Source organism: Nansenia antarctica (assembly GCF_963989245.1).
Source record: "Nansenia antarctica genome assembly, chromosome: 10".
NCBI lineage: Eukaryota > Metazoa > Chordata > Actinopteri > Argentiniformes > Microstomatidae > Nansenia > Nansenia antarctica.
The window spans coordinates 33,563,242-33,635,330 of record NC_137680.1 but is presented as its reverse complement, the minus strand read 5'-3'; the positions used below and the strand labels follow the sequence as shown (position 1 = coordinate 33,635,330).

At 44.1% G+C, this 72,089-nt stretch overlaps 3 protein-coding genes across 6 annotated transcripts in view; 2 read left to right on the top strand and 1 right to left on the bottom strand.

Moving 5' to 3' along the window:
- Positions 1-34,323: 34,323 nt before the first annotated feature.
- Positions 34,324-34,939, top strand: LOC308166898 (peptide YY-like; the record flags this gene model as incomplete). The annotated part of the gene is made up of 2 exons (XM_080541223.1): positions 34,324-34,484; positions 34,819-34,939. The coding sequence occupies 2 exons, from the start codon at positions 34,324-34,326 to the stop codon at positions 34,937-34,939; spliced, it is 282 nt and encodes a 93-aa protein (XP_080397349.1).
- Positions 34,940-42,980: 8,041 nt separating this feature from the next.
- Positions 42,981-64,801, top strand: pals2a (protein associated with LIN7 2, MAGUK p55 family member a). Of its 2 annotated transcripts, XM_080540760.1 has the most exons (14): positions 42,981-43,044; positions 45,061-45,152; positions 47,082-47,201; positions 48,789-48,907; positions 53,963-54,118; positions 55,387-55,533; positions 58,071-58,304; positions 59,833-59,964; positions 60,089-60,185; positions 60,419-60,490; positions 61,439-61,600; positions 61,783-61,985; positions 62,803-62,931; positions 63,471-64,801. In XM_080540760.1, the coding sequence occupies exons 3-14, from the start codon at positions 47,171-47,173 to the stop codon at positions 63,645-63,647; spliced, it is 1,659 nt and encodes a 552-aa protein (XP_080396886.1). In that variant the 5' UTR covers positions 42,981-43,044; positions 45,061-45,152; positions 47,082-47,170; the 3' UTR covers positions 63,648-64,801. The 2 variants fall into 2 exon arrangements, with proteins under 2 accessions (XP_080396886.1, XP_080396887.1); XM_080540761.1 differs by lacking the exons at positions 42,981-43,044; positions 45,061-45,152; positions 47,082-47,201 and adding an exon at positions 47,542-47,624.
- A 5,565-nt stretch (positions 64,802-70,366) lies between these two features.
- Positions 70,367-72,089, bottom strand: part of LOC308165882 (gasdermin-E-like) — a 10,109-nt gene continuing 8,386 nt past the window's right edge. For 2 of the 3 annotated variants that reach the window (XM_080540060.1, XM_080540059.1), the window contains exon 10: positions 70,367-72,089. This exon is cut by the window's right edge and continues 140 nt beyond it. In XM_080540060.1, coding sequence (XP_080396186.1) covers positions 71,999-72,089 — 91 coding nt within the window. In that variant the 3' untranslated portion in view covers positions 70,367-71,998. The other variant, XM_080540061.1, reaches the window with a different exon arrangement.

Here is a 72,089-nt window from a genome sequence, read left to right as displayed (position 1 = left end):
TTAGTACGGAAACATTAGGTAAAATTGTGTCACAGCTTAAACCGTCTACGTGTCCTCTTGACCCTATTCCTACCACCTTTTTTAAGGACATTTTTGAATCCGTGTCTGATGACATACTAGGCATTGTAAATCACTCCCTACTTAAAGGGATATTTCCAGCGGCGCTTAAAACTGCCCTGGTTAGACCCACCCTGAAGAAAAGTAACCTAGATCCTTCTGATCCAAAAAACTGTAGACCAATATCCAATCTCACTTTTCTAAGCAAAATTTTAGAAAAGGCAGCGTATAGACAGCTTCATGAATTCTTAGTCCTAAATAATAGGTATGACCCACTTCAGTCAGGTTTCCGATCATACCACAGCACAGAAACCGCTTTGCTTAAGGTAACTAATGACCTTAGGATAAATGCAGACTCGAAAAAACTCTCGATTCTTGTACTCTTAGACTTAAGTGCAGCCTTTGATACGGTAGACCACTCCATACTTATTGAGAGACTTGAAAACTGGGTTGGCCTCTCAGGTCCGGTCTTAAACTGGTTCAGGACTTACCTGGCTGACCGAGACTACTTTGTAGCCCTTGGTGACCATAAGTCAAAAAATTATAGCACAACCTGTGGAGTTCCCCAGGGGTCCATTTTAGGACCGTTGCTTTTTAGCCTATACATGCTACCCCTCAGTTCTGTTATCAAGAAGCATAGCGTTAACTACCACAGCTATGCTGACGACACTCAGCTTTATATCTCAGTAACTCCCAACGACTACAAGATGATCGACCACCTGATAGACTGTATTGCCGATATTAATATTTGGATGACACAAAACTTTCTCCAACTCAATCAAGAAAAAACAGAGGTATTGATCATTGGCGAGAAAACTGGGAGAGAGAAATTATCTGCACACTTGAAAACACTAGCTCTTAACACTAAGTGTCAGGCCAGGAATCTTGGTGTCATAATTGACCCAGATCTAAATTTTGAAACTCATATTAATAACACTATTAAAACATCCTTCTACCATCTAAGAAACATCACTAAGGTACAATCATTTCTCTCCCAGGCAGACACTGAAAAATTAATGCATGCGTTTGTTACTAGTAGGCTAGATTACTGTAATGCTCTCCTGACAGGTCTCCCCAAAAAAATGATAAATAGACTACAAATGGTTCAAAATGCTGCTGCTCGTGTCCTTACTAGGACCAAACGGAGAGCGCACATCACACCTGTCTTGAGATCACTACACTGGCTCCCTGTCAGTCATAGAATAGACTTTAAGATCCTTTTATTAGTTTATAAATCACTTCACTGTGATGCACCCAATTACATGGTGGACATGCTCATAAGATACACACCAGCTAGACCCCTACGGTCTAGTGGCACGGAACTTTTAACAGTGCCAGAGGCTAGGACAAAGAGATTTGGAGGATCAGCTTTTAGCATATATGCTCCTAGATTGTGGAACACCCTACCTGAGGGCCTGAGGTTGTCTAAAACTCAGGACATTTTTAAGCGTGACCTCAAAACCTACTTATTCAATGTCGCCTTTTGATACTAAGGGAGACATTGGACATTATACAACTAGGATCACTAGGCCATTACACCATACTCATGTTTTGAGATTTGTGCTGACAGGAAAATGGACCCGGGTGCTGATGAGGCACTGTCAGCTCCAAATAGCATCTAGAGTAGTACTGGAACCGGTACAAGGGTGTACCAGGACCACCATCAGGTTGTATTGCTGTCATCTTTATTGTCTCTATTGTGTTGTTGCATCATAACTGTGCTTAAGTTTCTCTTTTGGCAGGACCTGTGACCATACTGGATGCAGAACGATGCAAATACAACACAAAATTTATGGACAGTGTGTACGCCGATAATATGCAAGGAATTTTTCCTGGATACATGGTGTACAGGTTTTTGCCCTTGCTTGCTTGCTTTGTGCCGGTGGTCCTGGCCTCCCCTGGGGGACCGCTGGGTACTGGTAAGCAAACTGGCTAGTAGTCGCTCTATTGGTAGAGGGCTGCAAGGGAATTTTTCCTGGCTACATAGTATACAGGTTTTTTACTTTTGCCTGCTCGCGGCTCTGTCAGTATTGATTGATTGATTGACTGATTGACTGAACATTTTCATTGTGTGAAGCGCATTGAGTTGCATCTTGTAAGAAATGCGCTATACAAATAAAATTTGATTTGATTTGATTTGATATCTTGTGTAGTGTGCTGTTGAGTCTAGTGTGCCCTATCCTAAGCTGTTGAGTCTAGTGTGGCCTATCCTAAGCTGTTGAGTCTAGTGTGGCCTATCCTAAGCTGTTGAGTCTAGTGTACCCTATCCTAAGCTGTTCAGTCTAGTGTGCCCTATCCTAAGCTGTTGAGTCTAGTGTGGCCTATCCTAAGCTGTTGAGTCTAGTGTGGCCTATCCTAAGCTGTTGAGTCTAGTGTGGCCTATCCTAAGCTGTTGAGTCTAGTGTGGCCTATCCTAAGCTGTTGAGTCTAGTGTGCCCTATCCTAAACTGTTCAGGCTAGTGTGGCCTATCCTAAGCTGTTCAGGCTAGTGTGACCTATCCTGAGACAGGAAATGACTGTTTTTCCTTCTGGTTCCTGCCCATCCTACTTCCTATTCCAACTTTCTTCTGAATGCTATACAAATGTCTCTAAACGTTTCTAAAGTTGTTATGATCGACCTGCTCAACTTCCTCACGACCAGGAAGAACTGTTACTACAACAACTTCCGCTTTGGAGGAAACATCACAATAAAAGCTCAAATGTTTATTGAAACGTTGATATAACATTTGATTAGGAACAGTATAGTAATACTATAGTATAGTATTATCATATAATATATATTATTATATATACACTACCGTTCAAAAGTTTGGGGTCACTTAGAAATGTCCTTATTTTTTAAAGAAAAGCACAGTTTTTTTCAATGAAGATAACATTAAATTAATCATAAATACACTCTATACATTGTTAATGTGGAAAATGAAATTGTCTGGGTGACCCAAAACTTTTGAACGGTAGTGTATATATATATATAATATAGTAATATTAGGAACAGTTTAGTAATACTGGGCCTCCCTTTGTAAATGACCCATTTAAAGACAACGTGTCTAAGTTATATTGTAGTTTAGTTTATTTCGTTTATTTGTAAAGGGACAATGCATATTATGTAAATACGCCAGATTTAGCCAGAAGGCTAATTTTCATCCGTAGTCCCTTGCAGTGTATATAGCCTATATATACAGTATATACAGTATATATATATATATATATATATATATATATATATATATCAGGCACGTGCCGTGAGCTTTTAGATTGGGTAAGCACAAGATATAGAAATACACATAATTACACATACACGCTATCAGGCAGTGGCGGCTGGCCAATAGAGGGCGCTAGGGCGCCGCCGCCACCTTCCAACGCAGCCCCACTTCTTGTAAAAGATTTTTACAAATAAACAATGTTTATTCATAAAATGCGGCTGATATTCTGTCGGCGCCTATCAGCATTCATTAAAAATCCTCCAATACAATAAACATTTTATCTGTGTGTGTGTAAAATTCACTGTGAAAATACACTGTGAGGAGTCGGGGCGCCGGCCGAATGGCAGTCTATCCAAGTCCAAATACTTTTGGCTTACACGTGAGCTGTAGCAGCGCTCCAATTGGCTGTCTCCTATTTCCCGGCCGGGACGCAGAAAAGTGCCCCCCGAGCATGCGCAGATTATAGGCTTACCTAGGCTGCAGCCTAGGGCCACTACCACTAGGTGTAGTAAAAATTAAAAAATGTGTGAGACTTGAGAGCCCTGAATATCCGGTTGTTAAGTCTGACGTCAAACGTGACGTTTTGCAATTTCCGGCTCCAAACCAGAAATTCTCCGCACCAGAATACCAGTGTACTACAGCGGTAGAATGACAGTTTAATCGTTTTTTAGACTCGGATCTATTCATACAACAAGGGACACAGCACTTTCCCGTTTTCCCCATATTGTCAGGGTATTTGAGCCTCGGAAAAGCGCTATATAAATATAATTAATTATTATTATTATTGCAGCACAAGCACCTCAGCCAACTTTGGACCCGGAAACACGTCGCGACTTAACAACCGATATTCGGACAGACAACAGGACAGCAACAGAGAGACAGACAACAAGGAGAGGAGAGCAAGAGAGACAGAACTGAGGTGAGGTGAGCAACAGAGAGACAGACAACAAGGAGAGGAGAGCAATAGAGACAGAACTGAGGTGAGGTGAGCAACAGAGAGACAGACAACAGGAGAGGAGAGCAACAGAGAGACAGACAACAGGAGAGGAGAGCAATATAGACAGAACTGAGGTGAGGTGAGCAACAGAGATAGTTCAGGATGATAACAAACAGTTCAGTATGACAGAGACAACTAATAGAAAGACAACTGTATGATTATAGAGTTTACATGTTCAAGGAAATATTGTATGATAATAGAAAGGTACACTTTCATTTAATTAAAGAAGTAACAAAGAACACATTTATTATCACAATTGCATTGTGTTCCATGTGTTTCTCCATTGAATAAATAATGCCTAGTTGAATGGCTAAACAAGACAACTGTCTGGACAGTACTGCTAGAATTATACACCTTACCGCTGCAAAGATAGACAAAGGGTATAAGTCCATTCTGTTAACATTGGGTCTACTCTGCTAACAAAGACTATTCCAGTTGATTTGTCATATTTTTGTTGTGTTTGCAGTTTTCCCTTTAATAAGTTATATCTAAAAATAATTAACTTGTACTGTATATATATTCTCGTGCTAAAATCGACTGTAAATCCAGATTTTAAAGTTGATATTCTTCCCCATGGAGCATGCCCCCATAACCTGTGCCCCACCCAAAATTGTTATCACCAGCCGCCACTGCCTAGAACCCGCTAATAAACTGTAGGGTCACTTTGTGATCAGATTACCAAAAACAAAAAAAACAGTTGCCAGTTTCGACTATATCAGGGGTGCTCATTGTTCAATCTTTTTTGAACCAAGATCTTTTCAAGTAGCCAGCCTGCTGAAATCTACAAGTCCAGTTTCAACATCGCAAACGCACACACGCACAACACAGACACACACCGTTTCCATTCTCCATAGTAAACTCACAACACACTTTCTTTTCACACTTTGTCACACAGGCACTTGACATCACATCACAAACCCTCCCTCTCAAAGTACTCAAACCATATAAACAAGCACAGATCGCCACCAGCCTCGTGAATCATATAAATCATACAAACCGCTCATACCAGGCTTGCTGCAGCCCCTAGCGACTCTCCCTTTCTGGGTGTGAAGATCGGTGAGCGGTGGCTTCTGGCGGCATTTAGCCAGTAGTTCTGTTTTTCCAGTCCAGTCCAGTCTACGAAATCCCTTTAGGTCGCTGACAGTAATGTCCATATTCACAAAATCAAGCAAGTTATCCTTATTGATTATTATTATTTAGATCGTTTGAGCTAGCTAGCATAAGCTATTCTGCCGGGCGAGAGGTGAAATGTTAAGTGAACTTGAAAGTGAGCCAATCAGTAGCTCTTATCGGAATGAAAGACCTACTGATTGGCTGTAAGCATGCTTACCCTGGCCACATTAAACAGCGGGCTGAGGCATCGGAAAAAAATAAAAAAGACATTTTCACGCATTCGAATGTACGCGAGGGAAAGCAGAGAGAGAAGTGCTTATAATGTAACGCAATGCAGGCAGAGTAGGAAGTGCTAACTCCTGCAGGTGGCGCTAAAAATGCAACGTCAAAATGAATGACTCCTGCTGCCCTGGGACCTAAAATACGACTCTTTTAATGAAAACAAACAAACGGTTACATGCATTTTTATTTTAATATTTTCACAGTCCTTTTTTATTTTTTCGTTGGGTAAGCAAGCACTGCTTACTCTGCTTATATGGACGGCACGTCCTTGATATATATATATATATATATATATATATATATATATATATATATATTTGGGGGTCTTTGCATTTAATTCGAAATTGTACATTTAGATTTTCAATATGGAGTTTATAAGGTGACTTTTATTTTGACAAGCCGTCTATGTTTTGCGCGGGGCATGTAGACATAGAACATACAGAGATAGTCATAGATTCATAATTGCAACACATAGGCTAGCCAGATAGATATACATTTTAAAAAACGTTGCCTGTTCATGTACACAAGCAATAAATATTTGATTGTTCACATAAGCACAAGTCTGTCCAGTTCCCACAGTATAGCCTTGTTTTGCACTCTTTCCCTGTTCCACGAGCACGTCCCAACACTGTTGGCCCTGTTATGACATGTTGACCATTTATATCTGCTCCAATTACATGTCAAGGGGATAGTGGAGTGAATAGTGAATTGGACTGGTGATCAGAAGGTTGTGAGTTCAAATCCTGCCTGAAACAACACCACTAGTGTGCCCTTGAGTACTACAATTACTCCAGGGGAAATTCTATTCTATTCATATCAGAAATTGACACAACAGTTGCATTTATTTATTTATTCATATGTATTTATTATAGTCTACTAGACACACCAACATTTAAGACCACATATATGGCCACATATACATCGACACAGTTTGTCACAGCACCTTTATTGAACAAGACATCGCAGATGACGGTGGGCTTATTGTATTTTGCCTCAAATTCCTGACTTGTGAATCAGTCGATACAGCCGCCATACCAGACCTGACCAGCAGATGTCACTATGGAGCTGCTGTACCATGACCTGACCAGCAGATGTCATTGTGGAGCTGCTGTATCGACTGCATCGGTAGATCGACACTTTTTCCGACACAATTGTGTCGAACTGTCAATTGCGTCGAAAGCTTCGTTTCCCCCATCACTAATTTGAAGTAATTAATATAATCCATGTAAACAAACCTGCTAGTGAGTTACTCTTCCGCCGTCTGTTTCTCATTCAAAACAAAAGTTCCTTCACTTTGATTGATTGATTGAAAACTTTATTAGAAGATTTGCAGAAGTAGGTACATGAAAGTACATATTACATACAAGGTCAACTAACAGGATAAAAACCCAAGAAAGCCACTGGCTTATTTCAATTGGGGTCCTTGATTCTCAATTCATCGTTACATGTAAGACAGACAAAAAAAACTAGTACTATCTACAAGATAATACAGACAAATAACTATTACTATCTACAAGATAAACATACATCCATCATGGGAAGAACAATACAACAAAACATAAGGTATGTACAGCGGGTAGGACAGGTGGGGACATACATCACAGGTGGGGGCGGGGGACAAAACACAAAGTATGTACAGTGGGTAGTTCGGGTCTTTTAATCTGATTTTTGATTTAGAGGGTCCAGTTACGGATTGCAGCCTCCTGTAAATGTTTTTTGAGAGTGGTTTTGAAGGTGGGCAGTGTTTTGCACTTTTTGGAAGTATGTTGACAGGTACTTGGGTGTCTTTGTGGTGTAGCGTATCTTGAAGACCAGGCCCAGTGCAAGCTGCTGCACTCTGTCAACTACTCGTAGCCAATCAAGGCTCAAAAAATGAGCAGCGGTTAGATGTGTCCTAGGGTTGAGGCCTAGCAGAAGCCTAACCAGTTTATTTTGGGCTGTCTGGAGTCTTGTTTTATGGGCCTTTGTGGTTCTATAGTACCATGATGTTACGGCATAGTCGAAGTGACATTGAATGAGAGCTCCTGATAGGGTCCTCAGTGTGTTTTTACTGACAAGTGAGGATATCCTGTACAAGAATCTAGTTCTATGGTTCACTTTTTTGATTACTTTTGCTGCCATTTTATCTCCGGAAAGATTTGCCTCTAAGATGGAGCCCAGGTATGTAATATCCTCTTTTCTTGTGATATTAATGTTACCCACTTTTATTTTAAAATGTTCAGCCTTTCTGAGTTTAGATGGGGATCCGTATAGGATGGTTTCAGTTTTACCTAGGTGTATTGATAGTTTATTGTCAGCTAGCCAGATGCAGATTCTACTCAGTTCAGTGCTTAGCGCTTTTTCCACCTGCAATATGTCCCTGTCAGAGACCAGCAGAGCCGAGTCATCCGCGAACAGGAACAAATTGCAATCACATGCTGATGACATGTCATTCACATATATTAGGAACAGTAAAGGTCCCAATATGCTTCCTTGTGGAACGCCGCAGGTCACTGGGAGGGGGGGGACAGTGTTCCGTTCACACTAACCACCTGTTCCCTCCCCTCTAAGTAGGATTGCATCCAGCTCACCGATGTTCTATCGAACCCAATTGCTTTCAGTTTATCTAACAATATGTGGTGATCTACTGTGTCGAAGGCCTTCTGGAGGTCCAGCATGACCATGCCGCAGTACTTGCCCGAGTCCACCTCATGGTTGATGTGGTCGTTCAAATAGAGAAGGCATGTGTCAGTGGAATGGGATGTTCTGAATCCTGATTGAAATTCATACATCAGATTTTTTTCGGTAAGGTACCTATCAACCTGTTCATAAACTATTTTTTCCATAAGTTTCGAGATGGAATTAAGAATAGAAACAGGTCGGTAGTTGCCTGGGTCTAATTTGCTTCCTTTTTTATACAGTGGGGTTACCCTTGCTATTTTAAAGTCAAGGGGGACGTGTCCCTGTTTGATGGAGAGGTTTATTATGTGGGTGATGATTGGGGTAATGGAGGCAGCTGAGTCTTTTAGAAATCTGGCTGGAATATTGTCATGGCCCGTGGCCTTTTCTGAGTGTAGAGCGCCCAGTTTTTTAAACACCTCATCGTTTGACACCATGGAGAGTTTAAAATCATCTTTGCGTACACCCAGTTTATTGTAGAACGCACGGATGTGCTCTACACCATAACGCCCTGAGTGGGGTGGTAGATTGTTAACTAATTTAGTGGCTATGGTTGTAAAGAAAGTGTTTAAGCACTTAGCCACATCCAGCTTGTCTGTAAAGAGAGAATCTCCAGATTTTATGCTGATGTTTGTAGACCTGGTTTTGAGTTTTTGACTGCAACCTAGTTGGCTATTAAGTAGCTTCCAAAGGTCACGTGGTTTGTTTAAGTTTTCTTCGATTTTGTTATCGAGGTATTCTTTCTTAGCAGATTTGGTCATGGTAATTACCTGATTGCATAGTTTGTTGCATTGTTTTTTAATTTTCTCAAAGTGGGTTTTGTGATCTTCGTTTAAGTGTTTCACTAATTTTGATTTGCATTTTTGAACTTCAGAGCATTTTAGGTCTCTGACTTTCATAGCATTTAGAATGTCCGAATTCATCCATGGTTCCGATCGGGCTTTAACCCTGGTGGTTCTCATGGGGGCTATACTGTCAATAATATTTAGGAATTTGGTTTTGAAACCTAGCCATGCCTCCTCAACCTGTGTGCTTTTTAGTTCATCTAACCAGTCTTGATTCTCCAGTTTATGGTTTAAGGCCTCACTAGAATAGGATTTAAGGGATCTAGTGGTTACAGTTTTATGACCGCCAGCCTTGGGTTTATGCTTTTTACGAGTGCAAAAGATCATGTAATGATCACTTAGCCCACATACAATAACCCCACTCTTGGAGATTTTGGACTCATCCGATGTTAGAATGAGATCTATGGCACAGACACAGACACAGACACAGACACAGACACAGACACAGACACACACACACACACACACACACACACACACGTGAAGTGTGCATAATCAATTAAGCAATATCACACGAGAGGGAGTGCTGTTATACTGAATATCAGCACGGCTGTGATTCGGTCGTAGGTACGAGGCCGAATCACAACAGTCAAATGGACTGTTGCCTAGTAACCTGACACAAACATGTAGTCTAATTAACGGTCATTTAGTAGAACATCTAGGACTTCTGCTGGAAACTGAAAACACGACTGTATGCAATGAGTGCAGTTACTTTTGATCACACTGAGCTGTCAATTTTACTAAAAACGTAATTGTAATAAAACCAGGCAACATATGGTAACAACAATGTAACTTCATTTGTAGGTCAAGCTGTACTCGAAACAGCGCTGCTCAAAGGGAGTAACGTTAGGGGAGATCCTTCCAGCCACTACTGGTAACGAACATTAGCTGGCACTAGTCATGAAACTTCTGTCACTATTTCACAAAATGTAAACTTCACTGACTGCGTTTACATGCACACCAATATGCTCAATATTACGATTGGGCAAGAGTCATCTAAACACCTTATTCGGAATATTACAATCCTAATATTGACCGTAATCGGAATATGGTGTGCACTGTGCATGTAAACGCAGTCACTGTCCTCTTGCCGCAAATTAGGTAGACTAACGCTAATGTAGCTGCGCATCACTCAGACTGGTGTGAATCGGTGGGATAACTGATTAAGACATTAGCCTACTGATAGTAATTTTAGCTAACAGCAATATAACATATGACGCAGGGCTCTCAAGTCTCACGCACGCATTTCAACCCGTTCACACTCTCACACGCCACACCTTCTCACGCAGAGAAATAACCAGGGGCGCCCACCAAGTTGCGCCGCTATTTAAAAAAATAGAACAGGTAGAGAATCAAGTGAGTTCCCTCTGGTTCCCCTAGAGTTCAGAAGGCCACGCACCAGCTAATCAAATAAAAATATATAGCTACCGAACAGCCAATCAGAAAATAATAGCATTGCTGTATCCGGGTAACATTTTGATATTCCCGCTACAACAAACAACGTTCTGATTCCAACGGCACGGGCTGACTGGAGCTATTGATTCAGATGCTCGCTACACAGAAGACGACAGATTATTTGAATTGATCATCACATCTCAAAGTGGCTACAGACTGGTCGACGTGGGAGAAGACCATATCCTATGAGTACAGTAAGTAATCTCATCATTGATTTCCGTTGCTGGGGAATATATGTGTCCAGGCAGCTGGTATGTTAACTAACAGTTTGACCAGAGTATGTGAACTAGCCTAGCTAACCGGTTGAATCCCTGCCAGTGTTGGGCAATAACGAGTTACTAGCAAAAGCACAGCCAATGTTTCCCATTAATTATCTAGACTGTGGCGGCCTGCCAGTCTAATTGGTCCCGCCACAGTTTCATAATGAAGCGAAAATACTTTTACACATCTCATAATTTCCGCGCGAGTTTCTCGTTACCACAATAACGCGCGCTGAGAGAGAGCCTGACTGAGGTAACTGACTCACTCACGATACTGTGAGCTTTGAGATGCAGTAGCGGAGTAGTAGCCTATACTGTGGAACCAGAGGCAGGCAAACCTCTTCTTCCGCAGGAAACACTGCATAATACTTTTATAACAATACCCATAATAATTTGGAATATTTTTTGTTTTTCCTCGCCCACCCCTGGCACCACCTCTCCATTGTGAAAACCTTTGGCCTACTAGGCTATTTCCTTATATTTTATCCAGAAAACAATGCATAGTATTAATTATTGCATTTGTCTATTTCAAAGATGTCAGGGAAGAGGCAAATGAGCATTCTGTGCTTCACTCGGAAAGATCAGCTCCCTAAAAAGGTGGCCAGGTCAGAGGAGGAGACTGTGGAGGCAGTAGATGAGTCAGAGGAGGAGACTGTGGAGGCAGTAGATGAGTCAGAGGAGGAGACTGTGGAGGCAGTAGATGAGTCAGAGGAGGAGGAGACTGTGGAGGCAGTAGATGAGTCAGAGGAGGAGGAGACTGTGGAGACAGTAGATGAGTCAGAGGAGGAGACTGTGGAGGCAGTAGATGAGTCAGAGGAGGAGACTGTGGAGGCAGTAGATGAGTCAGAGGAGGAGGAGACTGTGGAGGCAGTAGATGAGTCAGAGGAGGAGGAGACTGTGGAGGCAGTAGATGAGTCAGAGGAGGAGGAGACTGTGGAGACAGTAGATGAGTCAGAGGAGGAGACTGTGGAGACAGTAGATGAGTCAGAGGAGGAGACTGTGGAGACAGTAGATGAGTCAGAGGAGGAGGAGACTGTGGAGGCAGTAGATGAGTCAGAGGAGGAGGAGACTGTGGAGGCAGTAGATGAGGCAGAGGAGGAGACTGTGGAGGCAGTAGATGAGTCAGAGGAGGAGACTGTGGAGGCAGTAGATGAGTCAGAGGAGGAGGAGACTGTGGAGACAGTAGATGAGTCAGAGGAGGAGGAGACTGTGGAGGCAGTAGATGAGTCAGAGGAGGAGACTGTGGAGGCAGTAGATGAGTCAGAGGAGGAGGAGACTGTGGAGGCAGTAGATGAGTCAGAGGAGGAGGAGACTGTGGAGGCAATAGATGAGGCAGAGGAGGAGACTGTGGAGGCAGTAGATGAGTCAGAGGAGGAGACTGTGGAGGCAGTAGATGAGTCAGAGGAGGAGACTGTGGAGACAGTAGATGAGTCAGGGGAGGAGACTGTGGAGGCAGTAGATGAGTCAGAGGAGGAGGAGACTGTGGAGGCAGTAGATGAGTCAGAGGAGGAGACTGTGGAGGCAGTAGATGAGTCAGAGGAGGAGACTGTGGAGGCAGTAGATGAGGCAGAGGAGGAGGAGACTGTGGAGACAGTAGATGAGTCAGAGGAGGAGACTGTGGAGACAGTAGATGAGGCAGAGGAGGAGGAGACTGTGGAGACAGTAGATGAGTCAGAGGAGGAGACTGTGGAGGCAGTAGATGAGTCAGGGGAGGAGACTGTGGAGGCAGTAGATGAGTCAGGGGAGGAGGAGACTGTGGAGGCAGTAGATGAGTCAGAGGAGGAGGAGACTGTGGAGGCAGTAGATGAGTCAGAGGAGGAGGAGACTGTGGAGGCAGTAGATGAGTCAGAGGAGGAGGAGACTGTGGAGGCAGTAGATGAGTCAGAGGAGGAGGAGACTGTGGAGGCAGTAGATGAGTCAGAGGAGGAGGAGACTGTGGAGGACACCATAGAGGAGACAGTGGAGAAAAAGAGAGGATTAAGTGGAGCAGCCACCTATAGGTGTTCCTTTAAGAAGGAGTGGTCAACTCGATGGCCATTCATCACCATGGGAACCACCAGCTCCTTCTACTGGTGCTCAGTCTGCAGACAAGAAAGCTCCTGTGCCCATCAAGGTGTGAGGGACATAAGCAGGCATGTGGAAGGCAAGGGACATCAAGCCAAAGAACAGGCTTTAAAGTCAGCCAGCAGTATTGCACAGTTCTACACGCCAGCAACTTCTGTTGGAGGCATGAGTGTACAAGAGGCCAAGGTACATAGCACAGGAAAACTAAAAGGCTGGTGGCAATGTTTGATGAATTGCATTTTCCTTCAAATTGTTGATTATATTACCATGAAAACTTGTTTAATGTTTATGAGTTATTTAATCAATTGTTTCTGTTGCAGACCAGGAGGGCTGAGGTGAAGGTTGCTGTTGCAATGGTGCAGCACAATATTCCCTTTGCCGTTGCTGACCATTTCAGCCCCTTGTACAAATAATGTTTTAGAGACTCCCCCACGGCTCAGAGCTTTAAGAGCACAAGCACAAAAACAACGTGCATCATAAATGAAGCAGCGGCACCTCGTTTCAAGAAGGAACTGGTGATGAAGATGAGAGAGAATCCCTTCACACTTGTCACAGATGGCTCAAATGATACTGGTGTGAGCTTAACAACTACCAGTAATCTGTATTTTTTTAATCCATTTCTACATGCACACTTATACAGTTTGAACATGTAGGTTTAGTTATGCTCCTTATTGTTACAGGTCTAGAGAAGATGAATCCCCTCACAGTAAGAATATTTGACATCAACAGAGTTGTGCACAGGTTCCTTGATATGTGCACCACCAGTGGGCGGAGCTGTGGCACTGCTGAAGTGATTTATACAAAAATCCATGACACCTTGCAGGAAAGTAACATCCCTTGGAGAAATTGTGTAGGTCTCTCTATTGACAATGCTCCAGTAAATACCTGTGCCAAAAACTCAATTGCAGCCAGAATGCTGAGGGGAAATGGCAGCATTTACATTCATGGATGCCCCCTGTCATATAATCCACAACACTGCCAAACATGCGGGGCAGAAGTTTTTGTAAGTAAGTTCAAACATGTACACTTTATATTACCAATCTGTTAAACCCAATGCCTCGTAAAACAGTTTGCTGATAGTGTTGAAATAAATATTTGAAAACATGTATTGCAGATATCCGGATTTGATCCTGAGGATCTGACTGTGGATGTTGGGTACTGGTTTAAGGGAAGCACCAACCGTAAAGGTTACCTGGCAGGTTTGTGATTCAACCAGCTCTACTGTTATACAACAAAATGCAGACATTTTTAATTTGTTTGCTATTGATGTTATATTTTTATATGTTTTCCAGAATTTTGTGAATTCCATGAGAGCGAGTACATGGAAATGCTGCTGCACATTTCAGTGCGATGGTTAAGCCTGGAGAGGTGTATTACACAAATTCTGCAGCAGTATGGGCCACTTACCAGCTATTTTAAGTATTTAAGTATGTTGTTTATTTCATTGACAGTAATACAGGCGCATTACACCAGACTAAATATGTACTTTTAAGCACAACCTGTTTTCATTTACAGATGAGAAACAACCAAGGTTTAGAAGGCTGGTGGACGCATTTTCCAACCCCCTGACTGAAGTCTACCTCCTCTTCTTTCAAGCAATGCTGCCAATGTTCACCACACTGAACCTCCTCCTCCAGAGAGAAAGGTCTTCCATCTTCCAGCTCCATGGAGAGGTATGTTCACCACACTGAACCTCCTCCTCCAGAGAGAAAGGTCTTCCATCTTCCAGCTCCATGGAGAGGCCAATGTTCACCACACTGAAGCTCCTCCTCCAGAGAGAAAGGTCTTCCATCTTCCAGCTCCATGGAGAGGTCAAATGCAAGGGTTGGGCCATCCTGCTGCCAAGTATGTCTGCTTATTTCATTGGCTGATATGTCCTTTTTCAAGTAATACATGGAAATCTTTTATGAACTACACATTTGCAGATGACAAAGTTCATCATGAAACTGTGTGCGAGGTTCATGAAGCCATCAGCACTACAGGGCCGACAAGTCCATGACCTCCTCTACAAGGACCCACTAAATCAACTGCCAGGTCAAAGTGTCATATAAGGAGATAAACCTGTATTCTCATTGACCTCAAATATACTTTTTGGGAAGATTGTTGTTATTGGGTGAGTTGGGTGATATCTCTCTTATGGAAAAGGCATAAAATGTGTGTAGGCATACAATGTATATGTAGTCTATGGGTAAAATAGCATTCTTACATAGAGGAATACCTTCAACCACTTGCACTTATTGTGCATATCTTGCTGAATCTATGTGCACTGACTGTCTGTCTAGTTTTGAGTTAAAGTGCTCATCGCCAAAGTGAAATCCCTGTGTCTACCTGATGCATTTGGCGAATAAAAGTGATTTTGATTCTGAGATATTGTTTAAACTACCTGGTCTTAATTTGCTTCATCGCTTTCTGTCTGGTAGGAGAAAAACTAAATGTTGGCTTCACCACCAGAGCTACCCTCAACAGGCTCCTTGAGGCTGGAGACATCACACCTCAGGAGGTGCAGCTATTCCAGCAGGGAGCACTGGCGTTTCTGGTCAGCGCTGTGGAGTATGGAATCAACAAACTCCCTCTGAAGGAGGCCCTTCTGAACCATGCAAAATGTGTTGATGTGCAGCAGAGGACTGGGTGTGGGGTGGAAGATGCCCTATACTTCATAGACAGGCAAGGGTCTCCACATTTTCCAGGAATTGTTAAGTTTAATTTTGATCATGGTGACAAAACAAATCATTAATCAGTTCTTTACACAGGTGCTCTTTTTAGATTTCAGGAACGACTTCCTTTCCATGGGCCAGAGGAACAGGACAAGGTGAGTGAGGAGTTCCTGGAGTATCAGCTCATGGATATCCCCATGCCCCAAGATCCCACCACCTTTAACGTTGAAGAGTTTTGGGGGTGTATGTCCTCAATCAAGTGCAAGGTAAGAAATATTTGGCGCCGCGTGACATACACATAATTACATGAATATGAAATCATATCACATAATTTATGAAATCATAAAAGCAAAGCATTTGAGTAATAGAGGCTCTTGGTTCCTTTTTTCAAAGGTGACCGGTTTGAGCCAGTTTGGGAGGCTCACCAAAATAGCTCAATTAGTATTAGTGCTCCCTCATTCCAATGCTGACGCGGAGAGGGTTTTCTCGATGGTTGGACTGAACAAAAACAAAAATAGAAGCAGCTTGGCCCTAAATGGAACTCTGTCTTCCATCATGACAGTGAAGATGGCTGGCCTGGAACCAAACTGTTTCAGATGGGAGCCACCAACCCCCGTGCTGAAGGCCTCAAAACCTGCCACCAACAACTACAACAAAAAACACTGAGACTATATCTCAGCTCAAGGCTTTAAATATCTTGGTATACAGATAACAAACTCATTCCCCTCTCTCTTTTCTGCCAATTTCTCCCCCCTACTTGATCAGGTAAAATAAGATCTCCAAAGATGGGGCAGTCTGCCTCTGTCCCTAGTAGGCAGGATACAGTCAATAAAGATGACGATATTCCCTAAATTCTCGTACCTCTTCCAGTGCATCCCATTATTCCTGCTGAATCTTGCTATATATCCTCCCCTCCTGCAATGATTTACTCTAAATTGCCTATATCCCCCTCCAAATTTACCTGCAACCCAGTGGTGTTAGCTACCCTTAAGATTTGGGCTCAGTTTCGTCTCCACTTTAAGTTTACAGACAGCTCCATTAATGGTCCTATAAATAATAATAATCTATTCCCTCCCTCCACTTTGGATTCCGCCTTCTTGCTCTGGAAGGACAGAGGCCTTACAAACTTTTCGAACCTCTTTGAGAATATATTTTTTTGTAGTTTCGAGATGATATGCACTAAATATAACTTGCCCCGGAGTAATCTCTTTTGTTATTTTCAGATCAGAGACTTCGTGAAAACCCAATACCCCTCTTACCCCGAAGTGCCACACAATCAACCCTGGGAAAATCTTATGGCGTTCACACCAGGTCAAAAAGGCCTTATCTCAAATATATACCACTCTCTCACTTGTCTCGACACACTCTCTAACCAAAAATAGGAACAAATGGGAAACTGAACTCAATGAAAACTTCACTGACGAGTGGTGGGATGGAGCGATAGACCGCATTAACACCTCAACCTCTTGTGCCAGATTAGGCCTTATTCAATTCAAAGTCTTCCATAGGCTTCACTTTTGCAAATCTAAACTCGCAGCAATATATCCTGATGTAGAGGACAAGTGTGAACGATGTGCTTTATCCCCAGCCAATCTTACCCATATGTTTTGGTCATGCCCTAGGCTGGTAACCTTCTGGACTACTATCTTTAAGATACTGACAGCGTTTTTTTCTGTTAATCTCGAACCCTCACCCCAGATAGCCACATTTGGAGTTCCACAAGATTTCAGTCTCCTAACCACCAAGGATTCTAATATAGTAGCATTTACTACACTGCTAGCAAGGCGTAGAATTTTACTAGGATGGAAATCTCCAACTCCTCCTTCAATAGCCATGTGGCTTACAGACATAATGCACTTCCTAAAGTTAGAAAAGATTAAGTTCACGCTTAGAGGTTCAACCAAAAAATTCTACTTGCACTGGCAACCGTTCATTACATATTTTGAGAACCTGACAGCACTTCCTACAAACTGATACTTTTGTAACCAAGCAGTTTGTTGTCTGCCTTGGCCTCTGAGACCATGACGTTTCCAAATAAAACTGACACTAACCTACTTATGAATATATTGTAGCTCATGTTCTGACGCCTGAATATGACTATGTAAGCAGCAATCTCCTACTACATCATTTATACAACCTAGCAGAATTCCTTATGATATTATTTCCCCCCCAATTGTTTCTACATTTTAATCTTATTTTTAATTTTTTACGTGTATATGTATGTATGTATGTATGTATGTATGAATATATTTTTAAAATATAATTTCTTATATATATTTTTTTTTTTTGGGAGGGGAGGGAGAAAAACAGAAAATATTCATGCCTTTTTCAATGTACATGACATCTTCTATACTGGAATAAAAAATATTATCAAAACAACAAAAAAACACTGAGTGTGTGATTATTATTTTTTTTTGGTACAAATTGATGTCATTTATCAGATCAGACCCCCCCCCCCCCCCCCCGGCATTGAACTTGCGCAGTGCCGTGTGACGCTCCAGCAGCGTGGCTTCGCCCATCGCATCAAGTTTGATCGATCTGCCGCAGGCTTTGCATCGGGCCATATGTAGGTTCAGTGAATCTTTAATAATCCATTGCTTGTAAATGTCTTTAGTGAGCCACACATCCTGAAATGTACATTTGCCAGGCATAGCTACAGCTGCTTGCTGCCGCTTAAGTGACCTCAAACACATTCCATGAGTGCTGAACAGATTTCCAGCGGGAATTTACGAACGCAGCCTCAGTCATCACGTGCGTTCGAGCTCATCTCCAGACTAGTACAGGGTCAGACTGAGCAGGTAAGAGGTGAGCTCCTGACCACAGGAGGAACTGTACATATCAACCTAGCTAGTTCGTTAGCTAGCTAGCTAGCTATGTTGTGGCTGCGTTCTGGTTAGGGTTAAGTGTAAATGTTCTGGTTAGGGTGGGTGTCTTAACCGTGTGTTAAGTGTAAACGTGTCTAAACTCCCTGTGTGTTGTCCACCTGCTGTATGTGCTAGCACGTTAGCGCTGGACGGCTTACCGGCGGCCTGTTACCAGACACATTGTCCGACATTTGCCAAACTTGCCTTATGTTGTGATTTAGATGTTTCTTATGTTTGTGATGTAGATGTTTCGTACTCCAGTCTTCACACGTATAGATATGGACCAGTCCGACATGGAGAGCGAGAACAGTGAGTATTGTTCGTCGTCCCTACGTGAAGTTGTAAACATGTCAGATTAATGTTAAAGAGCATAACTATAATCTGTGTTCATTCTGATTTCATAACTATAATCTGTGTTCATTCTGATTTCATTTCATTTTAGTGGAGCTGGTTAGCGTTACCCACGTTGTGGACGCCATCACGTTCTGGGCTCAGGTAGGCTACACGTGGCGTTAGAGGTGTTCGTTTGCAACCTGTTTGAATCTGCAGACACATGAACTCAATATACCACCTTGTGTCTCGTTTGTTATCGTAGAATGTCGGCGACGACCAAGCCAATGAGAACATGAGCATAGCATTGGCAGACAAATGCCCCAAATCCCCAAAGGTGTTTGGAATCCCCAGACCTCAGCAGGTAATGACAAAGACAGATCGGGAGAGATGGAGAATATCTTTTTCCCTATATACTACTATATGGTTCTGCATGTGTCATATGCTGATCTCTTAACCTCCTCCTCCTCTTCGTAGATGTATGGGGCCGTGTTCTCTGAGGATGGCTGTTGGTACAGGTGTAAAGTACAACACCAGACTGATGATAAGGTGAGTTATTGCCGGTTTTGAGTATGAGTGGTATCAAATCATGTTGATGCTTTTTTACACATCAAAAATGATAAGGAATCCACCTTAGGCTGTGCACTTAATAATCACTTTTCCTGGCTAGGAGATTAAATGTGCATTTTGACTGGAATTGATACACTCAGGCTCTTAGCAGGTAGCCCAGTTAATGAGAGATCAATGTTGTGCTGATTGCATTTTCTTTTAATGAAGGCTTTTTTTTTAATGAATGCCTTAAAATGAACACGGCTCCATTCAATCTCTACCTTGTGTCCAGTTCCATGTGTGCTACGTCGACTATGGGAACACAGAGGATGTCAGTCGATCAGAGCTGGTTGAGCTTCCAGAAGATCTACAGTCACCTTGTTTGGCCAAGAGGTTCCAGTTCTGGGGCTCCCATGTGTCCAGTGATGACGATTCCCATCAGGTAAGACCTAGTCTGAATCTCTGGCAGGGCTGTTGATCACGCCAATGAATTGTGAATATTTCTCATTCAGTTGTGAATGTGGATTAGGTTGAAACGTTGAAGAGACATTCCACACATCTTCCCAGCTTATTAAAACGTACGTTGTCGTCCCAGGGAAAGGCCTTCCTACAGAATCTGATTGTTGGGAAAAGAGTCCGTGTTCAGAGGATGTCAGTCTGCTTTGACGGCACCATCCTGGTCCAGGCCTTCCAGGGGGACTTGGACATCGGTGACGAGGTGATAAAGATGAAGTTTGCCACACTCAACCCCAGCCTCCCAGGGGGGAACCGCGAGAGCCCCGTGTTCGCACAGCCCTTCCACAACCCCTCCAGCCTGGCAGCCGAGTGGGTCCAGGAGAGGGGTCCCCAGGAGAAGGAGAGGGGTCCCCAGGGGGATGGTCCCATGGTGGCCTTACCAGTGTGCATGCCTAAACTCTACCCAGCTTTACCTGACCAGAGGCCACAGTCAGTGAAGTATGACACCAGTCTATAGAAAAACACCAAACACTTTTGTCCCATTTTCTAACTCATTTTTCTCTCCACTCTTAATTCTGAAATACATTTTTGGCTGCTGTGTTTGTGTCCTCACTCATACAGATATGAATTCACATCTGTGAATGTCGTTGTGACACTCAGTGATTTCAAACAGACAGAGAATATAGTCTGCTTAGCTAGGTACGGGATTTGGGAACTTTGCCTTATTGCCATCTCTGTCAGTGGTCCGGATTAGGTGCTAGGAGGGGCTGTGCTCCTACCAGCGAGCTGTCTCTGGTCTGTAGCTGATACGGCTCTCGGCTGTGTCGTGCAGAGAGAAATCCTCAGCTATCAGTGCTCTGCAGGTCATGTTTATGGAACGACTACCCCCATGTTTTGATCCTTTTTACTTTGACATTGGCTCTACTGTGGTGTGGTTGTACTGCTCTACTGTGGTGTGGTTGTATTGGTGCCAAGGAAGTCGTTTGGTGATTTTAAAATGAAAAGCTGGTGGAGTGGGGATTTGTGTTTTTGTGTCTTCAGTATAATAGTTTTAATTGAGAATGATGGATCATCCAGCCATACTCGGTGTGGTTCAAATGTGTGTATTGTGAGGAGAGATATGAACCTTGGTCTGCATAGATGCTAAAGGTTAGCCAGAGATTTAGCGATGTAAACTAATGAACATTGCTGATTTGGGTCATGGCCTTCAGTAATGACTAACAGATGCCTCTCATCCTTTTGAGAGGTAAGATCAGTTCCACTGTCGTTGCCTCCAGCAGGGAGAGAAGCACCGCCACACCTGTGGACCAGGACCTTGTGGAGGAGAACGAGAGGCTGAAGGCAGCACTAGACACCCAGCAGCAGCAGAGCACTCAAAGCGCAGAGAAAGAGCTGAGAGACACCTCCTTTAAGCTACAGGTGCCCCCCCCGACACACACACACATACACTCAGCCGTATAGAGTACGAGCGTAGAAACCTGGCGTGACACATGTTGTGTGGTATCGTGTTCTCACAGGAGTTCAAAGAGAAGATGGTGGTCGTCACTAAAGAGGCAGAAGCTTGCAAGGCGGAGAGGAACGCACTTCAGAGCCAATCAGAGAAGCTGATGGCGGAGCTGCAGGTGAAGGCGCATAACCTGCTATGAGGGGACTTGCTATGGACTCTTAATGACCTGCTATGAGGGGACATGCTAGGGACTCTTAACGACCTGCTATGAGGGGACTTGCTAGGGACTCTCTTAATGCTTCATGGCTTGTTAAGATTAGGACTGGTCAGAGGAAAAAAAAAGACAAACAAACTTCTTCTAGCACGACGACTGCCAATGGCTCCAGGCTTGAGCATATATGACTTTTTTCCTGCTATGACTGACAGATGATTCACTTACTTAGTGAAATGTATTTGTTGCAAGTCACTTTGGATAGAGGCATCTGCTAAATGACGTAAATGTAAAGGAAACGGACACAGAAAGCTCACCCAAGTCAGAAAGAACAGGCACGTGAGAGAACCTGCGTCTCAACTTAATCACCAGTTTCAAACCTTCCTCAGAAGGTTGTTCACAGATTTATGTTTGTAAAAAGTAAGTTTGTGAATGTTTCCGCCATTGTGTTTTTGTTGTTGTTAGCAGAGTCATCCGTTTGGAAGGGGCCTGGTAGTGCAGCATGTAGGCTATGGGCTTTTGAGGAATTAAGATTTAGGCCCTGTCCACACCTATACGTTTTTTTGATAAACGTTTTCGTATATAAAAATATTACCGTCCACACCAGCATGTTTATAAACAATGTCTGTCCACATGCATACGCATGAACGCAATATAAACGCTGTCATTGAGCATTCCACACCAATAGTCGGCGATATAATATTATCCCCATAGCCCCGCTGGCCAATCAGACGCCTCTGTCTCTCAATGTTCTCGATCATTAACTGTGCATTTATCTGTAAACAGGTTAAAAGTCCAGTTAACAGTGAAAGAACTAGAAGCACTTTGTTCACATCCATTTTCCTCGCTTGTGTAGCCTCGAACACCGTTGCCTGTTGTAAACAAAGTAGTTACTGGTGCCAGGATATGACGTTGGAGGGAACAGCAAACAGCTGCAGTGCGCATGATCATAGAAATCCGCGAGTGGCTGATTTCTGGAGGACAGTTTGTGATGCATTGTCCCTGATCCTGTCCAAACACATTCCACACTCACCAGTAGTCCTATTGTTAAATGACAGTTCAAACCTTGATTTAAACATCAAACAAAGACGCATCTGGCTGGCCGGCCTTACAGCAGCCAAAAGGCTTATAGCTTGCAGGTGGAAGTCACCCCATTTCTTGACCACGCAGAGGTGGATATTAGACTACATAGACATAGCCAGCATGGAACACTGGATAGCCAACAGGCATCATGCAATTTCGGACAATGTTTCATGCTGGGACCAAACTATAACCATCCTCAAGAGACTACTATAGGCTAATCGATTTGCTCCTTCCATAGGGTCCTGTAGTGGGGGGGGGGGGGCTGTGATTGGGTGGGGGGTGGTGGGCGGGGGGCTGTGATAGGGTGGGGGGTGGAAGGCGGGGGGCTGCGAGTGGGTGGGGGGCGGGGGGCTGTGATTGGGCGGGTGGGTTGGAGGTTTGTGGCGGGAGGGACATGTGTGGGAGGAGGGGGAGGTAGGGGACTGCTGGGGTAAAGGGAGATTGGGGGAGGGGGGGGGGGGGAGGTTTCTACTGGATTTTTGTTATTCTATTTCTCTTTTGTTCATTTACATGTTACCACTCCCTTGTACCATTCCCTGAAGAAAAATCAACAAAAAATTGATCACCAAAAAAAAATGCAATCTACGCGCATGATGACGTGACGAATACAAAAAGCTCCGTCTATCTCGTCCACACGTCAAAAATATACGGCGAATATACAGCGTTTTTAAACATCTTCACTCTGGCAGGCATTTTTAAACATCTTCGTTTTCAGAGGGCAAAAACTCGTTTGCGTCTGGACGAACCCCCCAAAACGAATATAAAAATCCACGTTTATCAAAAAAACGTATAGGTGTGGACAGGGCCTCAGATTCAACTTGATTGTCACTGCAGAGTACACGTATCAGACGTACACGTATCAGACAACGAAATGCAGTTTAGCATCTAACCAGAAGTGCAAAATAGTGATATAAAAACTCGATAGGGATAAGCGATAGGTACAGTATTGCAAGTACAGTAGTTGGAGGTATATAGAATAGTGTTAGACTGAATACAGTGTGTGTCAGCATAAAGGTGGCTAATGTTCTCATCAGCTGCACAAACTGAGTCAGCCACTGTTGTGGATGGAAGTGCTGCTGCAGTGTTTCTGTTCTGTCCCCCCCTCCTCCGTGTTCAGGCCATGAGGGGAGAGTCTCAGCAGAAGGAGAAAGAAGTGGCCGACCTTTTGGACACGGCCGTGGCCGAGCAGGTCAGCCGCCTGGCAGAGCAGGTCGATGTTCTGAGAGAACTACGGTACCGTAAGATCTGAGAGGCTTGTCTGTAAAGAACACTTGCTTCATATTACGCCTTCCTCCTCCACTACTGTGTCTGCAATAGTGACTCATGGAATGAGAAGAATGAAGTGACAGCACACACACACACGCCCTCTTTCTTTTGTATGCATTATTATCATCTTGGCTTCCTTTTATCCATCAGAGAGGGGAACCCATGGAACGCTAGAAGTGACAGCCTTACGCAGTCAATCAGCGTCGTCATAAATAATAGCACCTCTGCCCCTGTTGCCATGGAGAAGGTGGATGTGGCATGGGAGAACTACAGGATCGCTCAGGAGAAGCTGAAGGCCTGTCAGACGGTGAGTTGTCATTTGAGGGGGTGTGCTGTTGCTTGTACACGTCCCTAAAAGAGTACAGTTCTTCCTTAACCATACAATTGTGACACAGTCCAATCCCAGCCACTGGTGCCAATGACTTTTGTCTTGACTTTTGCAGAAGGAGCAACTCGTGGATCTGATAAACGACAGAAATCTGTCGCGGAATGCGCTGACAGCCACAGTAGATGCCTTCCTGCAGGAGGCAAAGTGTTTGGCTGTAGGACAGCGTGTGGACAAACTTGAGGTTATTGGAGAATAAAAACTTTAATGCCAACTTTTTTTTTATTTTATTAATTCGAAATATTTGAGCGATTTGTCTTGTGGAAGATCCTCTTGTTGATTGAGGGATCAGGGGGGTTAGTGTGTAACTGAATGTCGAGTAAGTATGCATTCACATTTATGTCTACAAGCTGCTGCTATCAATAAGTATTTTTCCTGTATCGCAGGAGGTGAGAGCTTCTCTGACTGCGGTGTTTGGTCCGGTGTTTGGCCCGGCCTCTGTGGAGGGGGTGGTGGATGATGCATTTGAGCAGTTCTACCAGTGGAAGGCTCTGAGGGATCAGCACACCAGCGCTGTCAGAGACGGGACAGACAAGGCCCTCCACGCCTTGTGCACCTGGTCTGAGAATTTAGGCAAGGTACGGTATGACGCCACACCCAGTTAACTAACAGAGAAATAATAATAATAATAATTCATTGTATTTATATAGCGCTTTTCCAAGGCTCAAAGACAATATGGGAAAAACAGAAAAACACAGAAACAACAAGCAACAGATAACATGAGCACATAGAACACAGAGTTAACAAACAGGGAACACAGTAATGCAGCAATGTCCAAGGGGGGAGAGGGGGATGGTTAGGGGTAGGGGAGGTTGTATGCATGAAGAGAGAGGAGAGAAATGAAGAGGCTTAGTTATGTTCCTGTTATGTTCAATGCACTTCAGACGACTTCTCACATAACATGACTGAAGTCTATAGAATGTGATGTAGGCTTGTCGCTGGCCCGGATGCGTCCTAACTATTCCCACCGTAGTTGGGCGCGACCACGCCAACTTCTTGAATATGTAGGGGTGTTTTTTTTTCTTTTTTTTCGCAAACACAAACACAATCACTGACACTAAGAATAGGCGCGCGTTCCAGGGCCCACAGGGCAATGAGAGCCGCGACCGGCCGCTTGCGGCCGTGCCCGCGGCGAACATTGACCGTTGGCCCGCGGCACACTCAGCGCCGCCAAGTTGCATACATAGATGGGTAACCTATATCTAATCGTGCACCCCGTGTTACGTGAAGAACAAGATACAGAGAACACCCCTACATATTCCAGAAGTTGGCGTGGCGTGGGCGTGGTGTGGGCGTGGTCGCGCCCAACTACGGTGGGAATCGTTAGGACGCGGCCCGGATTGCTCACTGTGAGTCCATACTGATGTTTAGTTTGGAGTGCTCCTTCTCATATGTGTTCTGTTCAGTTCTTCTGTCTGTCTAGCAAAACAACGCTGACAACGAACGACGTAGCTGTGACTGACCTCATGAAACAGGCAGACGTGAACATGTGCAAGGAGCTGGAGGTTTCCCGTTCAGTGAGTATGAACGGGAGTCTTGTTTCATTGTTCCTTACCAATCCCTGTATCAGTGACATGTTTATCTATCAGTGTTGTTCCCTCTGTTCATGTGAACAGAACAACCAGGACAGCGAGATTATGACCGATGCTTTCCACCAAGTGACGCAGCTCATCAAGAAAGAGAAGGAGCTCATAGCTGAGATCACAGACAAACACCTGCTGAGCACCAAGGTGAGGGAACGATGAAATGCACTGAACTGTAAAACATTGTAACACAAACAGTGGTGTTAAAACGTCACAGATTCGCTAAGGAACATTGTGTCAAACAGTTGCAGAAGAGCCAAGTACATTTCACAGCTTTTTCCCCACCGTATACAGTGTTTTGAATAACAGAGCTCTCTCAGTCTTCAGTGTGTGTCTCTCTCCTTTGGTTTTGTCTCGTCAGTTTAAGGGGGAGACGCTACATTGGCAGGACGCCACCCCAACCCCAGAGACTCTCCTCTCCATCCAGAAGAGGGTCCGCGGCCTGAGGTACCAGATGAGATGCACACAGCTGGAACAATGCCAACTCGAGGAGGTGAAAGGCTTTACCACTTCAGTGCACAATGTAGCAACACTATCCAACTTCTATTCTGTGTGTGTGTGTGTCTGGTGTCATTTGAATAGAAAACATAAAATATGAAAGGCGAAAGGTTAGTTCCAGAGTTTGGTGGTTGTGACCAGGAGATGTCTCCTCTGTCAGGGTGAAGAGCTGGACCTGACAGAGGTTCTGAAGAAGAAGGAGGAAATCGCTGAGACCAGAAAGGCCCTTTTCCAGGAACTTGGCAAGGAGAAAGAGGAATATGTAAGGCTTTGTAAGGCTTTGTATGCTGTGATTTCCTCATCTATCAGCAAGTAGTTCTGCTTGTCTTCCAGTTCAGTATATAAACCTCAACAAAGTTTGGAAACGTTATTTCAGTCGATTCTTCCTCCCCTTTAATAATACCAATTGGTATTGTATGTTATAGCCTGATAAATGGAAAGCCTGATTAGTCACCTTTACAACGAGGTACAACTTGTAAGGATCATGCATTCGTGGAATGAGTAACACAGCTAAACGTGTGGGTAGCGGACCAATTGTTTTTGCCAAACTCCCCTGCAATATTCTTCTGTTGTTATTCACTCTCGTTTTGAGCTTCAAGTGCTGGCAGGTGTATCACCAGTCACAGGTGTGTGAATGGCACCTGAATGGCACCTAATTGACAGGAATGATATTCTGGAGCCAGTGGCGATTCCATATCTCCAGAATCTGGGACCTAACTAGGGGTGGGACGATTAGAAAATGTCATGTCACAATTATCGTGGGCAAAATAATCGCGATCCACGATATTATCGCGAGAATTAAAACATTTAATTAAATAAAAATGTTTTTAATTTTTTTATTTTTAATGCCAATAAAACACACTGTAATCACTTTAACTTAGATGTTGTTGTATTTTTAGGACATTTTAAGTCAGTAATTCAAATTCAGATTCTAGTGGCACATATCTCTGGCCATAATCCGGGTCCTTAATGTGGTATATGAGGTCAAAATCCTAAGTATGACAAAAATGGCTCAAATAGCCCCAGCCCTCTAAGGGTTAAGAAAGAGCAATTCCTTTTCGGCCAATCAATTTAATTTTAATTTTGCCATTTAGCAGACGCTTTTATCCAAAGCGACTTACAATTACGAATTACAGGGACATTCCCCCTGGAGTAACTGAGGGCTAAGTGCCTTACCCAAGGGCACACTAGTAGTGGTGTGGCTTCAGGCGGGATTTGAACTCACAACCTTCCGATCACAAGTCCAACTCACTATCCACTAGACCACCACTACCCCCAATCAGCACCTTTCATTAACGTACCCAAGGAAGTTTAAAGAACGCACTCCCAGTGTTGCCAACTTCCAGAGCCCCTTGGCGACTTAATTAGTCAAAAGCGACCAGTGACAAATCTAACTTCCTTTTCTGGTCATTTGGGGAATTATTGTAAAGCATCTAACATATCCTGTATTCCACGGTTCACGTTACAACCGAGCTCAGGAGAGACGAGTAGGGATACAGTCTATGGCGAGCGAGGGTTGCCGTCTTCTCTCTCCCTCAACACTCACTCCCGCGGCCAGTCTGATAGCAGCCGTGGGGATCGTGCCGTTGTGCGCACGGCTCATGTGAGGAATTGCAATTATATTACAGTAACAGTCGCTAACTTGATTGCAAAAGTAATGTAGACTAGGCTGAAAAATAGCGCCAGACATTTGTTAAACACAGTTTATTCATAACATACGATTATTCAAATAATTAAAATTCTCCACGATTAAGTTATCGCGGGTGTTTTTATCGCGATTAACGATAAAAACGATAATCGTCCCATCCCTAGACCTAACTCCATCCTCCAGGAGGACAACGCTCATCACAGAGCACCTCCAGAATTTGGGAGTGGAGAGGGTGGAATGGCCTGCCGTGAGTCCAGACCTCAACCCAATTGAACACTTGTGGGATCAGCTTGGGTGCTGTACGTGCCAGAGTGACCAACGCAACCATGTTGGCTGACTTGCGGCAAATCCTAGTTGAGAAATGGGATGCCGTCCCACAGCAGTGTGTGACCAGGCTGGTGACCAGCATGAGGAGGTGCCAAGCTGTTGTGACTGCGTATGGATCTTCCACATGCTACTGAGGTCCCTGACAGTGTAAAATTAATAAAGTGTAAAAATGGCCAATATGTGTTGTTTTTTCCTTATTACTGTGGGAGAGTGCAATCATCCAATCCACCAAGCAACTCAAAACGAGAGTGAATACCAACAGAAGAATATAGGATATTTTGGCAAATATTTTTGAGCCGCTACCCACACATTTAGCTGTGTTGCTCATTCCACGAATGCATGCAAGTTGTACCTCATTGTAAAGGTGACTAATCAGGCTTTCCAACAATATAAAATACAATACCAATTGGTATTATTAAAGGGGAGGAATAATCAACCAAAATAACGTTTCCGAACTTTTTTTGAGGGGTTTATATCCTAATACCAGCCTCCTGTTGACCTTGTAGAGGAGGCTCGCTGCTCTGACGGACGGTAGCTTCCCAGAGCTTCCTCTGCTCTACCCCGAGGCAGACATCCACTGCTTCATGGTGAGCGAAGCCCCCTGCACTCCAACGTTACGCACCAACACAAGTCCCCCGTTTACAGATTTCATAACTTCCTGAATCTGCACACACACGTGTCCAGGTCATTCTGGGTGATCAGTTGGTTTGACGGTCCTCCTGTCCCGTGCAGAGCTCCGGGGGTCTCCTGGTGAAGAGTCTGGACAGGGACATGTTTGATGCCGAGCCCATGAGGGAGCTGAGCGGCCGCCGGCCCCTGGTGTGCACCGAGTACCAGGGCCAGAGGGTCGTCCTCAAGGTAACCACACCCCCTCAAACCCTCGTCCTCAAGGTAACCACACCCCCTCAAACCCTCGTCCAAGTGGAAACCAGGTATATGAAACCATGTTGTTCACGATGCCCAGACATGAGCATCGACTTTTCAAATGGGGAAAACAAGTAAATCAGTGATCTTGTGTTATTTGACGTGCTTAAGAATACTGAAATTGACCAACTAAGCACCAACTAAGAGAGACCTTGGCCCTTAGTGTGTGCAGTGTAGATGAGGCTGGGTTCTGTCTTTGGGTTCCTCAGGGTTACAGTGTAGATGAGGAGGCTGGGGTGCTGGAGCGAACCACACTCTTCCACCGGGCCAGGACTGAGAATGGGACTGACGGTGGAGTTGTCCTCCCTCTTCTGGCTCTGTTCTTTGGCAAGGTACTGCCCAGTACACCCTCATGTCTCTAAACAGGACCCCTGTTTTTATGTTTCACATCATCTGTAACATACCTGAGTTCTTGCATTTCTCCTGCCATTGATGCTGGATGAACAATGTTCTCTCTGCAGTCTGACCCTCTTGCCTATGTGATGGTGCCGTACTTCCCCCACGGGAGTCTGAAGGCGGTACAAGCAGTCCAGCCGCTCACTGCCACAGTGAGTCCTCTTCCATAAGTTCCAGCTACATCAACATCCTCTTGTCCTCTATTGGCGTCCAGTAAACCAACCGACGGTTGTTTCTCACACTCTAGGAGGTTACCATGGTGATGAGGGGTGTGGCCCAGGGACTACAGGCCCTGCAGGCTGTGGGCGTCACCCACGCCTCTCTGAACCCCAACAACGTGTTCGTCCTCAAGCGAGAGCGAGGCATGCTGGGAGACTTTGATTTCACCAAGGCCACTGTAAGTGGTAAACAGGTCACCAGTCATGAGACTGTTATGGAAATTCCACATTGTGTGGAAAGTGGATGTTATTAAAAAAATAAATAATCTGATGTAACTTTTTTAGGCTGCTGTGAATGTGGTTCTGATTGGTTTGTGTTGTGTCCATCTGAAGTGGTAGCTGGGTGTGTTGTCCATCCGAAGTGGTAGCTGTGTGTGTTGTGTCTATCTGAAGTATTAGCTGTGTGTGTTGCTCCAGGGGCAGCGGGCGGTGGGCAGGGGGATGGTGGCAGGCTCCATCAGCCTGGTGGCCCCAGAGCTCCGTGACGGCTCCGCTCCGTCTCCAGCCTGCGACCTGTACTCCTTCGGGTGCCTGCTGCTCTGGGTAGGACGCCTCCTTCCTATCCGCTCTATCCAGGAGTCCACAGGGATTCACTACGGAACAGTCTGGATGGAATAGAGCAGGAATCTGATGGGGTTCCAGGCAGGCTAGAGGAGATAGCTGATAGATTTTTAAAAAGGGGGTCGGGTTGGTACAAGCCCTGGAAGTGTTTTTACTGAATGTTCAGTAAATGTATGTGATGGTTTTCATGGCAATGACAATTCTCTGCTCTCAGTTGCACGTCCCAACGTTCAGCGGTGCTCTGGATGACCCTGCCAACCTGACCCTGGATGTGGTGAGGAACACAGAGAGAGCCTCTCCATTCATCAAGAGTTTAGATGTTGTTTCTAAGCCTATAAGGTGGATGTGTTTCCTGTTTTCCAGGAGGCCAAACTCCAAGCCCTGCTCCCTAAGCTGTTGGCACGCCAAGGAAGACTGACTGCTGCTCAAGTCCTGGCAGATGACTACTTCCTGAGTGGCCAAGCATGAAGACTAGTAGAGGCAAATTACAAATATTTGTTTGACATTTGATTTGATTTGATTTGATTTGATTTGATTTGTCATTGCAAAACATAATAAAAAACAATGTTCAGAAGATGTTTCTAATGGAGAGAGTGATATGCTCTGTAATTAAAGGGATGTGGTAATGTTTCTAATGGAGAGAGCGATATGCTCTGTAATTAAATGGATGTGGTAATGTTTCTAATGAAGAGTGATATGCTCTGTAATTAAAGGGATGTGGTAATGTTTCTAATGAAGAGTGATATGCTCTGTAGTTAAAGGGATGTTCAGGATGTGGTAATATTTCTAATGAAGAAGAGAGTGATATGCTCTGTAATTAAAGGGATGTGGTAATATTTCTAATGAAGAGAGCGATATGCTCTGTAATTAAAGGGATGTGGTAATGTTTCTAATGAAGAGAGCGATATGCTCTGTAATTAAAGGGATGTGGTAATATTTCTAATGAAGAGAGCGATATGCTCTGTAATTAAAGGGATGTGGTAATGTTTCTAATGAAGAGAGTGATATGCTCTGTAATTAAAGGGATGTGGTAATATTTCTAATGAAGAGAGCGATATGCTCTGTAATTAAAGGGATGTGGTAATGTTTCTAATGAAGAGTGATATGCTCTGTAATTAAAGGGATTTGCAGGTCAGGAGGAGCAGGAATGAAAAAGCTCCAGGTCTTTTGGCTGCTAAAATACAGATATTTTGAAAGATTATTTTGTTCTGGAAAAACAAGACATTAATCACCAGCATACAGCTTCTAGTTGGCTAGTGTTTGATATGATGTACTGTGTAACACAGTTCTGAACTCCCTGGCTGCCTGACGGGGAGGTTGTCAGCACCAATCTCCTGTCAACTCTCTGAACCTTCCCCAGGACAATGCTCCTTAAAGAAAATGGCTGTCATTACACGTTTTCTCTCCATTAACTGGCTGAGGGCCATGGTTGCTTTTTGTACCCTCTATTTTCAGGAATTGCGAGTTGATGATTTGGTACTCAACACACCCTCCCTGTCTAACATGGAGACGTTCGGACCACGCTTAATTTAATTGGAGATGTGGTCAACATGTTTCAGATGGGTCCAGTCTTAATTAAGTGTCAAACCACAATGATTACTCATTCAACTGAACATTTATAAAATGGTGTTTTCTAAATTAGAGCAGACCAACCTCCTGTGTGTATGAGGCTCAGAGAGCTACGGATTTGACGGGTGACATCACTGATGAGTCTGAGAATGAGCTGCTTTGAGGAAACAGTGCAATCCTTTAACTCTAGGGTAGTCAGAGTAGTAGACATTCACTGGAACTGATATGGGTCATTTGTAGAAAAATGACTTGGTAATCGTGATTTTTGTTGTTGTTGCTGAAGGGTCAGCTGAAATTGGTATAGAGGGAATTCTGGTGAAATTGTTTTCCAAATCAACATTTTAATGTCTTAAGTTAATTGCTTATGTAAACAACACTTTTTACTGCTGTGTCCATTTTAACATCTACTCAGCTTCCTTTCTTCATTATTGTAAATTCCCCTTACACCAGAGGCATCAGGATATATTTATATAAGCACATTTAGAGAAGCACTGGGATTTAATTGAAGAAAATAATGAAGGGCTTTGTCAGACAGGCAGTTAACTCGGAGTGGGCTCCTTTACAATTAAGCTTTTAAAACTATTAATCCACTCAAGACATTTTGCCACTCGGACAATTGTTCAGCAATCTCACTCAATTTTGGTGACCAAGAGGCTGAAAGCAGAACATGCTGTGATCATTGCTCACTTTTAGTGTTGCCTAGTCTGTGCCCTCACACATTGAGACAAAAGATGATCGTTGATGATTGTTCCCGAGATAAAAATGTCAAGGGGCAACTATGATGAATCCATAAAATGTGACAGTGAGCCGTTTACCAATTGTAAATATGGAACAAAATATTTTAGAAATCTAAACTGACAGACTGGCGTCATCAAGCAAATGTGTGTGACAGAGGATGTTCAGAGATAAACATGTATGAATATTAGGTTCACTCGACGACACAGGTCACACTGAATACTGAACATGTTCTGCTCTTTTCTCCAGATCAAGTCTAAGCTCCTTGGAGGTTATCTTCAGACATCATTTTATCTGTCGATTTTAATTACTGAGGACCTGAAGGTCTAAGCGGCCAAACACCCCTCATTAGAGGCTTACCGTGGAGGAAGTCCATACTGAGTGGAAAGACTGATTACTTTGAGGTTAAAGTTCAGGAGATGTGCTGGTCTCTCTTTCTGCAGCATATTGCTGTTCACCAGATAGGGCTCAATGGGAGTAGGCTACTCTGGTTGGATTCAGTCTCTGAACATGCGACAGCCATGTACCGTAAGCCCATTCCAAAAACAGACACTTGTGACAATGAGAAAGACAGTGTGAATAAATTATTATGACAAATACAGATTTAAGAACATGTAGTTTAGTTGATCTGAATTAACAATTTGCACCTTTGAGGCTCAGTAACCCATGGAATATACTGCATGTAGGCCTAATGTGCTTTGTGTGAGTTTGTAGTGACTCACGGTTCATATTTTATTTCCTATTTTGTTTAATCCTCTTAATTAACAGATGTGCCTTCTCTTCAATGATGGGGATTATGCTCTCAGTGTAACCGTTAAGACATGATTACTTCAGTGCCTGACGATGAAAAATATACTGCTCACCCATGATGGGTCATCACAAGACCATAACCTTTACGACAACTGTACATCTAAAGAAAAACCAGATTAAATAGGCGTCAGTGCTACATGCATCCTTAAAATGAATTATTAAATCGTATCGTATCAGCATTCATTCAAATTGACTGATCTCTATTATCTTATTGCATACATTTTTGAGTAGGTATAGTCTTCACATGTATCACGTTTATCAAATTAACTGTAATACGGGTTGTGTCTTTTGTGATATTATTTTCTGCTATTTATATTGTTTCTAAAAGTTTCTAAAATGGTCATCTCTAACGCTTTTCCTCGCAGACAGGAAAATTACGTCTCCTTTTGTGGCACCCTCCCTCCGCAGACGCTCCCCGTGCGCCGTATAAAACTCGGGACATGTTACCGGTTACTAGAACAGTCAGAGCAGTTATTCTCGCAACTGTCTCCAGATTTTTCAACAGAATGTGAGTAATATTTACTTTTCTCTCCTACTTTCACATGGCCATGATGCATTTACTCAAGAATTAATAAAGGAAATATTATTATTTGTTCAACAGTGTGTCTAGATAAAACTCTGATTTAGTTAGTCTATGCAAGGAATTAGGGGTCACTTCCAACTCTTTGGTCCAAGGTATATCATTCAGTATGGTCTATGCTATGGGTATTATTGTTCATAAAGAGCAGTGTTTGGTACTGTACATGGATTATGGAGGTGTTGTATTGTGGACAACACCATGAATGAGCGCACGATGATGAGACATTTCGTTTTTCTTATTTGATGTCTCTCTTTCTACACGTTCCGGGCGTCAGATGCGCTATCCTAACGCAGCGATGTCTCTGGGCATGCTGGCCCTCTGCTCGCTGGCCTGCGTCTCTCTGGTGGCCGGGTACCCGTCCCAGCCTGCCAGCCCCAGAGACGGCGCCCCGGAGGAGGACATGGCCCAGTACTACTCCGCGCTGCGACACTACATCAACCTCATCACACGACAGCGGTGAGTTTGATCTGGAGATAAGAGAGCATTCTTCAGATAAAGATATTATCTTTGTTGTTGTTGTTGTCTCTGTGACTACTATTTTAATCGATACATTTTGTATTGAAAAATGCATTTATGGCACACATAATGTGTTTGAATAAGAAAGTAAAGTGGTAGACCACTCCTAATTGTTACAGAAAAAGTAGGGCACCGTTGATGAGATGTAGATATTCTGGACTTTCACGTGACGTGTACTGTAAGTATGTTTGAGTGAAGCAAATGCTTGCAGAACTGGACTAACAAATGGTTGCCATTGCAGTATGGATATATAGTATTTTCCTGCATCTCACAGGTATGGGAAAAGATCCAGCCCTGATACTGTGTTCTCAGATCTGCTGATGAAGGAGAGCACGGAGAGCATCCCACAACCCAACTATGGGAGGTGGGTGACCCAGGGTGACAAAGTGCAGTAAGATTGTTATATCTCCCCTCACTAGGATAAGATTATATCGGATATCTGTTAGAAGCATTTGGTGATAAGAATCAGTAATTACTTGTGTAATGTGCCTATGATTTGACTCATTGCCATGGGTGTGGTATTATATTTACACAATATCTTGAACTGCAATATACTTGTGTGCTACTTGCATGGTTACAGTTGCCTACCATACAGTGTATAGGTTTAATCAACACACTCACATGAGTCAGTGATTTTCCTGTGTTACTCTCGATAGATATGAGGACCTAGTGTGGTGATGCCAGTGTGTCACTGACCTTCAAACCAATGATTCTCAACACGTTGCCTGTTTGTTACACACCGCCTCTACCGTGTCTACACAGCGCCATGGCTCTGCCTCCCCCTAGTGGACATCTGCTGCATGTAACCACCTCTGTGAAGCTATTATTCATCAAACAGTATTGTACATCTATTACTATTGACTCAATGATTGCATACGCTGTAAACCAGTGGTCTCGAAGTCAATTACTGAAGGGCTAGGTAGTTTGTATGTTTTTATTCTAACCGAGTACTAACACACCGAAACAAACTAATCAAATAATCATGGTTCTCAACTAGGAGATTGTGCTGTACATAACTGGAACATAGACATACTGTACACACCGGCCCTCCAATAATTGATAAGGAGACCACTGCTGTAAAACAATAAGTATGTTTAATACATTACATTTATCATATAAAGAATGTCGAACCATGCTTTCCATGCTTTTTCCTCTTTAAATGCATCCAAAATATTGAAATACATCCATATTGTGCTGCATTAAAACTGTTGACAGTCTTTTAGAAGTCACATAAGAATTCACTGAGCTAAACAGTTCACTGAAAAGTTCATCAGTGTTTTTTGTCAATCAGTTTGGAAAGAGATACAGCTTTCTGAAAGAAACCTGTTGGAAATAAAAGCTCTTAATAGGTTGAATGCACTAGTAATGGGTTTAAAGTGATTTTAATACACTAGTAATGGGTTTAATGTGAGTTTAATGCACGAGTAATGGGTTTAATGTGAGTTTAATGCACTAGTAATGGGTTTAATGTGAGTTTAATGCACTAGTAATGGGTTTAAAGTGATTTTAATACACTAGTAATGGGTTTAATGTGAGTTTAATGCACTAGTAATGGGTTTAATGTGAGTTTAATGCACTAGTAATGGGTTTAATGTGAGTTTAATGCACTAGTAATGGGTTTAAAGTGATTTTAATACACTAGTAATGGGTTTAATGTGAGTTTAATGCACTAGTAATGGGTGTAATACACTAGTAATGGGTTTAATGCACTAGTAATGTGCGTTTAATGCACTAGTAATGTGAGTTTAATACACTAGTAATGGGTTTAATGTGGGTTTAATGCACTAATAATGGGTTTAATGTGCGTTTAATACACTAGTAATGGGTTTAATACACTTCCTACAGCTGAATGAGAGCAAGGGGGAAATCCCCCTCATCGGCAAATCCACCGCCATCACTCAGCTCAGTACCAACATGGGAAGCCTATCCACCCTTGTCAGACCACATGTCAAGAACCTCGGTGTCATCTTTGACTCCGAGCTCAACCTTGACCGACAAGTGAGCTCCGTGGTGAAGTCATGTTTCTACCAACTACGCATCATAGCCACGATCAAGTCCTTCCTCACCCCCAGTGACCTGAGGAGGGTTGTCCTCATGCTAATCTCATCAAAGCTCGACTACTGCAACTCACTCTATGCTGGACTTCCTGATAAGACCATCTACCGCCTGCAGCTAGTCCAAAATGCCGCTGCCAGGCTGGTGTCAGGCACCAAAATGAGGGACCACGTCTCCCCTGTCCTCATCTCCCTTCACTGGCAATGAACGAATGAATGAATGAATGAATGAATATGAATTAATTAATTAATAAAGACCATTCATTCATTCAACAGTCTCGCCCCACCCTACATCAAGGACCTCCTGGACCAGTCTTCCACCTCAAGGCCCAGACCCAGGCTCAGGTCCGACGACCAACTCAGCCTGAGGGTCCCACGCACCAACCTCAAGAGGAAGGGTGACCGTGCCTTTGCGGTGATGGCACCGACCCTGTGGAACACGCTCCCTTCTGACATCAAGTTTGCCCCCACTCTGGACACCTTCAGAGCCAAGCTAAAAACCCACCTCTTTGTCAATGATGTTCCCTAATAGTAGAGGCTGTTAACAACTTTTGACTTCAGTTCATGCAACAAATGTCCCCTTTGGCATGCAAGTACCTTAGGGTGATAGAAAAACTTTTATCCAAAGACACAAGTGAGATCTGCTTTTTTTTCAAAATGGCCGCCAACAATACATCAGAGCCCATTGGCAATTACCACACCCCATATTTGCTACTGTTATAGCTATAATTACAAATTTGGTGTCAAACTGTACATTTGTGGGGCCAGGGAATCCAATTAAATAGGTTTTAAGGATGAAAACCCAATAGTTTTCTTCTTAGCATGACAATCTGGGGTAAAATATGCAAATTCCATAAAAAATTAAGTGTCATCAAGGTGATTTTCCAAATATTTTATTTTAAATTGTTTTAAGAGGTCCAGTTACTTGCATAATATTACATGTGTCTTTTAGTAGCATTATATTTAGACCAATCAGGTGCAACCTAAGCAAACCATGGAAGGATGTACGGTGCAAACACATCTGTAAAGTAGTGTCCAATGGTCACGGCACTTCCAGGACGAAGCATTTGGACAAGCACAGCACCATCCAGCACAGCTGCAGTTGTCACTGGTCTGTGGTTTTGGAGTTCTCTGGGAACAATGCAATCTAGAATCTCTAGGCTCCATGATGCATTTTTCCTGTCAGAGTGAGTAAAGGTGGATGAGTGAGTGAAGGTGGATGATTGAGTGAAGGTGGATGGGGAGAACTTTCATGTGAGAATACTGCCTCATTGGTTTTGTGAACAGAATGAACAGCCAACAAAAGTTGGGTCACTTTTGCTTGTTGGTCCTTCACAATAGCCACTTCTGATTTGTTGTGTGGTTGGGAAAGTGGAGCCATGAACAACTTCAGCTTGGTGTGGTATGGGAGCAGTGAATGCCTCTTCTTGGGACCTGACCTGCTTATCCACAAACACTGTATCGTTTCATTCCGATGTCCTTCACCTCCCTTACATTGTCGATCACATAGTCGAATAGTACCTAGTACTGCAAATCAAGACTACCTGCCAATTTGAAATAAATCAGAAAATTACGTTGTGTAGACAGCTTGAAATGTTGGATACTGTTCATGGTGCCTCTGTTCTTCTGACTTCTTTGTACCCTCAAATTCCTGGACTAGGCGTGCCAGCTCAAGGCGAACAATCTGCTCTCCGTGAACTGTGTCTCGGTCATCCAGGTTCTCTATGACGCCACCATGACTCTTGAGCCAATCAATGAGTTGCTCATGCATCTGGTCATGAGGGATCATGGATAATGCTCACCTTGACTTCTGCCCTATGAAGTGACCACTTTGGAACTCCACAAACAGAGCAGGATGTCGCTCTTCTAGTGTTGCCATATCGTGGAGATGGATGGGCAGGTTCCGGGCATAGTGGGTAGGATCCAGTGCAAATACCCATGGCATCAGCGAATCAAGTGTCTCCATGTAGAGGGAGAAGTTTGCTGAGTGACAGGACGTGACAAACTGACACAAACTTACTTTAAAAAGTACTGTATATGAAACACTAGGAAAATGTGGAAGAGCTGTACTCTTGACTAAAGAATATAATAATTGGTTAAAGGAGTGAATGTGACTTGAACATGTCTTACCTGAAGAATGAGAAGATCCAGCTCCATGGACATGAACCAGTAATCTGCTTGGGGCTGTGAGGCACACTGCATCTTGAGCCATTCATCAAAGGGCAGAGGGATGAGGCCCCTTAGCTATTCATTGTCATTTGTTGCCTCTCCACGTATTGATCATATGCCTGCTTCATGAACACATAGAGAGCAGCTACAGACACCTGATGCATGTACCGGGCTCTGCAGATGTGGTGAGCACCAATGAAGGACTGAGCTTTGCCACTAGTTGAGATACCACTGTTGGTAAGCACTGGTCCATCCACTGCCTTCCAGCCAGTCTCCAGACACACTCCACAGCATCTTCTCTGTTTGCATTGGCCCCAATGTTACCAGGAAAGAATCCTCACCAAGCTCTGTCTGGGGGAACTTCCACTGAAGTTTATTGGCCAGGGTGCACAGTGGTTGATCAGCTACCATGACTGGTGTCTGATCTGGATTTAGATAATTCAAGGTTCTCTTTCCCTAGAAGGTTTCTGACTCTCTCCAGCCACTGGTAACCTTCAAGGATGTTGATGAGAGGACGGGAGGCTGGATGAGGATGGCTGTTGGTATTTAGGGCAGGTACATACAATACCTCATCAGTTGGCAGTGAAACATCTAGATCCATGGTTGTGTAGCAAGCTGTCAAGGTTTTCACACCCTTCTTCCCCATCATAGCTGGATCTAGGATGTCAGTGAGAAGTGGCTCTCTGAAGAGAAGTGCTGCTGAATGCTGATGCATGTTCCATGGAGGGCTGATGCTGCTGTTGTACCACACCAATCTGTTCCCAGTGATTGATCACTGAATTGGCGATGTATGTGCTGTATATTTCCAAGCGGTGACATGACACACATAGTCCTCGATTATGCATGGCCTCCACCAAATGTCTGCTGCCAGTTTGAAGGTGTAGTTTCATTGCCAGATATAGCCATGCTGGCGTTTCCTTCTCTTTTTTATGCTGAGAAACACTGTCAGGCTTCTTGGATCTGTGTCTTACGGAGTTGAAAATGATTTGCTGCCCAATGGATGTTGCCTCCTGGGACTTCTCAGGTCCAGGAGGTGGCTGATCAATACCTGATCCATCAAGAAGCATGTGTAGGAATGACCTTAGCATGGGAGGGATCGGATCTGCTTCACAGAAGTTTGAGAAGAAACCTGTAAAAGCCTGCTTCATGGGGAGATAACATTAGAAAGGTCTGTAATCAATAACAAAGTTATACCAACCTCATGTGTTCATCTAAAATTTCTGTCATCTCAACATTTTTGTCACATCTGGAACATTTGTCACAGCCACTGGTACACATTTGGCGCTTTTCCATCAGCGGCCCGGGTCGCTTCGGCTCGGTTCGGGTCGGGTCGCTTCGGCCCGCTTTTGAACAGTTCTGGTTTTCCACTATACACAACAGACCAGGAACGAGTAGGAGGAGTAGGCGATAGTAGGCGGAGTTACGCGTCATAAAAGCGCGCCATGGTGGTGACGTATATTTTCACAAGACACAACACAGCCACAACAACAGCGACATGGAGGAACTTGAAGCTATCGTATGCCTTTTCCTCGGCATGTGGTATATTATTAACCGTGTTTTTTTGGAGAGAAAGAGAAAGAGAGAGAGGAAGCTATGTACACATAATAAAGTCATGTTTTTTGAACCCTTAAAACCACTGCCTTCACTTGTCTGCTTTTTGAACTGTAGTATCATTGTGTGCCGTGTTATTCACGGACAAACACGGTGCCCGGAGGCACCCGTTGCAGGTTAATAACTTCGGTTTACCGTGGGTTAGGATAACAATTCCAACGTGTCCGGATAGGGGAGAGGACAGGGAATCTGAAACCATTTGAATGGTGTCGATACGACACTGTTATCACGGTCTATGACACAGCGCAGAGCGAATTCCCTGGTAGAAATTGTCTGTCCCCCCGCTGATATCCTCCATGACGTGCTGCTGCTTAGAGCAGCGGTGAACTCCCGGTAAACGGAGGCACCCTTTGCGGGTTAATAACTTCGGTTTACCGTGGGTTAGGATAACAATTCAAACGTGTCCGGATAGGGGAGAGGACAGGGAATCCAAAACCATTTGAATGGTGTCGATCCTACACTCCTATCACCGTCGACACAGCGCGGAGCGAATTCCCTGGTAAAACGTTTCTCTCCCCCCGCTGTCAAAGGGAGTTTGAACCAGCAGGCGCGGTGCTGCGAGCAGCAGCGAGTGAACTCCCGGTTCATTGAGTTTACGGTTAAAAGCATAAGTTCTCGGGGTGTCAGCGCGGTGGTTAAGGGCTCAAAATGACCGTATACCGATGGTGAAGTTAGCAAAGGAGTATTGTGTTTGTACCACCTCCATAGCCGATGTTATTCACGGGCAAAGACGGTGCATAATAGCGATTTTTGTGTTATGCTTGTTGTAAATAAAAGTTCTATGATGCATTGAAATGACATTAAACTAAGGTAATACGATGGTCAGCATAATTTTTCAAATCTTTATTAATAAGCTATTACAGAAACTGTAGTGACATTTTCCAAGAGCGAATGTGGTATTTAAAGATGGCGGTTAGCGAAAAAAATCTATGAACATGGGATGACGATTTCCATTGACCAATCAACGGTGTGCAGCGTCACACGTCACACGAAGCCTGGCAAAAAGGTTCCGGGTCTAAATTTGGTTCCTGGTTAAGAAGGGTAGCTAAAGAAGCGGCCCGAACCGAGCCGACCCGGGCCGAACCGAGCCGACCCGGGCCGGCAAATGGAAAAGCGCCAAAGAAGCAGGCCAGCCCGGGTCGACCCTGTAATGGAAAAGGGGCTATAGACTTGCTTAGGTTGCACCTGATTGGTCTAAAAATAATGCTACTAAAGGACACATGTAACATTATGCAAGTAACTGGACCTCTTAAAACAATTTAAAATAAAATATTTGGAAAATCACCTTGATGACACTTAATTTTTAATGGAATGTGCATATTTTATCCCAGATTGTCATGCTAAGAAGAAAAGGATTGGGTTTTCATCCTTGAAACCTATTTAATTGGATTCCCTGACCCCACAAATGTACAGTTTGACACCAAATTTGTAATTATAGCTATAACAGTAGCAAATATAGGGGGTGTGGTAATTGCCAATGGGCTCTGATGTATTGTTGGCGGCCATTTTGAAAGAAAAGCAGATCTCACTTGTGTCTTTGGATAAAAGTTTTTCTATCACCCTAAGGTACTTGCATGCCAAAGGGGACATTTGTTGCATGAACTGAAGTCAACGCGCTATATTTTGATCTAACAGCCTCTACTATAAGTCAACTCCTTATTTGTTGTGAAATGTATGCCTTGAGATGTACGTTTAAGTCTTCTGTGTCTGATTGCTTTCTGTGTTCCTTGTCTTTGTCTTTATTTGTTCCTTTACCCGGGCTGCGCCCCAGGCCGATGTAAAAGTTGGATGGGGGGCGCATTATAAATAAAATTAACATAACATAACAGTAATGGGTGCACTAGTAATGGGTTTAATACACTAGTAATGGGTTTAATGTGAGTTTAATACACTAGTAATGGGTTTAAAGCATAACAGAGTAATACTGCCCTCTTACTGGTGATCACCATAGAGTTTTCAAGGAAGTATCACAATCGAGAAGCAACTCAATCAAGCCTGCAGATAGCTGCCTGGTGAGAGGTGATGGAGACATTCTATCCATTCATCAACTGTTTCATCCAATTATTTTTTCACATCAATATATTTTTTTATTGTAAAGATTCTAAACTGTAACATCAGCCTTGTGCTAAATGTGAAAACATATCAACATGTAATTGTATCATGCCATTTGATGGTGTATCAACCCAGTTCCATGTAGCCCATCAGAAGTCTGCTCTATGTTCATGTTCATGTTCATGGTGAAGCAGCTTTACAGGCAGTCACAGGGACAGGGTTGTTAGGATGAATAATCTATTCTACATAAAGACAGAAGTCGGTATGTAACCCCAACAAGACCAGCAGAACAAAATCATCTGTGTCCATCAAAAAAAGAGAGAAAATAAGAAATAATAGAGCTGTAGTAAACCTAGTCATGCAGGGGTAAACATCATCTAAATCACATTGAACCCAACGAGTCAGGAGTGTGCGGAGTTACAGTAGAAGGGGGCGGGGCCTCTAGTGGTCATTGAGTTCAGACGTCACCAGAGGGCGTGTCTCAGACGTCATCAGAGGGCGTGTCTCAGACGTCATTAGAGGGCGTGTCTCAGTACTAACAGGCAGCTCAACAGACTGGATCACATCCATGGACGACAATTGAAATTCTGCCACAATCACACGGAGAACATCGGGTAATGTCACACCTTTTTTTAAATCTCCTTTTTCGCAATGTAAATAGGCTTCGAGACAGCTCACTGCCACTGAATAGCTGTCAGGGTGGCCAGAAGTGTCATGTGTTTAAGGGTAGCTAGCTAGCCATGCTGGCAATGCTGTCCCTCAGGCTGGTCAAGAGGCGAGATCATCAAAGCTCCCACATAGATACCTAACATCCCTAACCATAACCTCCACACAGCCAGCTGCGCTAGGAGCCTGGGCCACTTCTTCGCAAAAGTACTGTGCGATTCAAATGTAAAACCAATAGTAAGCCTTGTCTCTAGTTAGTGTGTAGCTGGCTCCAGGGGCTCCAGGGCAACACGCTGTATGTCTGCCACTAGCTAGCAGGAACATCCCACGCCTCCTCACTGTGGCTGCGTTCGTAAACTCGCTCTGAGAGCGCTGGAGCGCACAGTGAGTTCAACGTCATAGAGCGACCAAGTAATTTGATTAGACAAGAGGCATTACATGAGCGCTGATCAGATTTCCAGAGCGTATTTACGAACGCAACCTGAATTGGAAAAGGAACAAATGCTACACGTGTGTGAAGCTAACCCTGTGCATCCAGCCCATCATAGCCGGCGAACTAATACACAGAATTAACATTTACCTGGGAAGTAGCGATGTATTTAACTAGGATATATTGCAAGATATGTTCAATTCTGCCTTGAGTTGAATGATGAAAATATAATGTTATGTTCTATTTTTCTCTACAATCATGCGTCATTTGAACATTGTTTCCCTCTTTTGGAATGTATAACCACACATAGATTTTGATTTAATGTTAAATAACTTTAATGGAGTCATGACATGAATCTGTCTTGCCAAGTATGACTTGTTCCTCTGAGATTTAGCTGTTGTCCACTTCCAGAGTATTGTGTAAATGAAAGCCTTTGTGGTGTCAAGTCAACGTGAAGTTTATTATTAGTGTTGGAGGTAGGGAGAGCTGAGGGAACAGGACACACTGGGGGTCCAGGGTGGTCTTAACCTTCCCTCTGCGCAGACTGGTCTGTGATCCGCTGTTGGAGCTGACAGCCATACGTCTACCAGGTATGCTTTCACCACTCCACTTATTTATACCAGAGTGGGTGAAGGAGAGGGGAGATGAGGACAGGAATCACCTGTAGACTGTTGGGGGTGCTGTGGCTCCCACAGGGTCCCGTTCAGCCCCACTTGCTACTTATTATATCCAGGGTTGAATTGATGTTTAATTGAGGTTGTTGGAGAATCCTGGGAATTTCATCTCTATGGGAATGCTGCTGGCAGGAGCAGCAGTGGGGAGCAGTAACACGCCCTGTGGTTGGCTGCAGGGCCAGAAATGCTGTGGAGGCAGACCCCAATTACACACAGCAACTTTGGAAGTGCGCATTCTCAGGGTTTTCGTCTACAAGCAGCTATGGTAAGCCCTGATAGAGAGAGGTTTAGATGGTAGCTGTAAGAGATGGATAGTTGTAGTTGCTAGTAGTCAGTTGTCACATGTCACATGTCAAGCACAGTGCTCTGATCTGCCAGAATCCAGTCTGACATTTAGGGGCAAAGTTATGAATGATAAAACAATCACATGCATGAGCTTTTTAAAAATTCCATATAAAGATTTATTTTTGAAATGCTGTGAAGTAGGTGGTGCTACAGAGGTCACTCAAGAATGCGAGTGACTTGGCTGCTCTGTCTAAGTTTCCTGTTTGCACTCTTGGCCTCATGGGTAATGGACATAATGTGATGAATTGTTTTTCAGCCTGTATGAATCAGAATGCGCACACAATTCTCCTTCATTTAGGATTAACAAATGAAAACACTCTGGTGTGGCGGTGAGTGGTCTAGCCTTACAACACCGGTTTCTCCACAATTGAAATGGGAAGTGTCTTAAATGTCATTTTATAGGTCCCATTTCAGGCGAGTCACTCTCAGAAGGCCTTACAAGTAGGCCATATCCCTTTTTGGATGCTAATTAAAAGCGTTCATTTATTTTTATTTTTTAATTCCATTCCCCACAGGTTGTTCTGTGTCCCAGGGCACCAGATGAAAGGTGTGTAGTGGAGGGCTTTGAGGCGTCGTGCTTCTCTGGACTGGAGCACAAAATTGACAGGTAGGTTTCAGACCATAGGTCACATGATCCTGGTTACTACAGTCGAAAGAGGAATGTACTGTGTTTGCATTTGATTGTACAATACCAGTCCAGTGTTTCCCCTAGGTTTGCTGCCTTGGGGGGGTGGCATGGACCGTGGCATGGACCCCCCCCCCCCCCCCCCCCCCCCCCCCCAGGGGGTAAGACCCTGCCTCATACCAGCGTCATGTCCAGGGGTGTACTTGTACATTAAGCCGCCTCACGCTACGGAAACAGGAGATAGGCTCCTGCCCTATGGGCCATTAGGCTCCAGAACCATCGGTTCTCAAGGCTACTTACTTATGTGGTCTTGACTACCTGTCCACTTTCTCACCTGGTTCTTGCTCTCTCTCTCTCTGGTGTGCCGACACCATCCTGCTCTCTCTCCTTCTCTCTCTCTCTCTATCCTCCTCTCTCCCTCTTTTGCTGTCAACCAAAAGGCAAACATAACAACCAGAGTATTTATAATCTAATAAGAGGCATAAATTGATCCATATCCATTTATAACATCATTATAATTGAATATTGGATTGCTGTGGGCAATGCAGTCAGATAATGTCATTTATTTTGACTTTACTCTCTCACCTGAAAAAAAAATCGTATGTCCAACTATAAAAAACAGACATTTCCAATGCTTCAATCAACTGTCCATGTACTGTAAATATGCCATTATGGTATTACCATGAAGCCCAACTCTAGCAGAATAAGAAAGATAGTATATCTACTTTAAGTAAAATAATAAAGTGCCTCCAGTTAGCTCTTTAGCTGGCAAGTGTGCAAGGAGACTAGCTCATCTCATCACCTCTGAGCTAGCTAGCTTGCTAGTTCTTTGACACTATTTACACTATGGAACTATAGTCAGACACTTTCTAGTCACGATAATAACGACCAATTTTAACCAACTTTCTCTGTCAGAACACTCAGCAATTATATTTGCTAACGTTTCAACTTGCTTACTTTCAATCTGCAGACATCACAGGCACAGCCGGCAAAAACTCTCGCATCTCGCGCGCACACTTGCGCAAAATCTTGTATTATTCTCCAGCGCTGGCACAGCGCGAAGTGTTGAGATAGGTCTGGCTATGCGAGACTACGGCGGACTAACGTTAACAACGAGCCTATGGGCTTGCCACTCGCCAGATTCGGGTTGGGTGCGTTTAAAAAACGCGAATATTTTAGCCTGCTTGTCAGATGTTTGGTGTCTACGTCCGTAATAATTCCTCTTTCTTGGGGGGGCGGGGGGTTCCGTTGGGAGGGCGGCCCGCCCCCCCAAGGCAATGGTAGGGGAAACACTGCAGTCAAACGTTTGGAGACACTTTCCCATTCATGGGGAGAGTAAGTGTGTCCAAACTTTTAACTGGTCCTGTATATTGTTACTTTCTCTTGTAATATGAATTAGGACGCATAAAAGTCAACCTTGACTGAAACAGTGCACACCATTCATGAGGATGTGTGAATAATAGCCTAAAAATGTGGAAACAGAGTTTCCCCTGTATGTTTCTCCTTTCAGCAGGAGGCTGGTAGAGAGGACAGTTTGGTCTCTGCTCTGTTTGGAGAGTGTGTTTGTACAGGGTGTCCACAGGGCCTTCCACGTATGGAACTCTGGATAACCTTTACCCGTGGAAAGAGGTTCAAACCCATCCTCATATAGTTGAATGGTCCTCTTTGTCATTCTTTTCATTCATAAGCCGCGACTGGGTGAGCACGACTACCCTACCTGAAGCATACAGTGGTATTTAATTTCAGTGCTGTACTTTTACACACATCTTTTTCCGTTTTTTTTTAAAGGAGGACTTAGTCTCATGAGAGATGGTTTATAACAGCCAGGGGAGTTAGTCTTTCTTGGTGTATTAGTTTGTTGTGTCTGGTGAGCTGGACACCGTCTGACATGGGTTCTTCTACCTCCTCCAGGTGCTGTGCTGTCAGCCTGCAGGGCTGGGTCTGTGGACAGACAGGGTGGGACTGTTCTCTGAGGTGGCCTCGCGTGTACAGTAGGACAGATGACCGTGGCCAATGCCAAGTCAGGCACAGGTAAGCTCCCCAGCCAGGAGAGGTCACAGTTCAAATGTCATTCGAAAAACATTGGCTTCTGAGAGTAAGACGCTTTGCCATAGGCTTGAGTTCAGAATTAAAAAATAAATAAATAATAATCTTATTGCCAAGTATTTTTGCACATTCAGGAAATTGACTTGAGGTTGGTGCATAGAACATAAAACAACAACAATAATATAAGCCAAAATAATTTAAGACAATGGCATAAAGATCAGTAGAACAATAATTGTGTAGGCTGTAAATAGATGTAAAACGTTAAATGTAATTTGTATATTAGTAAAACTATAAATGACACTCGGCTGTGCGTGTGCTTCCCAGAGTCAGTGAGAGGCAGGTGGCTTGTCTGTGAGGCCCACTGCCTTGGGGAAGAAACTGTCCAGGTGGCTTTGCCGTATGCATGAGGTCAGTAGGTGTGTACATGAGGTCAGTAGGTGTGTACATGAGGTCAGTAGGTGTGTACATGCCAGATGGTCAGTAGTTGTGTGCCAGATGATTGTATTATGTGTCTCGAGGCCAATAGAGGAATGTTAGTTTTGTTTGCTGAAGATAAAGTACAACTTAGAGTAAAGCTCCAGTAAAGCTCAGGTCACATACATGCACCCGTTTGTAACCGGCAATTAGTTCTAATTAGAGTCCTACCAGTTCTAATTAGTGTCTGACCAGTTCATTACTGCCAATATCGGCTCTAACTAGGCCTCGAAAGCTGTCAGCTCTATTTTTTCTTTTGCACAGAAAGAAGCTTGAATGTTTAGTTCTGTGTAGTTATTCATTCTGCAGAGGGACGGGCTTGATACTTGTCCCAGCCTATGGAGATGAGGGGCATCACAGTACGCTGGTCCAGTGATGGTCCATTCAGTTATTTAACATGCCTTCTTATTCTGACAATTTGTGATCACTCTCACTTATTAGGTTTTATGTCATGTTTTGATTTAGATTGATTAGATAGGCACGTTTTTAGGGCATTTCTGCTTTATTGGGATAGAGACTGAGATAGGATAGAGATTGACAGGAAAGATGGGTGAGAGAGGAGGGATGACATGCAGGACTGCTATGCCACCAAGCTCCCCTCTCATTCATATTTTAGTCAGATGTCCTCATGGTAGACACTAGAACAAGTTATTGGAAGTGGAGTGGCGCAATATCTTAAATTTTAAGTCCAGGGGGTAGGGATATAACAATGCATCGCGAGACAGTTAATTATCAATACAAATATGAGACGATTCAAATCGCGTTACTCCTTTTAAACCTTAAAAACCGACAGCATTTTACACGCGTTGCTCTCATTACCGTAATTCCTAAACTGTATGTGCTATTGAAACAATATTCTACCCATATAGGGTTATTACTGTAATTCAAAGCACGAAGCTCATGGAGAGCTCAGGAGATTTGAAGAGAGAAGCGGCATTACGAGCGAGGCCGGCTGGCGATGGGAAGGTCGCTGGTTCCATCCCCGCCGAGGGAGCTAGCATTGAGCAAGGCACTTAACCCCTAATTCTCCAGGGACGCCGACTATGGCTGTTTGGTTAGTAAAGCTAAGTGAATAAAGGCTGTTTGTTTCCCCCACAGCCATGCAGCAGGTGCTGGAGACCCTGAGGGACCTCCCCCCGGCCATGGGCGCCAACCACATCGACCTCATCTTCCTCAGAGGCATCATGGAGAGCCCCATCGTCCGCTCCCTCGCCAAGGTAACCCCCCCCTCCCACACACACACACACAGACGACAGAAAAGTAGCTCTACCAGTGAACTGGTGATCTCCATATCACCTCCTCAGAGGGATGCAAACATTGCGTCACAAATGGTCATGTGTCCCCCCCCCACCCCCTCAAACATCAGCATTCTCCATAGTTGAACTGAACATGCTGTTGACTTTACCAGGAGGGTAAATCATTCAACGGTGAGTCACGGCTGAAGGTCTGTCGGTGGTGATTGCAGGAGGTGAACGGTCGACAGCTGACATCTATATTTAACGCCGTGTGACATGTCATCTATAAGGAGCGGGAGACGCCAATCAACTGTGGCAGTGATGTCAGAGGTTCTGGTCAGGGGTGTAGAACGCTGACCTGTAGAAACATCTGCACTGCTAGCGTACAGCCGGAGTTGGATGACTGCCTCGTCAGTTAAATATTACATTGACATTTGTAGCATTCAGCAGATGCCCTATTTCAAAGCGACTTAGTCAATACATTTGACTAAGTAAGTGAATCATCAATCAACCAGTCATAGCAGGAAAAGTCATCTAGCTCAGGCCAGCGGCCATTGGCTGTCTTCATGCTAGAAGAAGAATGTTTAGATGACAGATAGATGCCAGTTAGATGCCAGTTAGATGACAGATGACAGTTAGATGTCAGTGAGATGACAGATGTCAGTTAGATGACAGTTAGATGTTAGTTAGATGACAGATGTTAGTTAGATGACAGATGACAGTTAGATGACAGATGACAGTTAGATGTTAGTTAGATGACAGATGACAGTTAGATGACAGATGACAGTTAGATGTTAGTTAGATGACAGATGACAGTTAGATGACAGATGACAGTTAGATGTTAGTTAGATGACAGATGACAGTTAGATGTCAGTTAGATGACAGATGACAGTTAGATGACAGATGACAGTTAGATGTTAGTTAGATGACAGATGTCAGTTAGATGACAGTTAGATGACAGATGACAGTTAGATGACAGATGTCAGTTAGATGTCAGTTAGATGACAGATGTCAGTTAGATGACAGATGTCAGTTAGATGACAGTTAGATGTTAGTTAGATGTTAGTTAGATGACAGATGACAGTTAGATGACAGATGACAGTTAGATGTCAGTTAGATGACAGATGACAGTTAGATGACAGATGCAGGGCTTAAAGTTCTCCGGCATGGTGCCGGATTTCCGGCGCGGGGGAATTTTTAGCAAAAAATAAAATAAAATCACATGGTATTTGTTTACATCGTAATTTAAAGAGTCATCTTCAGCAAAGAGACAGTTCCGCCTACCAATGGTATCACATTGCTCAAGCCAACCAACGACTTCTAGCCAATCGGAGGCAGAGTAGTGGGGCGGGCCTTAAGAAGTTTGAATGAGTGTAATGTTAGCTTGTAGAGACGTTCGCTTTTAGCAGCCCGCTATCTCGCTAACTTTAGTAAGAGTCTATTAAAATGGAAGCCAAGTTTCTTAAACCTGGCGAAGACACAGCTATACTAGAACGAGGAGTAAGGAATAAATGGCGCTGGGCATGGATAGAGGAGAGTAGCAGGGGTTTTCCTGCATAGAGAACTATGAGGCGGCCGCCTCCATCATAGCCGCCTCCAGCTCTCGACAAAACTCTTGACAGTCGTATTTAACCGCAATTGCGGCATTGCGCCGACGTGGTGGCGGGGGCGCTGTTTCACAAATAAGTTAGCTTTCGTTTTTGCTAGCGAAACAGCTGATAGTTGATGTTGACTGCGCAAGGAGAATACATAAGTACAGAATGCCTGAGAGCCTTATATTGCATTCTATTACATTATATTTTGAATGGTCATCTGGTGCCTGAATATTGTTTTTTCCTTTACATATATAATGAAATAATTTCCACCATAAATTGATGCAGAAAGGGCACAAATTGGTGCATATCAATTCAACAGAATGCAAGAAATTAAGTGTTTGATGCTCGTTTAAGGACCCCCAGACAGCCCCGCTTCATGGGTCCCCCCCCGATGTCAAACACCACTGGTACCACCTCCGCCTCATTTTGAGCCAGGAAAAACCCTGAGTAGTGACGGGAAGCCTTATGGGACGTGGTGCCAAGAAGGAGAATATAAGTGATAGTGGCTTAATAAGTAATCAGTTTGTTCTTTTAAAGACATGTATATATTTTATTCTGTATTGTTATAGTGATAGTGGCTTAATAAGTGATGCAATCAGTTTGGCCTTTTAAAGACATCTAAATATATTATTTTATTTTGTATTGAGTATAAAACAGTATTATGAATGAATGAATGAATGGTCTTTATTGTCATTAATACAGTACAGGTACCATACAACGAAATTTAGGAGGGGGGGGGGCTCCCCTGGTGCTTGGAAAAAGACTAAAAACACGAGGGCCAAGGGTAAAATAAAAAAGGGAAAAGAGCTGGTTTACATAAATAAAGGCTATGTACACTATCTACTATACTACTATACAATAAAACACTGTGCTGTACTCTATGCTATGCTATAAATATCCTAACTTTTCCTATATCTGAACCTTATGTACACAAGGGTTGTCATATTGCACATAGTATTGTTGCACATTCATTTAAAGTATTAATGCATTTTAACATTGAGACATATATTTTGTATTGACTATAAAATAGTATTAATGCATTTAAACATTGAGACAAGAAGCTGTCTTCTGTACCCGCTCTCCCAATATCTCAAACTGTGACCCCCCTCCCCAAGAAAAAGTTTCAGGCACAGGATTTTTTTCCCACTTTAAGCCCTGCAGATGACAGTTAGATGTCAGTTAGATGACAGTTAGATGACAGATGACAGTTAGATGACAGTTAGATGACAGATGACAGTTAGATGACAGTTAGATGTTAGTTAGATGACAGTTAGATGTTAGTTAGATGACAGATGACAGTTAGATGACAGATGACAGTTAGATGACAGTTAGATGACAGATGTCAGTTAGATGACAGTTAGATGACAGATGTCAGTTAGATGACAGATGTCAGTTAGATGTCAGTTAGATGACAGTTAGATGTTAGTTAGATGTCAGTTAGATGACAGTTAGATGACAGTTAGATGTCAGTTAGATGACAGTTAGATGACAGATGACAGTTAGATGACAGATGACAGTTAGATGTTAGTTAGATGACAGATGACAATTAGATGTCAGTTAGATGACAGATGTCAGTTAGACGACAGTTAGATGACAGATAGATGACAGTTAGATGACAGTTAGATGACAGTTAGATGACAGATGACAGTTAGATGACTGCCTCGTCATCTGAATCTCTAACGTTCTCCATTGAGGTTGTTGTGCAGAGGTTTGACGAGGCAAAATAGTAACCGCAGTATGTGAGCCCAAGCTGTTTGGTGAACTCGATATATGGCTCATTTGACATTCCACAGATTGTTAGAATTCTATTGGACGGGCGGACGGCCGGGCCAGGGTTTCCGTTAGAAAAAATTGCCGCCGGACATCGTGTCCGGGAAGATTTCGATATACCGGACAAACGTGATATATTCCGGTCATCTGATTAAAATATATATATTTTTTTTTTTTTCAAAATCATATTTTTTTTTTCTCCAAATCTAATATAGCTGTTTGTCGCGGTGATTACTGTTGTGTAGCGGCCTATATATGCCATTTAATGTCTATTTCTCATCCGATACGATTAGATGCGAGCTATATAATATATAATAATATAACATGATTCGCATGCGCGCTATGCCATTATGTCCAGCGCTGAACGGGCGCCTCACTGGGAACTGAACAGACAGCATCGATCAATGAACGGACTCCACATTACGTTAACTGAAGTTTGTTAAATTGTTTGGGATTAATGTGAGTTTTCTATTTTCTCTTTCCAGTTTTACCCTTTTTTTAATCAATAAAACAACGTCATTTCTATAACCAGGGGGGTATTCCATCAACATCGCTAAAAGAAAATCCAGGTTTAGTCTGACAAAGTCTCGCGAGGGTTCCTAAAAATATACAGGCATATTCCGATAAATCTCGCGAGAGTTATCAAAAATAAGCCAGGATTTTCCTTTAGCGACGTTGATGGAATACCCACCAGGTCTCGCTGGTTGGGAAGGCATTTCGTTTAGCTGCCTGTCAAATCATACTTAATCGGACTCGGGAGTATGACAATGAGGAGAACATAACTGTTTTTGTATGTCGTCCTGAAGACCGGCTGTTAGATCATATCGCTGAAGTTTGTCTCCATAGTGTAAATGTTGTCCGTTTCGTTTGTTATCCGCTATGCTTCGGGACACCATTTTCAGCTGAGCACCAAACACACACACACAACACTGCCCGAGAGAGAAGGACCCGCCCCCTTTAGTTAGCCTATAGGCTATAGGCTAACTAAAGGGGGCGGGTCCTTCTCTCTCGGGCAGGCTAACTAAAGGGGGCGGGTCCTTCTCTCTCGGGCAGGCTAACTAAAGGGGGCGGGTCCTTCTCTCTCGGGCAGGCTAACTAAAGGGGGGGGGTCCTTCTCTCTCGGGCAGGCTAACTAAAGGGGGCGGGTCCTTCTCTCTCGGGCAGGCTAACTAAAGGGGGCGGGTCCTTCTCTCTCGGGCAGTGTTGTGCGTGTATGAGTGTGTGTGTGTGTTTGGTGCTCAGCTGAAAATGGTGGCCCGAAGCCAAATTGTGCTTAGAGGGAATTATTTTCACCGGACATTATGTCCGACGAGTTTTCAATTTGTCGGACTTCAACACATTTTACCGGACAAAGACCGGTAATTACCGGTTAACGGAAACCCTGGGCCGGGCGTTTCCTGACCCTCAGGGTGTGTGTGCATCGACGGCGCTGCGTCACTAGTCCAGCAGCCAGGTTATTCTTCAAGTCACTTTGGAGGATAATTTGATCAGTGGACCGATAACATGCTTTCTTTGAACTGAATGCAAGGAGCCTGCCCTCTTCACGTCGTTTAGCTAGCCTGGAGCACACCCTCACACACACACACACACACACACACTGCTTGTTTTAAGAGGCTGTGTGTGTGTGTGTGTGTGTGTGTGTGTGTGTGTGTGTGTGTGTGTGTGTGTGTAGGCCCATGAGCGTCTGGAGGAGGTGCAGCTGTCGGCGGTGCGGGAGGACAGCCTGCTGCTGGTGGCGGAGGTGCTGGCCTCCCTCAACGGGCTGCAGGGGCCTCAGGACAGCAGCGCCTCTGAGCTGGCCTCCATCCTCCAGGACCCCCACTTCCAGGTACCCTACTCCTCTCACACACATACACTGTCGTTGTTACACAGCCATAGGCCTGGTGGAATGGGTGTCACACTCGTTTACAGCAACTCTAGCCCCATTCCTCCTATTCCTCTTCTCTGCTTCCCTGCCACTAGCCCCCCCCCCAAAAAATAAATAAATAATAATAATAGCCCTTTGTGTTGGGACCAATGAGTGAGAGGCTTTGGCCTGAGGGGTCTTTCAGTTGGACCAATGAGAGGCTTTGGCCTGAGGAGCCGCTCTCTTATCCAATGGAATGGTGGACTGTCTCTCTCTTATCCAATGGGAGGGTGGACTGTCTCTCTCTTATCCAATGGGAGGGTGGACTGTCTCTCTCTTATCCAATGGGAGGGTGGGTCTGTGTGAGTGTAGTGGGAGAGACAGGATCAGTGTTACTGTATGTATGAGTGGCCAGACCCGCTGAGACCAGCTCATCCTCTGTCATGGCTGCTGTGGTGAGAATACTGCCTTTTCCTTCTTTTTGTGACAATTTGACACTGATTATTTCAATATACTTTTTAATTATATATATATTTTAACAGGCATGTGTTGAAACAATCGTACCTTTATGAGATGTGATTTCTTCATATCGTCACCTTCTTAAAATAATGGCTTAAGTCATATTTCATATATATTTTATATTTTGTCATATTTTATATTTTGTCATATTTTCAAGTTTTGAGAAAAACAGAATAAACTGAACCAACATTTGTATTTCTTTTGGTGATTTTTATGTGTATAATAATAGAATATATGATATTTAGGCAAAAACATTATTTTCCTCAAAAGTGGCGTAAGCCATTATTTTAAGAAGGTGACTACATTTGTGTCATGAAAGTTATGAGTGATGTTAAGCACTAGTATATCTGATACATCTGATGTCTAATCACTAGTATATCTGATGTTAATCACTAGTATATCCCTGATGTTAATCACTAGTATATCTGCATGAGTCATGTAGTGGATTGTTTGCTCGCTGTCGTACAATGAGACTGATTGTGAGCCACCGTATGAATGACCTCTCCTCCTTTAACCCCATGTTGTGTGTTTTCTTTCCCCATGTTGTGTGTTTCTCTCTCTCTCTCTCTTGCTCTCTCTCTCTCTCTCTCTCTCTCTCTCTCTCTCTCTCTCTCTCTCTCTCTCTCTCCCCCTCTCCCTCCCCCCTCCCTCTCCCTCTCCCTCCCCTCTCCCTCTCTCTCTCCCCCTCTCTCTCTCTCCCCCTCTCCCTCCCCCTCTCCCTCCCTCCCCAGTCTTTGATAGAGACCCATGACAAGGTGGCAGCAAAGTGTTATGAGGTGTTGCCGTCCCAGGTGACCAGCCAGGCGGAGGAGACGCCTCTGGTGGCAGCCGACGCCGTCAGGATGATCAGCATCCAGAAGAAGCCAGGACAGCCTCTGGTGAGAGGATGAGGAGGGTTAACCTCTGGTGAGAGGATGAGGAGGGTTAGCCTCTGGTGAGAGGATGAGGAGGGTTAACCTCTGGTGAGAGGATGAGGAGGGTTAGCCTCTGGTGAGAGGATGAGGAAGGTTAACCTCTGGTGAGAGGATGAGGAGGGTTAGCCTCTGGTGAGAGGATGAGGAAGGTTAGCCTCTGGTGAGAGGATGAGGAGGGTTAGCCTCTGGTGAGAGGATGAGGAGGGTTAGCCTCTGGTGAGAGGATGAGGAGGGTTAGCCTCTGGTGAGAGGATGAGGAGGGTTAGCCTCTGGTGAGTGGATGAGGAGGGTTAACCTCTGGTAAGTGGATGAGGAGGGTTAACCTCTGGTGAGAGGATGAGGAGGGTTAGCCTCTGGTGAGAGGACAGTGTTTCCTCCAGGAATATTTACATTAGTGGCGGAGAGCCCTGTCCGTGCGCATAGCGCGAAACGAGCACGCGCGCTCAAAACAAGACCTAATTTCAACCAAAACTAGAGGGAGGATGGCAAAAAAAATAAAAAATAGCAAAAAAAATCTTCCCAGAACCTGATTTGCACGACCAGCTGTCGCTGTAGGACACGTTCGATTGCAAAATTCATTTATCCTTTATGTTCCCAGTTGAGGGCGTGTAGCTGTCGTTAGTTGGCCTGCTTTTATTTAGTTATGTGTACGTTTGAGTTAGTCATCTCTAGGATTGTTGTTTGATATTAGCCTATACTTTCTCTTATCTGCATTTTGAGCAACTGTACAAGACCCAACAACACCACTCTGATACAGGACTAATGTTACCTAGCTGCTATAGCTAACCCAACCCTGCTACAAGACCCAACAACACAACTCTGATACAGGACTAATGTTACCTAGCTGCTATAGACCCATTTGTACTAAACAACTACAACGTTGTATTGGACAATTTTTTTGAATCCACAGACACCAGTCTTATTAACGGGCCCCTGTGGTGCCAGGTGTAGTGGCGACCCAGCACAGTGGGGATATACACTATCAAGCCAAGCTCTACTGTCAATATTTGCTTGTGTGTGTGTGTGTGTGTTTTACTTTGAACGCAATTTCAATTGCAATGTCCCAAGTATTACCTACATCTCCTCTGTGGAAAACTCTAATCCCGACACAGCAGTTATTGTGCTCGGCGATTTTAATCACACCAACCTGCACACCGAACTTCCCAATTACAAACAACAGGTGTCATGCCCCAGCAGAGGAGCTAACATACTAGACCACTGCTACGTTACAATCAACGAGGCTTACCGTTCGTTCCCGAGGGCACCGCTGGGAAGGTCCGACCATGCCATGCTGCTCCTCGTCCCGAAATATAGACAGAAACTTAAACCCGTTAAGTCCTGGACTGCAACTGCCACTGATACTCTGAGAGGCTGTTTCGAGTGCACAAATTGGGACATATGTGGTGCAGGTGCGAACAGCCTCGATGAACTCGCCCGCCATAATCGTTGTTAGCTGATCCACCAACTAGCTCCTTTGCTCCTGCCAGCCATGCAGTTTCGGATCGCTCATAGCCACTGCTAGCTTCAGCAATGTTTGAAGTGTCTGGGACATGTTTTTTCTTGAAAAATCCATCCATCTGTCGCTGTTTTCGTTTAATTTTTCGAAGTTATTTAACGTGATATCTTATTTGTGCACCTAGCTAGCTAGATCAGCTTTTTGTATCTTTTAGATGGTTCACATTTAGACCAATCAGGAGTAGCCCTTGTGTCACGTCGTCAACTGAATGTTTAATGTCATTAATCTGATTTTGGATCAGCGGTTAGAGAGAGATGGGTGTGGATTTAGGTGCACTTTTAGTCAACATCCATTATAGCGCTGATCTAGGATCAGATATATTTTAATCAGCTAAAATGTTCAGAGGTGGACTTTTTTTGGGGGGGGGGAGAAATCGTGCACTTAGTGGACTGAATCAATTAGTGGCGGAGGAAATTCATTCGTGGCGGCCCGCCACCAATAAATGCATATAGAGGAAACACTGGAGGATGAGGAAGGTTAGCCTCTGGTGAGAGGATGAGGAAGGTTAACCTCTGGTGAGAGGGTGAGGAAGGTTAGCCTCTGGGGAGAGGATGAGAAAGGAGGTGACATACTTTATGTGGTCCAGATTGTGTGGAGAAGCAGGGTCCCGGGGTCGTCCAATCACAGCCTCCTGAAACCCCGAGGCCCTGTCTGATTTATGGGCCGTTGATGTGTCGGATACTCAGGACACACTATATTTCACCTCCCTCCCTCCCTCTCTCCTCTCTCTCCCCTCTCCCTCCCTCCCTCTCTCCTCTCTCTCCCCTCTCCCTCCCTCTCTCCCTCTCTCCCTCTCTCCTCTCTCTCCCCTCTCCCTCCCTCCGTCTCTCCCTCCCCCTCTCCCTCTCTCTCTCCCTCCCCCTCTCCCTCTCTCTCTCCCTCCCCCTCTCCCTCCCTCTCTCCCCTGTCTCCCTCCCCCTCTTCCCCCCATCTCCCCTCTCTCCCCTCCCTCTCTCCCCCCTCTCCCTCCCCCTCCCTCTCCCAGGGGGTGACGTTCCGTGCGGAGCGCGGGGAGCTGGTGGTGGCGCGCGTCCTGCGCGGGGGCCAGATGGACCGGCAGGGTATGCTGCACGCCGGAGATGTCATCCGCGAGGTGAACGGGCGGCAGGTGAGCGGCGGGCAGCCCCGGGAGCTGCAGGAGCTGCTGGGAGACACCGACGGCAGCGTCACCCTCAAGATCCTGCCGGGCTACAGGGACCACGTGCCGGCGCCCCCGCAGGTGAGAGGAGGAACTACAGAGACAGAGGAACTACAGGGACATAGGAACTACAGAGACATAGGAACTACAGAGACATAGGAACTACAGAGACATAGGAACTACAGAGACATAGGAACTACAGGGACATAGGGACTACAGGGACATAGGAACTACAGAGACATAGGAACTACAGAGACATAGGAACTACAGAGACATAGGAACTACAGGGACATAGGGACTACAGGGACATAGGAACTACAGAGACATAGGAACTACAGGGACATAGGAACTACAGGGACATAGGGACTACAGGGACATAGGAACTACAGAGACATAGGAACTACAGAGACATAGGAACTACAGAGACATAGGAACTACAGGGAACTACAGGGACATATGGACTACAGGGACATAGGAACTACAGAGACATAGGAACTACAGAGACATAGGAACTACAGAGACATAGGGACTACAGAGACATAGGAACTACAGAGACATAGGAACTACAGGGAACTACAGGGACATAGGGACTACAGGGACATAGGAACTACAGAGACATAGGAACTACAGGGACATAGGAACTACAGGGACATAGGGACTACAGAGACATAGGAACTACAGAGACACAGGAACTCCAGAGACATAGGAACTACAGGGACTTGCCCCTCTATGGGCAAAGCTGTTTCTGCGGTGTATGTGTCTGCGTGTGTGTGTGTGTCTGTGTTCCAACCGTGTGTGCTCTCCTCCTCTAGCCCCTCTCCATATGTGTGTGTGTGTGTGTGTGTGTGTGTGTGTGTGCGCGCGCGCCCCCTGTCCTGGGGTCTCTGCTGTCGGGGTGTTTGGCGAGATGCCTGACCTGGCGCTCTCCCAGAATGCCCGGCGGCTGTAACAGAGCCCAGAGAGGCCCTATTAATAACCCTCCACGGGCTATCTGGGGCACGGAGGAGGAGCTGAGGACACCCCCCCCCCCCCCCCCCACATACACACACACTCACACACTTACTGTACTCTCTCCACACACACATACACACACACACACACACACACACACACACAGTGCCTGCAGAGGTGTAGTAGAGGTGTAGATGTGTTCAGCCAAGCGCGGCAATATTTTCTCTAATTGAAAAAAAATAGGTGTTTTCCCTCACGATTGGAGTGGAGCGCATAGAGGTGAAAGAGGTGGGGGGGGGGGATTCTGTCACATGCATTCAGTTAAATGAGCCACTCAAATATTGGTAGGGACAATTTTGACCTCCAAAATGTTGGTAGTGACATGTCCATATGCAAACCTACGCCCTTGAGTAGGTGTGGAGTAGTAGTGTACTACATGTTTCCTTCCAGCACTTCCCCTCTATCGTGACTTGTTGTTTGTTAATGAACTACAGCAACGTAGCGCACAATAGGTTGTATTCGTCGCACAAACATAAACTTGAGATATCTACCTCTCCTCCTTTAACCCCATGTTGTGTGTTTATTTCTCCCTCTCTCTCTCTCTCTCTCCCCCTCCCTCTCCTCCATCCATCCCTCCCTCCCTCCCTCTTCTCTTCAGGTCTATCTGAAGCCTCACTTCAACTACAACCCGGCCGCTGACAACCTGATCCCCTGTAAGGAGGCGGGACTAGCCTTCTCCAAGGGAGACGTCCTCCAGGTGGTCAACAAGGAGGACCCCAACTGGTGGCAGGTGAGCTCATTTCCTCTTCCTGACGGAACGGCGGAGGAATGTTAGAACGCCTTCCGACCGGACCTCTAGAGTCCGAACAGCAGAAGCAGTGTGGAGTGGTTGACCCCGTGTCCTGTCCTGTTAGGCCTGCAACGTTGTAGGAGGAGCCACAGGACTGATCCCCAGTCAGTTCTTAGAGGAGAAGAGGAAAGCGTTTGTGCGGAGAGACTTGGACGGGTCAGGTACGGTTTCTGTAACAAGAATATATCCATCATCATCACCATCACCATCCAGACACTTCTGGGAAACCTAACCTACATTAAGATATCAAGAATACAGACAAATATAGAATTGATAAGTCATAATACGGCTGTCAGTCAGCCCTGTGTTCGGTTCGTTGGTGGATACTGTACTCGGGAGAGACGCACGCCTTTGGTGCCCTCTAGTGGACGAATGACACTTATGTTCCTCCCAGGCATTCTCTGCGGGACGTTAACTGGAAAGAAGAAGAAAAAGAGGATGATGTATCTGACGGCAAAGAATGCAGGTGGGTACCACGACTACCACGGCCCTCTGGGGTCCTCCCACGGCCCTCTGGGACCTCCCACCCAACGTAACGCCCCTCCCACGCACGCATGACCCCGCCGCATGACTACCACTAGTATACTACCAGTAATTTATTATTTATTCAAGTGACCATTTTACTATTTGGTCCACAGATATAACGTGTATGAAGTGTACTACGTTATTTAAACAATATCACACGAGAGGTCGTGCTGTTCTACTGAATATCAGCACTTCTGTGATTGGGTCGTAGGTACGAGGCCGCAGGCCGAGTAGAAGACAATCACAGCCGTGCTGATATTCAGTATAACAGCACGACCTCTCGTGTGATATTGCTTAAATAACGTAGTACACTTCATACACTTTATATCTGTGGACCAACAGATCTTAAACAGATCTAGGCAACAGATCTTAAACAGATTATGATTTGTTTGTTTATTTCATTTATTTTGGCTCCGTCAACAAAAAATTGTTCCGCAACTGGACTGTTGCCTAGTAACCAGAACACAAACATCTGCAGGCTATCTACTTTGTATTAACGGTAATTGCGGAGTGATACATATAGTTAAAAGTCCCAGTGCTGTTATACTGTATATCAGCACTCATGGAATGCCTCTTGTCCAATCAAATTACTTGGTCGGAACTAACTGTTGTATAATAAGAAATAAATGTACCCTTACTTAATAATTTGACCAACGTGATACAAGAAAGTCATAAATAAGGAATTATTAAAAGAAAAACAAAATATACAAATAAATAAATGTTGAATACATGTTCTTGTGAGTCGGCGGGCCGCGTCTAAAGGGGTCTACGACACCTGCTGATTGGCCGCCGCTGAACCCAGGTGTTCAGATCATGACGCGGTCAAGCCGTTGCGTTGGTGACGAGAGCAAACTAAGCTAATGGTCCAGCCTGTCTCGTCTCGTCTCAGAGTTCGACCGCCACGAGCTGCAGACCTACGAGGAGGTGGCCCGCATGCCCCCGTTCCAGAGGAAGACCCTGGTGGTGATTGGAGCCCAGGGGGTGGGGAGGCGGAGCCTGAAGAACAGACTGATCGTCATCAACCCGCTGCGCTACGGAACCACTGTTCCCTGTGAGGACTGTGTGTGTGAGAATGTGTGTGTGTGTGAGAGTGTGTGTGTGTGTGTGTGTGTGTGTGTGTGTGTATATAAGTGTGTGTGTGTGACTGTCTGTGTGTGTGTGTGTGCGCGAATCAGCAGTTTTATATGGGGTTGGTGGTAGTAAGTCATTAATATCCTGGGTCTCCCCTCCCAGTCACGTCGCGGGCCCCGCGGGAGGAGGAGGTTGAGGGCCAGTCGTACTGCTTCGTGACGCGGCCCCAGATGGAGGCGGACATCGCGGCCGGGCGCTACCTGGAGCATGGCGAGTACGACAACAACCTGTACGGCACCAAGATGGACTCCATCACTCAGGTGGTCGCCGCCGGCCGCACCTGCATCCTGGACATCAACCCACAGGTCAGGGCCACGCTCACACACACACACACACACACACACACACACACACACACACACACACACACACACACACACACACACACACACACATGGCTGAGGCAGCTCTCACACACACACACACACACACACACGGCTGAGGCAGCTCACACACACACACACACACACACACACACACACACACACACACACACACACGCGCGACTGAGGCAGCTCTCACACACACACACACACGCACACACGACTGAGGCAGCTCTCACACACACACACACACACACACGGCAGAGGCAGCTCTCTCACACTCACTCTCACACACACTCACTCTCTCACACACACTCACTCACTCACACACTCTCACTCACTATCTCTCTCTCACACACACACACACTCACACACCCACTCTCACACTCACACACACACTCTCTCTCACACACACACACACACACTCTCTCTCACACACACACACACACACACACACACACACACACACCCACGGCTGAGTCAGCTTTCAAAAACAAGAAGAAAACCAATAAAATGGGGGGAAATATACTTAAAATAAGCAAAATGATCTAACAGGAAAGTTTCACTCGGCGAAGATTTTCTTAAAACAAATAAAAGACTTCGGTCTACTGAAACGAGTGCAGTCTGACAAAAAAAACAACAAGCATATATCGCCTTGATTTGAGATGTTTCATCTTACTTTCTCTTACTAGATTGACTGTTTTGCAGTGCGGGGAGATTCTCTTGGCTGTTGGTGTTTGGTGTGGTTTGCTTTGCACAGTAGTTTTTTGTGCGTAACACCGGGTGTTACTGTGTTCAGGCGCTGAAGGTGCTGAAGACTGCAGAGTTTATGCCGTTTGTGGTGTTCATCGCTGCTCCGGAGCTGGACACGCTGAGGGCCATGCACACGGCCGTGGTGGACGCGGGACTCACCACCAAGCTGCTCACGGTCAGTGGCCTTCCTCTCTCCAAACTCGCTCACAGAGAACCTTCTGAAGAAGTCATGCTCTTCAACCTGACCACTAGATATAAACTCCTCCCAAAAAGTTCTGAAACGTTATTTCGGGCGATTATTCCTCCCCTTTAGTAATACCAATTGGTGTTGTATTTTATATCGTTGGAAAGCCTGATTAGTCACCTTTACAAAGAGGTACAACTTGTAAGGATCATGCGTTCGTGGAATGAGCAACACAGCTAACCGTGTGGGTGGCGGCCCAAAATGTTTTGCCAAAATCTCCTGCAATATTCTTTTGTTGGTATATAAGTTCTACCTTGTTGTAAAGGTGACTAATCAGGCTTTCCAACAATACCAATTGGTATTATTAAAGGGGAGGAATAATCGACCGGAATAACGTTTCCGAACTTTTTTTGAGGAGTTTAGATGGTCCTATGAATGGTTCACACTGTTGAACGGTGATAAGGAAACAGTGATTATGGAAATGATCTTTTTTGTTGGTGTAACTGAAGGAAACCCTCTCTCACCTTCAGGAGACTGATCTGAAGAAGACGGTAGACGAGAGCGCCAGGATCCGCCGGGCCTACAGCCACTACTTTGACCTGACCATTGTCAACGACAACCTGGACAAGGCCTTTGAGAAGCTCCAGGCGGCCGTAGAGCAGCTGTACCTGGAGCCTCAGTGGGTGCCCCTCAGCTGGGTGTACTGAGCTGCTGCTGCCCCCCCCCTACTGGACACACTGGCCCCCAATGGTGGGCTTGGGGAGGGACCACCCACAGAGGTGTGAGAGGGGTAACGTACACATGGACCTATTGTTGGACATTTTGGTGTGGATCCCTCGCCCAGGTGCTGTCTGGCTCAAGTCTGCTCTGAACGCCCCTCTGTACACTATGCAACTAGCTTCAGTGTTTCCCCTAGGTTTGCTGCCTTGGGGGGGTGGCATGGGTGTATTTGTCCATCAAGCCGCCTCACGCTGCGGAAACAGGAGATAGGCTCCTGCCCTATGGGCCATTAGGCTCACAAGGCTACTTATGTGGTCTTGACTACCTGTCCACTTTCTCACCTGGTTCTTGCTCTCTCTCTCTGGTGTGCCGACACTATCCTGCTCTCCTTCTCTCCCTCTCTATCCTCCTCTCTCCTTCTTTTCTGTCAACCAAAAGGCAAACATAACAACCAGAGTATTTATAATCTAATAAGAGGTAATCCATATCAATTTAATCTAATTGAATATTGGGTTGCTGTGTGCAATGCAGTCAGATAATGTCATTTTGACCTTACAATTTCTTTTTCAGGTGAGAGAGTATGTCCATCTATAGAAAACAGACATTTCCAATGACTGAGGGTTTGTTCCAATGCCAATTCAATCCACTGTCCATGTACTGTAAATATACCATTATGGTATTACCATAAAGCCCAATTCTAGCAGAATAAGAAATATTGTCTACTTTAACTAAAATAACAAAGTGCATCCAGTTAGCTCTTTAGCTGGCAAGAGTGCAAGCAGACTAGCTCATCTAATCACCTCTGAGCTAGCTAGCTAGCTTGCTAGTTCTTTGACACTATTATTCACACCATGAAACTATAATCAGACACTTTCTAGTCACAATAATAACGACCAATTTGAACCAACTTCCTGAATATCAGAACATTTGAATGAATGAATGAATGGTCTTTATTGTCATTGCTATAGTACAGGTACCAAACAACGAAATTTGGGAGGGGTGGCTCCCCTGGTGCTAGGAAAGAAAAAAAAACAGGAAGGGAAAGGAGCTGGTTTACATAAATAAAGGCTATGTACACTATCCACTATACTATACTGTATATTTGCTAACATTTCAACTTGATTACTTTAATCTGCAGACATTTCACCCTGAAAAAACTGTCTCGCACGCACACTTGCGGCAAAAAATAAATAATAATCTCCCGTGCTGGCACAGCGAAGCAAAGTGTGGAGAGATAGGTCTGGCTATGCGAGACTACTGGCGGACTAGCGTTACCAACGAGGTGCATGTATGTAGGCTACTGTACCGGAGTGTAACACCATGACTTTAGAAAGAATACTGGATATTAAACCTCAGACCGTGTGTGTGTGTGTGGAGGGAGCTGAGCCCCGCCTTTCGTGAAACGAGGAGACGAGCGGACAATCGTGGCAGCAAAACGCAGAGATGAGAAACATAACCCTAACCCTAAATGAAACGGGTGCACATAGTTAGGTAAATGACACAGAATAAACACATTTCGACCACATAAAAAACATATTTCGTTCCTATACAACTGGAAGAAAAATCGTATTATTATCTTTTTTTTACATTCCTTTTCCTTGGGGTGGCGGGGGGATCGCGTTGGGGGTGCGGCCCGTAGGGGGAAACACTGAGCTCTGTTCACAAATATACACAGAAAGTGTACTTATTTATTGAATTTTCTTCTTTTTTTGTAATGTGTAACTTTAACTGAATTACCTTTCTATACGTGGGGTTTTGAAAGAAAACTGAATCATGGAGTTGGGATGTTTTAAATGTGTTCAATCTTTCTGCTGTTGCTCACTCTCAACAGTATATATTTTTAGAACAATATGGGCCGGTTTCAGAGACAAGACTTAAGCCTAGTCCTGGACTAAATCACACTTTCAATGTAAAATCTCCATTGAAGATGTTTTTTAGTCTAGGATTAGGCTTAAGCCTTGTCTGTGAAACCGGCCCTATATGTTTGGGAGTTATTTATTCTGAGAAGACTAGGAGGGCTTGCATGAGGAGAAACGTGTGTAACAGTCTCTGTTTACAGTGCATTTCATCTCATCCTATCTACATCTTTGACCCCGAACATCAAAATATAGAATCTCATCCTTTCTCTCTGATCAAGTTCTCCTTCTCTCTTCAAAGCTGCAGTTACACCTGATATCTCGTTACCTAGGTTACCTAGAAGGTTCATCGTTTCTAATAACGGTTGAGGAAGAGACATATGCATATGACTTTGTCTAACCCAGTGATTTAGGTTCATCTATAATGGCTGTTTCTGGGATAAGAAAATATGTAACATTCCCTTTTAATTCTGTTGTTCGATTGTGACTTGTTTCATTATTCTCATGACATTGACAGCCGTTGTTTACTGTTGAGATCAGTACTTTGTGTAAGTAACTGTTTCTGACTGTTAACCCATGTGTTTGGTGCTGTGTTTGTGTTGGTATGGAAAAACTATTTCCAGAACCCCCTTTGACAGGGTACTGCATCTCAGAGAACCATCCCTTTTGATGTGATATTACTGAAACTTAACTGTTTTTTTTAACTAATGGCCATATCTACATAAAAGTATATATTTTGAAATGACAACAGAGCAAACATGTATTTTCAGATGTGTCAAATAAATTGATTAGTGTTTTTTTGTTTTGTTTTTTTAATGACTTGTACTCATCTCAGGTCTGAGGTATTTGTATGTTTTAAATGTAACCGCACAATGTAACAACAACAAAAAAATGTAAAAAACATCATCCATATTGTTGTACTTTGTCAGATTCTGAGTGTGGAAAATGAGACCAAGAGTAAAAGTGTACAAATAAATGTATTTATCAAATTAGCATAATACAAAGGATGAAAACATGTTTTACAAATCTTTTTTACTCAGGAGACCTCCTTGTATCTTAAACCTGGCACACACTTAAAGATAATCTGGTACACACAAAGATAATCTGGCCGATTTTGGCCTGATTTCCCACCTTCCGACCAAGGACAGCAAACGCCCGATTATCGGATGGCTCTAAAGCAGGGGTCGGCAATTAGGTTTGGCCTCGGGCCAACATTTTTTTGAGCCACTAGATGGCGGGCCAGAACATAATCAAAGGCTAATTTAAGTAATTGATTGTTAAAAAAATGTGACACGTTCTAATACTTGTACACATTGCTAGTCAACTAACACAGCTTGTTTTGTGAGCTTGCTAACAATGTAAAGTAGTGTTATAGTTAACTAGGTAGTAGTCCAATCCATTACGTTGCAGTATTAGGCTTGACTAGCGAGTTTGTGTTGTGATTCTCAACAACGTTGAAACGTAGTTTCACCCTCTTCCATAGTTTTGAATAATAAATGTGTGGACTGACGATGTATCGCAGCCTAACTTATTCTAATAATTATTTAACATAGTTTTATTCAGATAATTATTCCCCCCTCCTCCCAGACAAGGTCACATTATTATTGGATTGGTTGTTTGCGTGTCGGGTGAAGTTAGCTAAACAACTAGCAAGAGAAACATAATGTCACTCTCCAAAGGTCTAAAGAGGAAAGTTGACGGTGAAAACAGGGCATTTAAAGAGGAATGGACAGCGAACTATACGTTCATCCTACCTGGTTTCATCAATGCAAAGCCATTGTGAGACTCACATTTTCCGTGCTCACAATGTTCCCTTTCTATACATGCGAGTCGTCCTTTTCGTCAATGAATGTGATAAAGACGCACGAGAGGAATCGATTGATGCATAAAAAATAAAAATAAACTGCCTGCGGATGGCGGTATACCCTTCAAATAACAAACAATCTCTGCATGTCTCGCGGACATCTCAACATGGATCCATGTCGTTATCATAATGGTCTTATTAATTAGTAATCACTGAGTATGAAAGCATAGTGGGACTGTCAAATTAGTCCAGAAATCTCCTCAGTAAAGTTTTGTGTCAATCCAGGAGGAACTCCAGACAGCTCTGAACCCCTTACAGGAGATCGTTGCATCGTAGAAAGAAGGTTGCGGCGGTGCATAAACTATAGAGTTGCGATAGTTGAGACTCTCTCTAATTAATTTGAAATACAGTGTCCGTTATTACAAACCTGCCTAAATGTCCCTTTGAAAACACTCAAGTTATCACTATTATCAATAATCAAATCAAGAATATTATTAGTTTTCAAAACAACCGCGGATTAAAGTGACGTCAATATCACCAGATATCAAGCAAATACTGACCGATGGGAGATGCCACTTTTCACATTACGTGAGTACCAAGCCTGTCGTTATTGTATTTAATAACCTAATTGTATTTTGTATATTTTGAATGAATGGCTCATTGTACTTATTATCCCTAATAGCGCGTTTGCTCTGTCGTTTCAGGAGCATAGGCCTACCACCACTTTTGCGCCGATTTTGTTGTCAATGTTTTTCAGAAAATTAAACAGAATTTGCTTTGTTACTGTTCATATGTGTGTTGCAGTCACATACGTAAACATTACGTTTGAATGATTTAATGAGCTGATGTTATTTTTTTCAAACCACACACTCTATTTCAGCACCACGCCTTGTCCACCTACTTATGATTCACTCTGAGGGGTTCAGCGTCAGTGCGCTTCGCTGCCTGATTGTCTGTCTATGTGTCATTCACTCTCAACATGAATAAAAGTACAATACGCATTATTCAGGTGGAGGTCGATTCTCTATTCGGACATTATAGGCGTGGTGTGGGACTGTCGGTCCGATATTGTAAAAAAAAAAAATAATAAAGAAAAAAAAGTGGATTCTCAAAATAATCTGCTGGGCCAAATATTATTGGTGACGGGCCAGCAATGGCCCACGGGCCGCCTATTGCCGACCCCTGCGATCGTAAATATTAAACGTGTTCAATATTACGATCAAAAGTCCTCGTGTGTGGGCGGAACTGACGACTCGCGAGTCCGATTGTGACATGGAATGGAATGTAGCCAATCAAGAAGCGAGCTGACTGACGCGTCGTCGTCTTTTTGTTCTTCTGAACTTTATCAGTCAGGGTACTACTAGACAGATTTCTGGCTTGGGGGACGAGAGTCTAGACCAGTGGTTCTCAACCTTTTTTGGGCCAGCGCCCCCCTGTCCATTATCCAGGTTTCTTACCGCCCCCCATCAAAAAAGTAGGCTTATTTTCTTCCCTGAATATTAATGTTGACTAATATTCTGTGTTATAGCATTTAAAAAGCATGTCACTGAATGCCAAATAATGGATTTGATTTAACTGGGCAGTTGGAATATCATTATTATTAGTCTACCAGAGAGCAGAAAAGCCATGTGAATGTGAATAAAAATGGTGTTGAGTGTTAAACAAACTCAGACAAGATCAGAGAATACAAACAGACTGCTACGGAACAGCAGCAATTTCACACATGTCCGGTGCAGAACAAACCGTAGGCTACAAAACTGTACATTACAACTAACATTGTTAGTTTTTTTAAGTGTGCTGGTGTTACATTTCGCCAAATTGCTGTTTTATGATGCTAATATTTATTCATTTTTGATTGGACTTTGGGGGGTGTCACAATATGGCGGCAAACGCTAGGGGGCTATTATTTAAATATTTTATTTAGTATTCTATGGTATTATTTTCATAAACTGACCACTTAGTTCGAATTTCTCATATCAAAACATAAAAAAATTCCAAAGGTCAGAGCTCTGCGCTCTGGGAGCGCTCAGAGATGGGTGCTCTGACTGAAAACACGGTTTTGCCCGAGCGAACTGACCGTTCGTGCATTTACGAACGTACCCGTAATAATACTGCTGACAGCTGATCAATCGCAAGCAGAGTAGTGGTTTCCTATAGCAACAAAAGACGCTGACAGCTGTTCGGAGTGCTTATGTGTTCGTTTCCAGGACATCACAAGAGGAGCAACATAAAAGCGATCGTATATTTTAGTTTGTAAACGTTAAGACGAACACATCGCAATGCTAACCTCAGAATGGCACTAGGGATAACATCCACAACAACACTTAACAGTAATACAGTTATGTAATATACTACTGTAATGAACCTGCGAGGGGAGGGGACATTCGTAGCTGATTTCTCTAGGTTCGATTATTGGTAGGCTAAGCGACAGACTGACACTGGTTTATTACAATACGATCGCTTTTTTGAGAGGTTGTTCCTGCTGTGATGTTCTGGTATGGTGGTATGGTATTAGCACTCATTTTAACTAAATTAAATAAGCTGTATTGAAAGGAAGCGAACGAAGCGAACGCATAAGCGCAGAGGGTAGTGTGTATACGCGGGGAGTGAGTATTTGGCACGACAGGCTTACGTCACTGGCGGGGACTGAGTATCAAAACTAAAATAAGAAATGTTTGCTTATAGCCAACAATTACAATGAGCCCACAAACTGAAACATATGTCACTCAAGCATAGCCTACAAGGAAAACACTCATAGAAGTTGGGCATTGAAAGTTGGCTTGTGCTAGCATTAGCTATGGTGCATCCATGGTCAACATGACGTTACAGATGGGATGAACCGGGGTTCGTATTAGCATAGTATTGCAATTTCTGCACTGTACATGAACTGTCAAGATTCTTCTACAATGCAGCTTACCCAGTGTCGGGTTGGTTCTGGGCTTAAATGCTATATTCTGTTCAGCTTGGTTGTAAAGCAAGCCATGCTAACCCATCGCTTAGTTCAAACAGACCGTAGTAGACTTTAAACAACAAAGAGACACGGAATCAATCATGATTATTATTTACTTGCAAGGAGGACGAATATAAGGCCTCTCCTGAGAGAGAGACCCCATATTGGTACTAATCTCTCCTCCTGTAAGCCAGTCTTTATTCTCACAGAATGGAAAGGAGGAGGCAGTTTGTGATCCTATCAGTCTCCTAGAAAAAGGGGGGTGGTGTTCAGAACGAATCATTAACAGACGTGGCCGTGAGCGACCAAAACCTGTTTTCGAAAAGTGACATTGAAATCTGATAAGCAGGGGAGAGAAGGGGCGAGCTGACCTTCTCTGTTTTGATTGGCTCAGGGACAATAACACGAGGGGTAATGGGTGAGGAAAAGTTCATAAACAGAGTCCAGAGTACAAGGGTGTACAAGGTTCACACAATCATTAACAGAGCCCAGAGACAGGCTGTACAGAGTTTATACAGTGATACACAGAATTATACAGAACATCCAACTATATCATTTAACATTTATGAAAACATCATTCAGCCCTATCACCCAGACACATTGGAAACTATCAAAAGCTCTGCCTTTGCTAGCTGAGTTTTTAGCTTCTCCATCTTCTTGATGACACTCACTTTAATTTTTTTGGGGCGCTGCGCTACATGTGTCTGCGTCACAGAGCCCGGCCAAGTTCAGAGCGCTCAGAGATGGGTGCCCTGACTGAAAAGACGGTTTGTCCGAGCGAACTGACCGTTCGTGCATTTACGAACGTACCCGTAATAACACTGCTGACAGCTGTTTTTCATGCGAAAAATACTTTATGCGTGAACGCCCCCCAAGAACACCTCAACGCCCCCCTTTAAAAAATATTTGCTCCAGCGCCCCCCGATGTTGTCTGAACGCCCTCGTTGAGAAACGATGGTCTACTCTAGACTCTAGACTGTCGTAGGACAGACCTTTGTATGTGGTGTGCTATATTGGGAATATCGGAGCACACCACACACAATACGATCAAAACTGTTCAATCCATGATTTTTTATTTTCATGTGTGGGGTCTCAGATAAAAAAAATCTGTTAAGATTTAGAAAAAACTTTGTGTGTACCAGGCTTTAGTGAGTACATTGAATAACACTATCTAGCTTTGTTAGAGCACATGTTAGAATAGCAACATTATCTAGCTTTGCTACAGCACATGTTAGACCACATGTTAGAATAGCAACATTATCTAGCTTTGCTACAGCACATGTTAGACCACATATTAGAATAGCAACAGAATGAATAGGTCCTCATCTCCATTGGGAGAATTTGAATACAGTATTTAATACAGTATTTGGCACATCAATACATTTATATTTTTGGCATTTAGCAGACACCTTTATCCAAAGCGACTACAACATGTGTTCATTTGTTGGAAGCTAAGTTTTGTAGCCTGACAGAAAATATCAGTATATTATAATATATCATTTGAAATGAAACAAAAAATGTTTTAGAAGAAAAGGAAATTCTCAGGTCTGAGATATCTCTACTGATCCAGAGTCACATCTACCAGACTGCTGTCAGGTCTTTGATACTGAGGCTGTATTGAACTGTATTGAAAGATGACAGTTAAAATAGAAGAAATACCTAAAACATACGTTACCTAAAACATACATTACCCACCACACAAACACACATTACCCACCACACAAACTCTCAGACAGTGTGGCCTAAAGAGGCCAGGCCTTTCACAGTGATACACATGACAAGAGGAAGGTTTCCAGATGTCTTGCCAATCTCTGTCTGC

Bases quoted from the DNA above. Each gene is read 5' to 3' on its own strand.
- pals2a (XM_080540760.1), top strand. From the start codon at position 47,171: ATGACCGTGGCCAATGCCAAGTCAGGCACAG. The intron at 61,986-62,802 runs GTCAGGGCCACG...TACTGTGTTCAG, and splicing joins TCCTGGACATCAACCCACAG to GCGCTGAAGGTGCTGAAGAC. The intron at 62,932-63,470 runs GTCAGTGGCCTT...TCTCACCTTCAG, and splicing joins TCACCACCAAGCTGCTCACG to GAGACTGATCTGAAGAAGAC.